At 38.0% G+C, this 67,061-nt stretch overlaps 1 protein-coding gene across 4 annotated transcripts; it reads right to left on the reverse strand.

The window, feature by feature from the left end:
* Positions 1-36,252: 36,252 nt before the first annotated feature.
* COPS7B (COP9 signalosome subunit 7B) lies at positions 36,253-57,947 on the reverse strand. Of its 4 annotated transcripts, none has more exons than XM_053710295.1 (8): positions 57,892-57,947; positions 55,057-55,238; positions 54,704-54,779; positions 54,321-54,409; positions 52,380-52,457; positions 47,782-47,984; positions 43,337-43,442; positions 36,253-37,414 (listed from the first exon to the last, which is right to left on the reverse strand). In XM_053710295.1, exons 2-8 carry the CDS (start codon positions 55,216-55,218, stop codon positions 37,256-37,258), a joined length of 873 nt encoding a protein of 290 aa, XP_053566270.1. In that variant the 5' UTR covers positions 55,219-55,238; positions 57,892-57,947; the 3' UTR covers positions 36,253-37,255. The 4 variants fall into 4 exon arrangements, with proteins under 4 accessions (XP_053566270.1, XP_053566271.1, XP_053566272.1 ...); XM_053710296.1 differs by having other exon boundaries at positions 57,881-57,936; XM_053710297.1 differs by having other exon boundaries at positions 57,845-57,925.
* Between the last annotated feature and the right edge of the window lie 9,114 nt (positions 57,948-67,061).

Consider the following 67,061-nt stretch of genomic DNA (forward strand, 5'->3'; position numbering starts at 1 on the left):
AACTGCTCTTTTGCCTGTAAAAGAAAAATACAACCCCCCCAACATTAAAACCCACCACCCACATACCCCTAATCTAACCCAAACCCCCGTTAAAATAACCTAACACTAATCCCCTGAAGATCATCCTACCTTGAGTTGTCTTCACTCAGCAGAGCCACCGATAGAACTGAAGAGGAGATCCGGAGCGGCAGAAGTGATCTTCCAAGGGGCGCTGAAGAAATCTTCCATCCGATGAAGTGATCCTCCATGCGGCGCTGAAGAAGTCTTCCATCCGGGCGATGTCATCTTCGGAACAGCCAATAGAATGAGAGCTCAATCTGATTGGATCAGCCAATCGGATTGAACTTCAATATGATTGGCTGATTCAATCAGCCAATCAGATTTTTCCTACCTTAATTCCGATTGGCTGATAGAATCCTATCAGCCAATCGGAATTGAAGGGACGCCATCTTGGATGACGTCCCTTAAAGGAGCCTTCATTCGTCGGTAGTCCGTCGGGAAAGAAGGATGTTCCGCGTCGGCGGGATGAAGATCGATCCTAAAGAAAGAAGATTGAAGACTCCGCTTGGAAGATGACCGCCCGGATAGAAGACTTCTTCAGCGCCGCTTGGAAGATGACATCGCCCGGATGGAAGACTTCTTCAGCGCCGCATGGAGGATCACTTCATCGGATGGAAGATTTCTTCAGCGCCCCTTGGAGGATCACTTCTGCCGCTCCGGATCTCCTCTTCAGTTCCATCGGTGGCTCGGCTCAGTGAAGACAACTCAAGGTAGGGTGATCTTCCGGGGATTAGTGATTAGGTTATTTTAAGGGGGTTTGGGTTAGATTAGGGGTATGTGGGTGGTGGGTTTTAATGTTGGGGGGGGTTGTATTTTTCTTTTACAGGCAAAAGAGCAGTTTTCTTTGGGGCATGCCCCACAAAAGGCCCTTTTAAGGGCTGGTAAGGTAAAAGAGCTTTGAACTTTTTTAATGTAGAATAGGGTAGGGATTTTTTTTTATTTTGGGGGACTTTGTTATTTTATTAGGGGGCTTAAAGTAGGCGTAATTAGCTTAAAATTGTTGTAATATTTTTTAAATGTTTGTAACTTAGCTTTTTTTATTTTTTTGTACTTAGTACTTAGTTTATGTAATTGTATTTAATTGTAGTTATTTGTAGGTAATTTATTCAATTAATATAATGATAGTGTAGTGTTAGGTTTAATTGTAACTTAGGTTAGGATTTATTTTACAGGTAATTTGTATTTCTTTTAGCTAGGTAGTTATTAAATAGTTAATAACTATTTAATAACTATTCTAACTAGCTAAAATAAATACAAAGTTACCTGTAAAATAAATATAAATCCTAAAATAGCTACAATATAATTATTAATTACATTGTAGCTATCTTAGGGTTTATTTTACAGGTAAGTAGTTAGTTTTAAATAGGAATAATTTATTTAAGTATAGTGTAGTGTTAGGTGTAATTGTAACTTAGGTTAGTTTTTATTTTACAGATAAATTTCTCTTTATTTTAGCTAGGTAGCTATTAAATAGTTAATAACTATTTAATAGCTATTGTACCTAGTTAAAATAAATTGAAAGTTACCTATAAAATAAAAATAAATCCTAAGATAGCTACAATATAATTATTATTTATATTGTAGCTATATTAGGGTTTATTTTAAAGGTAAGTATTTAGTTTTAAATAGGATTAATTTAGTTAATAAGAGTTATAATATTTAGATGTATTTAATTAATATTTAAGTTAGGGGGGTGCTAGGGTTAGTGTTAGGCTTAGGTTTAGGGGTTAATAAAATTATTACAGTGGCGGCGGTGTAGTGGGGGTCAGGATAGGGTTTAATAAACTTATTATAGGTGGCGACGGTGTAGGGGGGGCAGATTAGGGGTTAATAAATTTAATATAGGTTGCGGCAGGGTCCGGGAGCGGCGGTTTAGGGGTTAAACTATTTATTTAGTTGCGGCGAGGTGCGGGATCAGCAGGATAGGGGTTAATAACTTTATTATAGAGGGCGGCGGTATAGGGGGGGCAGGATAGGGGTTACTAGGTATAATGTAGGTTGCGGCGGTGTCCGGGAGCGGCGGTTTAGGGGTTAATACATTTATAAGAGTTGCTGCGGGGTCTAGGAGCGGCGGTTTAGGGGTTAATAACTTTATTTAGTTGCGGGGGGCTCCGGGGGCGCCGGTATAGGGGGTAGAACAGTGTAGTTAGTGTGGGTGCTTAGTGACAGGCTAGCAATAAAGCTGTGAAAAAGCCGAAGAGCAGCGAGATCGGATGAGTGATAACTCTCACAGTCCGCTGCTCATCGCCCCGTACTTGGTGCGTGGCTTTTTGACAGCTTTATTGATAACTTAGGCGAAATTTTTCAGGTCCGCGGCGGCGAAGGTAGGCGAGCGTATTGGGCCGGCGAAGGCAGGAAAGTTGACACGTTGATAACTAGGCCCCATGGTCTGATAAGACCCTTTGCTATTCACAAAGTATAAGAAATGGTTTTTATAAACCAGAATTGATATATATGCTACTATGTTTTTTTTATTGGCGGTTTTTTCTCAAGTTTCAGTGTCACATTTAATCACGATTGGAAATTACCTGAGGAAGGCGTAGGATGTTTCAGGAAGGTCCTGGTAACTTTTATATCTAAATAAAAAAAAAGGCTCCATACAAGAGCTTTCTTTATTATTATTTTTTCACTACTTATTCACTTATAATTCTCACTATGAAGGTAGGTTATATGCCAAATTTAGGGGAGCTAGCTTAAATGATAGTTTTAATGATTTTTTTGTTTGCCTGTATAGAAGAGCTCCTTTTGAGCAAAGTAGATATAATGTCCTGTTATTTCTTTTTTTTAGTCCACGATTTTTTAGGTCTGAACATAGGCCACGCACCGGTAGATGGCAAATATTAGTATGGAAAATTAGGTTTGCAAAGATGTTTTAATGTTTGGTTTTGTATTTTATTTAGTTTTTGTTGTCACATTCTTTTTCTCTTTGTTTTTGTTATTAGGTTGTATATGTAATTTTTATGTGAAGCTAAAATATAACACCACACAGAGATGTAGTCAGTTTTTATGTATATCAGTTTGGTATTATTTAACTGTAAATCCTGGAAGTGTTGTGAAGTATATTCTAAAGGTTAAAAAAGAAAAAAAGGGAAAAACTTTTCTCTTTTTTTTTTTCTCCCCCTCGTCCTCCCTCTTTTCTCTCTCTCTCCTCCCCCCCTCCTCTGGTCCTACTCCACCTCTCATGCTATCTATGCATGGTTGTTTAAGATCTCTCTGCTTAAAGTTTTATAGATGAGAGATAATATCAGAATAGCCTCCTGGAACGTGGGAGGTATTACCTCTCCAATTAAGCGTAAGGGTAACCTTAATTTGTTAAAAAAAACATAATTCAGATATCATCTTATTACAGGAAACACATTTAAAAACTCAAGAGATACCTAAATTAAAAGCTGGCTGGGTGGGGGAAGTGGTAGCAACTCCCTGTACCTCAAGGAAGAAAGGGGTAGCCTTCTTATTTAATAAACGTTTGTCTTACAAAATATTATCCCAGGACCTTGACAGAGAGGAAAGATATATTATTTTACATTTAGAGGTAGAGGGTTTGAAACTTGTCATATGCAACCTATATGGACCAAATAAACCAGATAAGCTCTTCTGGGACAGTCTACAAATTAAGCTTCTAGAAGCTGGCTCTGAACATCTTATTGTTGCCGGCGACTTTAATGCAGTTATGTTTCCTGCTCTAGATAGACTTAAACAGACTCAAAGTCGTAAAACTAAACTGGAGGCAAAATTACTGAGGAGTTTCACCACCAGTTTAGAGCTAAAAGATATTTGGAGGATTCAAAAACCAGATATTAGAATGTTTACGTGTGAATCTAAATCACATCAGACATTGTCTCGACTTGATACATTCTTTGTTAATGGGAAAGTTCTGGGTTTAAAATCCAAAGCGGAAATTAAAGAAATTGTAATGTCAGATCATGCGATTGTACTACTTGATTTGGATATAAGAGCGCATAATCTAAACAATATTGGGAGGTTCTTTTTTCCCCAGACACTTAATTGCTGATATCCAATTTAAAAACTGGCTGCACACACGATGGAGGGAATTTTACAATTTCAACTCTCACTATATAAATAAAATTGAAATCTTATGGGAGGTCCTTCAAGGCTGTCATCAGAGGAGAAATTAAAGCATTTATGATATTAAGGAAAAGGAAAATGCAGGTGCGGAATGTCCAATTATCTAACCAGCTCCGCTATGCTCTCAATTTGTATATCAACAGTTCATCTAAAGAAAATTGGGAAAAATATATTCGTAGTAGACAGGAAAGGGATATTTTTTTAAATCAAAAAGTCAAACTTGAAGATCTAAGATCTTGGTCCTTTTATTATAGACATGGAGGCAGGGCTGGAAAATTCCTAGCAAACCTGGTTAAATTTAAGCAAAAAAAACACTCAATTGAATTTCTTAAGGTGAATGGCAACAAAATATCAGATATACAAGCCATGAGAACTTATATAAGAGATTACTTTGTTCAAGTTTTCTCTGACTCCCCAATTAATCAACAGGCTAAACAAGCTTTTTGGGATAAAGTCAACATCCCTCAAATCTCTAGCGATGATCTTGCTAAAATTAATGCTCCAATTACGGAGGATGAGATAGTGCAGGCCATTAAAGCAGCTCCCTTAAATAAAGCTCCTAGCCCAGACCAACTGCCTATAGAACTATATAAACTACTGGGGGAAGATATCCGTCCAGTATTGGGAAAATTATTTAACCATTATTTCACTTCTGGTACTATGCAGTCTACTTTTTTTTACATCTTCTCTGGTTTCCTTGATACTTAAGAAGGACAAGGATCCGGAACAAATGGGCTCTTACAGGCCTATTTCGCTATTAAAAAATGATTATAAGCTCTTAACAGGAATTATAGCACAGCGATTAAAGCCTATTATGCAATTAGTGATTTACAAGGACAAAACTGGTTTCATGATAGGGAGAAATTCAACTAATAATTTAAGGAAACTCCAGATTGTAATAGATTTTTTTGGGAGAAGCTGAGAAAAGAGAGAACAAAGTTATCAACTGATTTTGCTATTCTAGTGGTCGACGCAGAAAAAGCGTTCGACACAATTACATGGGATCATTTGCTAACTTCATTAGGAAGATTTGGTGTAAAGGGTGCACTGCTGAACTTTATACAGCTGATTTACAACAATTCTAAAGCCTCTGTTCTAGTTAATGGCCTCCCCACTGAACCCATTCTTCTTCAAAAAGGAACTAGGCAGGGCTGTCCTCTTTCCCCTTACTTGTTTAACCTCTGGCAATTTTTATAAGAAAGGAACTTGAGGGGATTTACATAGGCTGTAAACAGGTAACACTCTCTTTATACGCAGATGACTTATTGATTTTCTTAAAAGATTCAAAAAAGAATATTCCACTAATTTTAAAGATCTTTGATGAATATGGTTTGTTCGCGGGTTACAAGGTTAATCATAATAAATCTGAAATACTATGGTTATATAAGCATAAAAAGGGTATACAGGAAACACCCTTCTCAACAGCCAGTAATTTCATTAAATACTTAGGCATTAAAATTTCGAGGAATCACAAAAATTGGTACAATTTAAATTTTACACCACTTTGGGTTGAAATCCAGAAAAATTTGTCCAACTGGTCTAAATTTCCTCTCTCGTTGTCAGGGAAAATTAATCTAATAAAGATGATGATCTTCCCCAAAATTCTTTATGTGATGCAGAGTATTCCTTTATTCATTACCAAGAGGGATCTTATTTTCTTTAGACAAATTTGTACAAAATTCCTGTGGAACGGGAAGAGGATGGCCCTCTCTCACTATAAATTGTCACTACCAAGAGTGGGCTAGCACTCCCGGATATTGAAGTGTACAACTGGGCCTGTATAGGCAAGATTGCTCTTGACTGGATTACAGATTCTTATCTTTAGATCAACAATTAACCAATCCCTATTCATTGAAAGCCTTGCTACACTTGGGAAAAACAACTTCCCAGAAAAAATTAAAAACCTTACATGCATAAGGAATATTATCATAGCCTGGAAAAAAGTCTGCAATTGTCTAGAAATTGATTCTTCCTTCTCCAAATTTCTTACTATTAAAGGAAATGCTGAATTCCCATATGCTTTAAATTCTAAAAATTTTCAAAGCTGGGAAGAAAATGGCTTGGTTTATATAGCTCAGCTTCATGACGTTGGGGGGGTTTATATAAAACAATGAAGGACTATCAAGGTTTAGATAATTTAAACAGAATTGTGAATAAATGGTATTTTTTAAATATAAACCCTCAAGTGGATATAATCAAAGCCAGTTTTGCATTGGTAGATTCTGCCACAGCTTCTATTTCTTGGAGAGAATCACATGTAAAGATTCTGAATATGTTATATATTACACCAACAATGGCAACTAAATGGCAGAAAAAACCATCAAGTGCTTGCAGCAAATGTAGCTTTCCGGAGGCCGATATATACCACTGCTTCTGGAAATGCCCTAAAATCCATAAAATCCAAAAGTTCTGGTATAAAATAAATTTCTGGTTTGAAAAATTATGTAATTGTATATTTAAATTCCAAGATGCTCATATATTTTTTCTTATAAATAACTCTAGTCAAGTCAGGGTTAATATTTTTCTGAACACTGTAATCCTAACAGGAATGAATTTAATCTTGAAGCACTGGATCTCTAAGAAAAGCCCCCATTTGGCTGAATTTAAAAATATACTATTAAACCAAATGACCCTAGAGCAATTTGACTTTACTGATGATTTAGAAAGAAGAAGTAAACGTTTCTTTTTGAAATGGATGCCCTTGATTTCTTCACTATCAAAAGAAAGCCAAATGCAGATAATACGCCCATTTCATGGCTCAATATTCTTGGAAGAAGCCATGTTAAGAGGCGATTTACCTAGCATGTATAGTTAGAATGCTCCAAACAATGCCCTCCACTGACATTCTGTCAAGGTCAATAATAGGCGACCCCTTTATTTTCTAGGAGTGGTGGGTGGGGGGCAGGAGGAGGCAGTGGGGGGGATTCCCTTTTTTTTTTTTTCTTCTCTCTTTTTTCCCCCCCTCCTTTCTATTTTTGTTTTGCTCATGTTTTTTTATCCTGCGGTTTAGACTGCAACGCAACAGGTTATTTTTTTGTTTATGTATAGCCTTTTTTTCTGAAAGTTTGCACATTGTCTTTTTTATGATGTTATTATAAGATTTGGAAAATTAATAAAAAGATTTATAAAAAAAAAAAAAACTTATCTAATTAGATGTTGACAAGTTGGGTGCTACAGTTTCTTGAACTGGAATAGCACTCTAGTGGTTAACAGACACTGAATCGATGGAGGCAAATAAATTACACAACATTAATGAGAACTGACATAAAAAAATAATCTGTAAATTAAAAAGAAGTTTGTTTTTCCCCTGCAAACTGACAATGGGCCCATCTGTAAAATAAATCACTGCCTTGGCAGGCACCATATGCGTGTTTGCAAGCATTTGATATAGATTGTGCTCTGTTTAAGCAAGATATAGATGTAAAGATCTTACTAAGGGTCTGATGATCTTAAAGCTCCCTGGTCTGGTGAGATTATCTAACAAGTCTTGTCAGTACTGCAAGGTCCCTCAAAGCATTTTAGTTTAGCTTGCAAGCTGTGTATTTAGCTATGACAAACACATTTTAATATAGTTCTTAAAAAAAAGTTTTTTTTTTTATTTCTCCATGTCCCAGACAGTTTTTGATCATCAAGTCCAGTAAGTGATGTTGGAAAACTAGGTGTGGAACTGTTGCCCAGTGTGCTTAGACAGATATAGCTGCACCTTACTGATGAGCTCCACACAAAGCTGATATTTTCAGGGTGGCCATAGCTCAGAGGAAAATGTCTTGGTATTTTGAAGCTGGCCCGTGCTTTTTATTTATTAATTTACCAACAATTAGTACAGAAAGAAAAAAAATACATCACACAACAAATCACCACACAGGATGTGATAAATCTTAAAAAGAAAAAAACTTCTTTATAATAACTATTAATAAGTACATTTCTAATACTATCTGCCTAGAAGAGATGATTATAGAAGCACCCAACCATAAGCAGGCTAACAAAGATATCCAACACCTTATTATTAAATTAACATAGCTCATTCATTAATCTAAATAAACATGCATTCTCTTTGCAGCAAAAAGAGCTGTTCATTACACTGTTCCATAAGCACTAACAAAATAAATAAAAATAACTATAAAAAAAATAATTATTCTTTCTCCTTCCCCCTCACTATATGCCACACTTAAAGGGACAGTAAAGTCAAATCTAAACTTGTATGATTCAGATAGGGCATGCAATTTTAAACAACTTTCCAATTTACTTTTCATCAACTTTGCTTTGTTCCCTTGGTGGTATTTTTGAAAAGCTAAACCTAGCTAGGCTCAAACTAATTTCTAAACAGTTGAAAACCGCCTCTTAGCTCAGAGCATTTCGAAAGTTTTTCACAGTAAGACTGTGCTAGTTCACGTGTCATATAGATAACATTGTACTCCCGTGAAGTTATTTAGGAGTCGTCACTGATTGACTACACTGCATGTCTGTCAAAGGCACTTAGATAAGGAGGCTGTCTGCAAAGGCTTAAATACAAGGTAATCACAGAGGTAAAATGTATATTAATATAACTGTGTTGGTTGTGCAAAACTAGGGAATGGGTAATAAAGGGATTATCTATCTTTTTAAATAAGAACATTTTTGGTGTAGACTGTCCCTTTAAAAATTGTAATCAATTTTAATTTCATCCAAACAGACTGTAGAATTCTCCCATAAGGATAGCATTACAAACACATTTTCTAAAATGATATAGGATATTTCTGTATATCAATAGAATAAAACTTTATAAGAGAGCCCCATTTTTCGAGAAAAACATAATTTATGCTTACCTGATAAATTCCTTTCTTCTGTAGTGTGATCAGTCCACGGGTCATCATTACTTCTGGGATATTACTCCTCCCCAACAGGAAGTGCAAGAGGATTCACCCAGCAGAGCTGCATATAGCTCCTCCCCTCTACGTCACTCCCAGTCATTCGACCAAGGACCAACGAGAAAGGAAAAGCCAAGGGTGAAGTGGTGACTGGAGTATAAATTAAAAAATATTTACCTGCCTTAAAAACAGGGCGGGCCGTGGACTGATCACACTACAGAAGAAAGGAATTTATCAGGTAAGCATAAATTCCTTTCTTCTGTTGTGTGATCAGTCCACGGGTCATCATTACTTCTGGGATATTATCTGCTCCCCTACAGGAAGTGCAAGAGGATTCACCCAGCAGAGTTGCTATATAGCTCCTCCCCTCTACGTCACCTCCAGTCATTCGACCAAAGACCAACGAGAAAGGAGAAACCAAGGGTGTAGTGGTGACTGAATTATAATTTAAAAAATATGTACCTGCCTTAAAAAACAGGGCGGGCCGTGGACTGATCACACAACAGAAGAAAGGAATTTATCAGGTAAGCATAAATTATGTTTTCTTCTGTTATGTGTGATCAGTCCACGGGTCATCATTACTTCTGGGATACCAATACCAAAGCAAAAGTACACGGATGACGGGAGGGATAGGCAGGCTCATTATACAGAAGGAACCACTGCCTGAAGAACCTTTCTCCCAAAAATAGCCTCCGAAGAAGCAAAAGTGTCAAATTTGTAAAATTTGGAAAAAGTATGAAGCGAAGACCAAGTTGCAGCCTTGCAAATCTGTTCAACAGAGGCCTCATTCTTAAAGGCCCAAGTGGAAGCCACAGCTCTAGTGGAATGAGCTGTAATTCTTTCAGGAGGCTGCTGTCCAGCAGTCTCATAGGCTAAACGTATTATGCTACGAAGCCAAAAAGAGAGAGAGGTAGCAGAAGCTTTTTGACCTCTCCTCTGTCCAGAATAAACGACAAACAGGGAAGAAGTTTGGCGAAAATCTTTAGTTGCCTGCAAGTAGAACTTGAGGGCACGAACTACATCCAGATTGTGTAGAAGACGTTCCTTCTTTGAAGAAGGATTTGGACACAAGGATGGAACAACAATCTCTTGATTGATATTCCTGTTAGTGACTACCTTAGGTAAGAACCCAGGTTTAGTACGCAGAACTACCTTGTCTGAGTGAAAGATCAGATAAGGAGAATCACAATGTAGGGCTGATAACTCAGAGACTCTTCGAGCCGAGGAAATAGCCATTAAAAATAGAACTTTCCAAGATAACAATTTTATATCAATGGAATGAAGGGGTTCAAACGGAACACCCTGTAAAACGTTAAGAACTAAGTTTAAACTCCATGGCGGAGCAACAGTTTTAAACACAGGCTTGATCCTAGTTAAAGCCTGACAAAAGGCCTGGATGTCTGAATTCTCTGACAGACGCCTGTGTAACAAGATGGACAGAGCTGAGATCTGTCCCTTTAATGAGCTAGCCGATAAACCCTTTTCTAAACCTTCTTGTAGAAAAGACAATATCCTAGGAATCCTAACCTTACTCCAGGAGTAATCTTTGGATTCACACCAGTATAGGTATTTACGCCATATTTTATGGTAAATCTTTCTGGTAACAGGCTTCCTAGCCTGTATCAGGGTATCAATAACCGACTCAGAAAAACCACGTTTTGATAAAATCAAGCGTTCAATTTCCAAGCAGTCAGCTTCAGAGAAGTTAGACTTTGATGTTTGAATGGACCCTGAATCAGAAGGTCCTGTCTTAGAGGTAGAGACCAAGGCGGACAGGATGACATGTCCACTAGATCTGCATACCAAGTCCTGCGCGGCCATGCAGGCGCTATTAGAATCACTGATGCTCTCTCCTGTTTGATTTTGGCAATCAATCGAGGAAGCAGTGGGAAGGGTGGAAACACATAAGCCATCCTGAAGTTCCAAGGTGCTGTCAAAGCATCTATCAGAACCGCTCCCGGATCCCTGGATCTGGATCCGTAGCGAGGAAGTTTGGCGTTCTGGCGAGACGCCATGAGATCTATCTCTGGTTTGCCCCAACGTTGAAGTATTTGGGCAAAGACCTCCGGATGAAGTTCCCACTCCCCCGGATGAAGAGTCTGGCGACTCAAGAAATCCGCCTCCCAGTTCTCCACTCCCGGGATGTGGATTGCTGACAGGTGGCAAGAGTGAGACTCTGCCCAGCGAATTATCTTTGATACTTCTATCATTGCTAGGGAGCTTCTTGTCCCTCCTTGATGGTTGATGTAAGCTACAGTCGTGATGTTGTCCGACTGAAACCTGATGAACCCCCGAGTCTTTAACTGGGGCCAAGCTAGAAGGGCATTGAGAACTGCTCTCAATTCCAGAATGTTTATTGGCAGGAGACTTTCCTCCTGACTCCATTGTCCCTGAGCCTTCAGAGAATTCCAGACAGCGCCCCAACCTAGAAGGCTGGCGTCTGTTGTTACAATTGTCCAGTCCGGCCTGCTGAACGGCATCCCCCTGGACAGATGTGGCCGAGAAAGCCACCATAGAAGAGAGTTTCTGGTCTCTTGATCCAGATTCAGAGTGGGGGACAAATCTGAGTAATCCCCATTCCACTGACTCAGCATACACAATTGCAGCGGTCTGAGATGTAGGCGTGCAAAGGGAACTATGTCCATTGCTGCTACCATTAAGCCGATCACCTCCATGCATTGAGCTACTGACGGGAGTTGAATGGAATGAAGGACACGGCATGCATTTAGAAGCTTTGTTAATCTGTCTTCTGTCAGATAAATCTTCATTTCTACAGAATCTATAAGAGTCCCCAAGAATGGAACTCTTGTGAGAGGAAAGAGAGAACTCTTCTTTTCGTTCACTTTCCATCCATGCGACCTTAGAAATGCCAGAACTAACTCTGTATGAGACTTGGCAGTTTGAAAGCTTGAAGCTTGTATCAGAATGTCGTCTAGGTACGGAGCTACCGAAATTCCTCGCGGTCTTAGTACCGCCAGAAGGGCACCCAGAACCTTTGTAAAGATTCTTGGAGCCGTAGCCAATCCGAATGGAAGGGCTACAAACTGGTAATGCCTGTTTAAGAAGGCAAACCTTAGATACCGGTAATGATCTTTGTGAATCGGTATGTGAAGGTAAGCATCCTTTAAATCCACTGTGGTCATGTACTGACCCTCTTGGATCATGGGTAAGATTGTCCGAATAGTTTCCATTTTGAACGATGGAACTCTTAGGAATTTGTTTAGGATCTTTAAATCCAAGATTGGCCTGAAAGTTCCCTCTTTTTTGGGAACCACAAACAGGTTTGAGTAAAACCCTTGTCCTTGTTCCGACCGCGGAACCGGATGGATCACTCCCATTAATAATAGATCTTGTACACAGCGTAGAAACGCGTCCTTCTTTATTTGGTTTGTTGACAACCTTGACAGATGAAATCTCCCTCTTGGGGGAGAGAATTTGAAGTCTAGAAGGTATCCCTGAGATATGATCTCTAGCGCCCAGGGATCCTGGACATCTCTTGCCCAAGCCTGGGCGAAGAGAGAGAGTCTGCCCCCCACTAGATCCGGTCCCGGATCGGGGGCCCTCGGTTCATGCTGTCTTTGAGGCAGCAGCAGGTTTACTGGCCTGCTTGCCCTTGTTCCAGGACTGGTTAGGCTTCCAGCCTTGTCTGTAACGAGCAACAGCTCCTCCCTGTTTTGGTGCAGTGGAGGTTGGCGCTGCTCCTGCTTTGAAATTCCGAAAGGGACGAAAATTAGACTGTCTAGCCTTAGCTTTGGCTTTGTCTTGAGGTAGAGCGTGGCCCTTACCTCCTGTAATGTCAGCAATAATTTCTTTCAAACCGGGCCCAAATAAAGTTTGCCCCTTGAAAGGTATATTAAGTAATTTGGACTTAGAAGTTACATCAGCCGACCAGGATTTTAGCCACAGCGCCCTGCGTGCCTGAATGGCGAATCCTGAATTCTTAGCCGTAAGTTTGGTTAAATGTACTACGGCCTCCGAAATGAATGAATTAGCTAGTTTAAGGACTCTAAGCCTGTCCGTAATGTCGTCCAGCGTAGCTGAACTAAGGTTCTCTTCTAGAGACTCAATCCAAAATGCTGCCGCAGCCGTGATCGGCGCGATGCATGCAAGGGGTTGTAATATAAAACCTTGTTGAACAAACATTTTCTTAAGGTAACCCTCTAATTTTTTATCCATAGGATCTGAAAAAGCACAGCTATCCTCCACCGGGATAGTGGTACGCTTAGCTAAAGTAGAAACTGCTCCCTCCACCTTAGGGACCGTTTGCCATAAGTCCCGTGTGGTGGCGTCTATTGGAAACATCTTTCTAAATATTGGAGGGGGTGAGAACGGCACACCGGGTCTATCCCACTCCTTAGTAACAATTTCAGTTAATCTCTTAGGTATAGGAAAAACGTCAGTACTCGCCGGTACCGCAAAGTATTTATCCAACCTACACATTTTCTCTGGTATTGCAACAGCGTTACAATCGTTGAGAGCTGCTAAGACCTCCCCTAGTAATACACGGAGGTTTTCCAATTTAAATTTAAAATTTGAAATATCTGAATCCAATCTGTTTGGATCAGAACCGTCACCTACAGAGTGAAGCTCTCCGTCCTCATGCTCTGCAAGCTGTGACGCAGTATCAGACATGGCCCTAGAATTATCAGCGCACTCTGTTCTCACCCCAGAGTGATCACGCTTGCCTCTTAGTTCTGGTAATTTAGCCAAAACTTCAGTCATAACAGTAGCCATATCTTGTAATGTTATCTGTAATGGCTGCCCAGATGTACTAGGCGCCATAATATCACGCACCTCCCGGGCGGGAGATGCAGGTACTGACACGTGAGGCGAGTTAGTCGGCATAACTCTCCCCTCGCTGTTTGGTGAAATTTGTTCAATTTGTACAGATTGGCTTTTATTTAAGGTAGCATCAATACAGTTAGTACATAAATTTCTATTGGGCTCCACCTTGGCATTGGAACAAATGACACAGGTATCTTCCTCTGAATCAGACATGTTTAACACACTAGCAATAAACATGCAACTCGGTTACAATTTTATTTAATAAAAACGTACTGTGCCTCAGAAGCACTAAACGATTAAATGACAGTTGAAATAATGAACTGAAAAACAGTTATAGCATCACTCTTAACAAACAACACAACTTTTTAGCAAAGGTTTGTTCCCATTAGTAAAATAACACTAATTAAATTTTAAACATAAAAATTACAGAGCAACGTTTTAAATCACAGTCACTATATAAGTCTCACAGCTCTGCTGAGAGAATCTACCTCCCTTCAAAGAAGTTTGAAGACCCCTGAGTTCTGTTAGAGATGAACCGGATCATGCAGAAAAACTGACTGGAAATTTTTGATGCGTAGCAAAGAGCGCCAAAAACGGCCCCTCCCTCTCACACACAGCAGTGAGAGAGAAACGAAACTGTCATAATTAACACAAGCAAACTGCCAAGTGGAAAAATAATGCCCAAATACTTATTCACTCAGTACCTCATTAATGCAAACGATTCTACATTCCAGCAAAAACGTTTAACATGAAAAATACCTAATAAAAGGTTTAATGTACTTTTACAGAGTAATTCCGGTGAAATACCATCCCCAGAATACTAAAGTGTAGAGTATACATACATGTTCATTATAACGGTATGGCAGGATTTTTTCATCAATTCCATTCAGAAAATAAAAACTGCTACATACCTCAATGCAGATTCAACTGCCCGCTGTCCCCTGATCTGAAGTTTTTACCTCCCTCAGATGGCCGAGAAACAGCAATATGATCTTAACTACTCCGGTTAAAATCATAAGAAAAACTCTGGTAGATTCTTCTTCAAACTCTGCCAGAGAGGTAATAACACGCTCCGGTGCTATTGTAAAATAACAAACTTTTGATTGAAGTTCTAAAAACTAAGTATAATCACCATAGTCCTCTCACACCTCCTATCTAGTCTTTGGGTGCAAGAGAATGACTGGAGGTGACGTAGAGGGGAGGAGCTATATAGCAACTCTGCTGGGTGAATCCTCTTGCACTTCCTGTAGGGGAGCAGATAATATCCCAGAAGTAATGATGACCCGTGGACTGATCACACATAACAGAAGAAATTATGTTTTCTTCTGTTAAGTGTGATCAGTCCACGGGTCATCATTACTTCTGGGATACCAATACCAAAGCAAAAGTACACGGATGACGGGAGGGATAGGCAGGCTCTTTATACAGAAGGAACCACTGCCTGAAGAACCTTTCTCCCAAAAATAGCCTCCGATGAAGCAAAAGTGTCAAATTTGTAAAATTTGGAAAAAGTATGAAGCGAAGACCAAGTTGCAGCCTTGCAAATCTGTTCAACAGAGGCCTCATTCTTGAAGGCCCAAGTGGAAGCCACAGCTCTAGTAGAATGAGCTGTAATTCTTTCAGGAGGCTGCTGTCCAGCAGTCTCATAAGCTAAACGAATTATGCTACGAAGCCAAAAAGAAAGAGAGGTAGCGGAAGCTTTTTGACCTCTCCTCTGCCCAGAGTAAATGACAAACAGAGAAGACGTTTGTCGAAAATCCTTAGTTGCCTGTAAGTAAAATTTTAGAGCACGGACTACATCCAGGTTGTGCAGTAGACGTTCCTTCTTTGAAGAAGGATTTGGGCATAAAGAAGGAACAACAATCTCTTGATTGATATTCCTGTTAGTAACTACCTTAGGTAAGAACCCAGGTTTAGTACGCAGGACTACCTTATCCGAATGAAAAATCAAATAAGGAGAATCACAATGTAAGGCTGATAATTCAGAGACTCTTCGAGCCGAGGAAATAGCCATTAAAAATAGAACTTTCCAAGATAACAACTTTATATCAATGGAATGAAGGGGTTCAAACGGAACGCCCTGAAAAACATTAAGAACAAGGTTTAGACTCCATGGTGGAGCAACAGTTTTAAACACAGGCTTAATCCTGGTCAAAGCCTGACAAAAAGCCTGGACGTCAGGAACTTCTGACAGACGTTTGTGTAACAGAATGGACAGAGCTGAGATCTGTCCCTTTAATGAACTAGCAGATAAACCCTTTTCTAAACCTTCTTGTAGAAAAGACAATATCCTAGGAATCCTAACCTTACTCCAAGAGTAACCTTTGGATTCACACCAATATAGGTATTTACGCCATATCTTATGGTAAATCTTTCTGGTAACAGGTTTCCTAGCCTGTATTAAGGTATCAATAACTGACTCAGAAAACCCACGTCTTGATAAAATCAAGCGTTCAATTTCCAAGCAGTCAGCTTCAGAGAAGTTCGATTTTGATGTTTGAAGGGACCCTGTATCAGAAGGTCCTGTTTCAGAAGTAGAGACCAAGGTGGACAGGATGACATGTCCACCAGGTCTGCATACCAAGTCCTGCGTGGCCACGCAGGTGCTATTAGAATCACTGATGCTCTCTCTTGTTTGATTCTGGCAATCAATCGCGGAAGCAACGGGAAGGGTGGAAACACGTAAGCCATCCTGAAGTCCCAAGGTGTTGTCAGAGCATCTATCAGGACTGCTCCTGGATCCCTGGATCTGGACCAGTAACGAGGAAGCTTGGCGTTCTGTCGAGACGCCATGAGATCTATCTCTGGTTTGCCCCAACGTCGAAGTATTTGGGCAAAGACCTCCGGATGAAGTTCCCACTCCCCCGGATGAAAAGTCTGACGACTTAAGAAATCCGCCTCCCAGTTCTCCACTCCCGGGATGTGGATTGCTGACAGGTGGCAAGAGTGAGACTCTGCCCAGAGAATTATCTTTGATACTTCCATCATAGCTAGGGAGCTTCTTGTCCCTCCCTGATGGTTGATGTAAGCTACAGTCGTGATGTTGTCCGACTGAAACCTGATGAACCCCCGAGTTGTCAACTGGGGCCAAGCCAGGAGGGCATTGAGAACTGCTCTCAATTCCAGAATGTTTATTGGCAGGAGACTCTCCTCCTGACTCCATTGTCCCTGAGCCTTCAGAGAATTCCAGACGGCACCCCAACCTAGAAGGCTGGCGTCTGTTGTTACAATTGTCCAGTCTGGTCTGCTGAATGGCATCCCCCTGGACAGATGTGGCCGAGAAAGCCACCATAGAAGAGAATTTCTGGTCTCTTGATCCAGATTCAGAGAAGGGGATAAGTCTGAGTAATCCCCATTCCACTGACTTAGCATGCACAGTTGCAGTGGTCTGAGGTGTAAGCGTGCAAAGGGTACTATGTCCATTGCCGCTACCATTAAGCCGATTCCCTCCATGCATTGAGCCACTGACGGGTGTTGAATGGAATGAAGGGTGCGGCAAGCACTTTGAAGTCTTGTTAGCCTGTCCTCTGTCAGGTAAATCTTCATTTCTACAGAATCTATAAGAGTCCCCAGGAAGGGAACTCTTGTGAGTGGAACGAGTGAACTTTTCTTTTCGTTCACCTTCCATCCATGTGAACTTAGAAATGCCAGCACTAACTCTGTATGAGACTTGGCAGTTTGAAAGCTTGAAGCTTGTATCAGAATGTCGTCTAGGTATGGAGCTACCGAGATTCCCCGCGGTCTTAGTACCGCCAGAAGAGCACCCAGAACCTTTGTGAAGATTCTTGGAGCTGTAGCCAATCCGAATGGAAGAGCCACAAACTGGTAATGCCTGTCTAGGAAGGCAAACCTTAGGTACCGATAATGATCTTTGTGAATCGGTATGTGAAGGTAAGTATCTTTTAAATCTACAGTGGTCATGTACTGACCCTCTTGGATCATAGGTAAAATTGTCCGAATAGTCTCCATCTTGAACGATGGAACTCTTAGGAATTTGTTTAGGATCTTTAAGTCCAGGATTGGTCTGAAAGTTCCCTCTTTTTTGGGAACCACAAACAGATTTGAGTAAAACCCCTGTCCCTGTTCCGATCGTGGAACTGGATGGATTACTCCCATTAACAAGAGCTCTTGTACGCAGCGTAGAAACGCCTCTTTCTTTGTCTGGATTGTTGACAATCTTGACAGATGAAATCTCTCTCTTGGAGGAGAGTATTTGAAGTCCAGAAGGTATCCCTGAGATATTATCTCTAGCGCCCAGGGATCCTGAACATCTCTTGCCCAAGCCTGGGCGAAGAGAGAAAGTCTGCCCCCCACTAGATCCGATCCCGGATCGGGGGCCCTCAATTCATGCTGTCTTAGGGGCAGCAGCAGGTTTCCTAGTCTGCTTGCCCTTGTTCCAGGACTGGTTAGGTTTCCAGCCTTGTCTGTAGCGAGCAACAGCTCCTTCCTGTTTTGGTGCAGAGGAAGTTGATGCTGCTCCAGCTTTGAAATTACGAAAGGAACGAAAATTAGACTGTCTAGTCTTGGCTTTGGCTTTGTCCTGAGGCAGGGCATGGCCTTTACCTCCTGTAATGTCAGCGATAATCTCTTTCAACCCGGGCCCGAATAAGGTCTGCCCTTTGAAAGGTATATTAAGCAATTTAGACTTAGAAGTAACATCAGCTGACCAGGATTTTAGCCACAGCGCCCTGCGTGCCTGAATGGCGAATCCTGAATTCTTCGCCGTAAGTTTAGTAAGATGTACTACGGCCTCCGAAATGAATGAATTAGCTAGTTTAAGGACTCTAAGCCTGTCCGTAATGTCGTCCAGAGTAGCTGAACCAATGTTCTCTTCCAGAGACTCAATCCAGAATGCCGCTGCAGCCGTGATCGGCGCAATGCATGCAAGGGGTTGCAATATAAAACCTTGTTGAACAAACATTTTCTTAAGGTAACCCTCTAACTTTTTATCCATTGGATCTGAAAAAGCACAGCTATCCTCCACCGGGATAGTGGTACGCTTAGCTAAGGTAGAAACTGCTCCCTCCACCTTAGGGACCGTTTGCCATAAGTCCCTTGTGGTGGCGTCTATTGGAAACATTTTTCTAAATATCGGAGGGGGTGAGAACGGCACACCGGGTCTATCCCACTCCTTAGTAACAATTTCAGTAAGTCTCCTAGGTATAGGAAAAACCTCAGTACTCGTCGGTACCGCAAAATATTTATCCAACCTACACATTTTCTCTGGTATTGCAACTGTGTTACAATCATTCAGAGCCGCTAACACCTCCCCTAGTAATACACGGAGGTTTTCCAGTTTAAATTTAAAATTTGAAATATCTGAATCCAGTCTGTTTGGATCAGAACCGTCACCCACAGAATGAAGTTCTCCGTCCTCATGTTCTGCCACCTGTGACGCAGTGTCTGACATGGCCCTAATATTATCAGCGCACTCTGTTCTCACCCCAGAGTGATCACGCTTACCTCTTAGTTCTGGTAATTTAGCCAAAACCTCAGTCATAACAGTAGCCATATCCTGTAATGTGATTTGTAATGGCCGCCCATATGTACTCGGCGCTACAATATCACGCACCTCCCTCTGAGCGGGAGATGTAGGTACTGACACGTGAGGCGAGTTAGTCGGCATAACTCTCCCCTCGTTGTTTGGTGAAATTTGTTCAATTTGTACAGATTGACTTTTATTTAAAGTAGCATCAATACAGTTAGTACATAAATTTCTATTGGGCTCCACTTTGGCATTGCAACAAATGACACAGGTATCATCCTCTGAATCAGACATGTTTAACACACTAGCAAATAAACTTGCAACTTGGAAATACAATTCAATTAGAATAATATTAAAAAGTACTGTGCCTTTAAGAAGCACAGAAGATCTATGACAGTTGAAAATTAATAAATTGAAACAGTTATAGCCTCAATCCTTGTAAACAACACAACTTTAGCAAAGGTTTAATCCCATTAGCAAAGATAACAAATTCTGAAAGCAGGAAACAAATTACAGAATAAACGTTTTTTATCTCAGTCAAACTATAATTCTCACAGCTCTGCTGAGAGAAATTACCTCCCTCAAAATAAGTTTTGAAGACCCCTGAGCTCTGTAGAGATGAACCGGATCATGCAGGGAATACAATGAGTTGCTGACTGAAATATTTGATGCAGTAAAAGCGCCAAAAAAACGGCCCCTCCCCCTCACACACAGCAGTGAGGGAGAACAGAAACTGTCAGAAAAACAGATTAAGCAACTGCCAAGTGGAAAAATAGTGCCCAAACATTTATTCACTCAGTACCTCAGTAAATGAAAACGATTTTACATTCCAGCAAAAACGTTAAACATAATCTCTAGTTATTAAACAGCTTTATGTATTTCTTACAGTGTAATTCTAGTGAAGTACCATTCCCCAGAATACTGAAGTGTAAAGTATACATACATGACATATCGGTATGGCAGGATTTTCTCATCAATTCCATTGTCAGAAAATAAAAACTGCTACATACCTCTATGCAGATTCATCTGCCCGCTGTCCCCTGATCTGAAGTTTACCTCTCCTCAGATGGCCGAGAAACAGCAATATGATCTTAACTACTCCGGCTAAAATCATAACAAAAACTCTGGTAGATTCTTCTTCAAACTCTGCCAGAGAGATAATAACACACTCCGGTGCTATTTTAAAATAACAAACTTTTGATTGAAGATATAAAACTAAGTATAATCACCATAGTCCTCTCACACATCCTATCTAGTCGTTGGGTGCAAGAGAATGACTGGGAGTGACGTAGAGGGGAGGAGCTATATGCAGCTCTGCTGGGTGAATCCTCTTGCACTTCCTGTTGGGGAGGAGTAATATCCCAGAAGTAATGATGACCCGTGGACTGATCACACTTAACAGAAGAAACCTGCTACTTCTTTTTCCTTACTCACTTCTAACATAAATGACTCCAGTATCACATAATTATGCATTTTCTTACTATACTCTGCTAAAGAGGGAGTTTTTACCAATAAGTCAATCTGTTTCTGTACCTACCGTTTTTGGGAGTAGAAAAACGATGGTTCTATTCCACCTGTTTATGTGTGATTTTAAACTATCCAGTAAATCACTTTTCTCCAGAACTGCTTTCTCAGCGGAAAATCCCAGAAATAATGAATTAGTTCTACCATATTTCTGCTACATTTTATATACTTATCCAAGTATTTTTTCTCCCATCTACATAACACCGATGGAGTAACATTTTGAGCAAAAAGTGATGGTGACTAGCTATAGAACAAGATATTGTGCTTTAGTTAATTCCCTGGATGAGAGCTTCTCTTTTTTGTGGATATATAAGTATATGCATGTGCCTGTGTGAATTATATACATATTTGGCTGAATGAGGACATCTTTGCTAGGTACTTATCAATTCAGTCACATCCAGGTGTGTTCATATGGATTTTTGTGTTTGAAAAAGTGGATCCAGCAAGATCAAACTTTTCCTCAGGCCCAGGAAACCTTTTACCTACAGCTATTACCTACAGCTATACAATTGGTAGGCTTATATTATACTAAGCATTCGTGCCATTAAAAATAATGAATGCACTTAAAACACATTTATAATTATCCTAGGAGTTGTTTCTTCAATTTTAACTGTTAGGAGCAACAGTGTATGGTGTTTTGTTTCCTAGTAGTCAAATTATCAGATACAAATTCCACAAGAATTATATATACCTACTCCTAAATGACCCTCTCAAATCCCTCCCCTCCCAATATATTATGAATGCTTCAGTTAGACTAATCCACCTAAGTCACCGATCTACATCAGCCTCCTCGCTCTGCCAGTCCCTACACTGGCTCCCCTTACACTTTATAAAACAATTCAAAATATTAACCCTAACATATAAAGTACTCAACAACCTCATTCATCTCCAAATATTCCCAGCCCTGCCCTCTTCCATCAACCTCTGACCTACGTCTCTCCACTCCTATTATTTCCACTTCACTATTTCGCCTCCAAGAGTTCTCAGGTGCTGTTCCTGTTCTCTGGAATGCTCTACTGACTACACCACCTTGTATAGTTTCAGACACATTCTAAAAACCCACCTATTCATAGACTATTACCAACTCTGTTGTTCATCCTAACCAAAATAATATTTCAACAGCCTTGACTTGCTGCTGCTGCAACTACAAGCTGCCCCAAACCTGCACCCTCTTCCTATAGACTGTAAACTTATTAGAGCAGGGCATTCCTCCTTCTGTACTAACTTATTTTATTTAGTCTTATGCATTTGTATACACCTATTTCTGTCCCAAGAGATACAGAATTGTCCGGCGCTATACAAATAATTGATAATATATGCATTTACAAACCATGCAACAGAGAATATTAAATTCCAAGTTGTGGAGCCACAGCATCTATAATTTCACCCATGCCTTAATATTTTAGATTGCTCTACACATACAGCATCTATATAGAACCCTTGCCTGGCTCCTAAATAAATATGTAACTTATGTATTTAAAATTCGTTCTCTCTCAGGCTTCACACAAATTTGTCATGCCCCTCATTGATAAAAAAAAAAAAAGGGGGGGGGGAATGAGTAAGCAAGAAAGGAAAATCTTATTTTGTGTGTTTGTTTTTTTAAAAGGACTGGGTAAATACAAAATAGTTTTTTTTATCTAAAACTGTAACTGATTTGATTAAATTTACTCCTGAATAGTTAGAGAAACTGTGTAGTAAAATTATTTTGCAGGAGAAACAGATGTCACTGTAGGTAAATTATTGCTGATTTACCCACTATGACCTGACTGTTGTGCTCAGTGTTTTGTGCTGGCTCAGCTTTCTTGTACGTTTTTTTTTTTCCTAAGGCAGAGCAGGTGTTGTGCAAAGCAGCTCGTCATGTACAAGATTAGCCTAACTGCTCTGTATATACTCTCTGGCTAGTGGAATAAAAGGTTATGCAGACAGGCTGCAGCCAGATCCTCAAGAGGATAAAATCATCATAATACATTCACTGCGACAATCAAGCAGCATTTAAATAAATGATAATTGCTTATTGCTCACCATTCTGTGTCCTCACAGTCACTCAAAAAAACAGGCACCATACATAAGCTGCACTATCAGACAAAAATAACTCACACAGATATGCAAACACACCCCAGACAACTACAATCACACACAAGTCACACAGACATCAACAGGAGCTGTGTATCAGTCTTCCTCACGCCTTAGTTATCCCATTCCAGAGAATATGCACGTGTGCAGTCTTCCTGTACAAATATGGTGGCAGGTTTTCCAGTACATCACTGTGACAGCCATCTTAGAAACGTTGCCACCATAAAGGTAAATTCATATACATTCTAAATACTGTGATCATATTGTCCCAGTGGAGGGAAGCACATAGAGGCCAGACATGATGCAGGTGGAACTTAGGCACTCCTGTAGGAGTGCCACTACTGGCTGAAGGACCAGAAGCGCCCCCCAGATGTGTGGGCCCAGTCTTAATTGAGACCTCCGAGACCCCTCTAGTTACCCCCTGCCCACTTAGGCAAACTCAAAATTACAGATAGGTGGCATGTTGCAGGTATTTTCTAGAGGACAGACAACAGGCAGAAACTATGTGAAAAGAAACCCCAATAACAGTTCTATTTTTATATGAGAATCAAAAATCTGTGCATACTCCTTACCTGTATGAGGATGCCACCGACCAATCCTACACTGAAATGACATCTGGGTAGGGCAAAAGCATGGACAATCTGAGAGGATTAAGATGGAAGCGAGCAAAAGGTACTGTGTCTGACGCTGCTACAATAAAACCCACTATTTCCATACATTGAGCTACAGATGGAGAATGAGCCATCTGTAGGGAATGAAAGGCAGTCTGAAGTTTGGTTTTGTTAGAAATAAGCGCATTTGACCAGAGTCTAATATCACTCCCAGAAAACCACAGTTGTGACTGGTTATAAAGAACATTTGGGGACATTGATTTCCCATCCATTTTCCTGAAGGAAAGATACGATTCTGTGAGTATCAGCAGTAGCCAGAGAAAGAGACGGAGCTCGAACTAAAATACTGTCCAAATAAGGGGCAATGCAGAGTCCCTGAACTCTGATCACTGCTATGAAAGCCCATAATACCTTTGTGAAGATGCGAGGCGCTAGGGCCAGACCGAAGAGGAGGGCAACAAATTGGTAGTGCTTTTTGAGTAAAGCAAATCTTAGAAATTGGAAATGATCCTTGTGAATTGGGGTGTGCATCCTTTAGGTCAATTGTCAACATAAATTGACCTTTCTGAACTAGAGGCAAAATTGTACGGATTGTTTCCATTTTGAAAGAAGGTACACAAATTAATTTGTTCAGAGTCTTTAGGTGCAGGGTAGGATGGTAGGTGCCTTCCTTCTTTGGGGCAATGAAGAGGTTGGAATAGAAACTCTGTCCCTGTTGAGAGATTTGAAAAAGTTGGATCACTCCCATGATCTCTAAATCTGAACAAAGGCAGCTGCCTTTACAGGATCCTTTGGAACGAAAGACAGATGAAACTTTACAAGATCCTTTGGAACGAAAGACAGATGAAACTGTTCCCAGGGAGGTCTGTTACAAAAGGCTATGCAATAAAAATATTGAGAACCCAGAGATCCTGAAATGATTGAGACCAGGTCTTCTGAAACTGAATCAATCTGCCCCCTACCAGAAGATCTTCTGGAAAGGGGGTCGTCCCTTCATGCAGATTTCTGATTTTAATTGGGCTTTTTGGTCTGTTTGTTGTTAGACCAAGATGATCCAGGCTTCCAGGAAGGCTTGGCGAATTTAGACTTCTGGTTGGATGGGGTCTTATGATCTCTAGGGGAGCAAAAAGGAATAAAAATCTAAATGTATGCTTACCTGATAAATGTATTTATTTCTTGACACTGTGAGTCCACGGATCATCATCAATTACTGTTGGGAGAATCACTCCTGGCCAGTGGGAGGAGGCAAAGAGCACCACAGAAAAGCTGTCAAGCATCACTTCCCTTTCCACAAACCCCAGTCATTCGACCGAAGGAAAAGGAGAGAAAGGAAGCAACACAAGGTGCAGAGGTGCCGGAGGGCTGTGGACAAGAAAGAAAGAAATTTATCTGGTAAGCATAAATTTTGTTTTCTTTCTAATGACACAGTGAGTCCATGGATCATCATCAATTACTGTTGGGAATCAATACCCAAGCTAGAGGACACAGATGATAAGGGAGGGACAAGACAGATAATCTAAACCAAAAGTACCACTGCTCGAATAACCTTTCTCCCAAAAGCAGCCTCAGCAAAATTAAAATTTAGAAAAAGTATGCAGAGAAGACCAAGTTGCAGCCTTGCAAATCTGTTCTAAAGAAGCCTCATTTTTGAAGGTCCAGGAGGAAGAAACAGCCCTCGTCGAATGAGCTGTGATTCTCTCAGGTGGTTGTTGTCCAGCAGTCTCATAGGCCAAGTGAATAATACTCTTTAACCAAAGAGAAAGAAAAGAAGCCATAGCTTTCTGACCCTTGCGTTTCCCAGTCGCCTGCAAGTAGAATTTCAGCGCACGCACAACATCTAAGTTGTGCAGCAAACACTCCTTAGGAGAATATGGATTAGGACACAGGGAAGGACAACGATCTCCTGATTAATATTCTTGTCCGACACAACTTTAGGAAGGAAACCTAACTTAGTACAGAGAACTACCTTATCAGATGAAAGATAAGGAGAATCATACTGCAGCAGCGAGAGTTCCGAGACTCTCTGTCAGGGTGCCAGGAATCAGACAGACGAGAAGTGCAAAAATAATCACACCTTTATTAATAACAAAAAAATAATAAAAAGTCCACAAGTCAAATAACAAGCCAGGAGTCAAAACCAGAGTGGTAGTCAGACGAGCCGAGTCAGGAGCCAAAGCGAATAGTCAGATGAGCCGGAATAAGGAACAAGAAAAACAGCAGAGTCAGGAACAAGCCAGGGATCAGGAACTAGGAAGGACGTCAGACAGCCAGGTAATACACAGGAGCTCTCACAAACAGGTCTGAGACAACGCAAAGGCAAAGCATACTGAACAGAGGCCCTTTAAATAATAAGTGATGACATCACAATTCTGAGACTGCATCCTGTCTACACAGATAAAAGAAAATATATGGGATCAACACAGTACAGCTCCTGTATGTCCCAAAAATCAGAGGTGCGCCAATCCAATATGACACAAACTATATATATTAAAAATGATATATACCTGTATAAATTGTATAATAAGGTTAAGGTCACACACACAAATAAAATGGTAATGATAAGATATATACAATATAATATGTAAAGTTTGAGAAAATCCCTAGAAAAGAGTCCCAACACTTGTAGAAAATCCTATACAAAGGACTCTCACTAATAATGTCCAGTAGCAAGAAGGTACGTCAACCAAGTGACAGGCAGCTCTCTCCAAAGTGTGTGCGAAATATCTGGATGTCCTGGAAGACGAGAAAAAAGAGAGGCGCCCTTGGTGCAGCAAGTTCTAAACAGCATATAACAACTTCCAGCAATAATGATTGAATACTCACAAACGTGCACATGCAGTGCAATAGTGTGCGGACCGAAACTTCAGAACCGTTCGGCTGACTCCCCAATGGTGGATCTGCAGGGTGATGGTACAGTGCTTCGCCGGCAACACAGGATTTCACAGCTCCAAAACGCCCAGTATCGGTCAGCTGAGAGATATAGTCCACAGACTTTAGATCATTACTCTTCCTGTCTTCTTGTTCCTGTTTGCTTTGTGAATGCCAAGTTTAGACAAAACTAAAAAAAAAATTTAATCTCCAAGCCGACAACTCCAGCAACGAGATTATGATGAAGGCAAGGACCCTGAATCAGAAGGTCCATCAAGGCAACCTTCAATAAGGAGAGACTACATTTTCACTAGGTCTGCATACCAGAACCTGTGATGCCACCTAAGTGCTAATAAACTCACCGCAGCCCTACTGAAGAAAATGACCAATAACTCGTAGAAGGAGAGCAAAATGAGGAAACAGGAATGCAAGATGGGATTCCAAGAACTCCAGCATTTATCAGGACAGTCAGCTGATCACTAATAACTTGGCGTTCTGCCAAAAAAAAGCCAACTCCAGAACTCCTCCTTTGAGGGACTACCTGGAGAACACCTCTGGATGGAAGGCCCCCCCTGATATGAAACATCTGTCTGTTCAGATCCAATTTCTCAATGTGAAACCTGGATGACAGACAGCAATTGTGAGCTTCCGCCCACCGAACAATTTCAACATGGCAAAGGAACCCCCAAGTTCCTCCCTAGTGGTTGAATAAACCAATGAGGTGATATAGTCCGTCTAGAACTAAGATTAACATTACGTAGACCGATCCATCAGAGGGTTGTAAATCGCACTCCACTCTCCGATGTTAAAGGGGAGAAGAGACACTTAATTAGACCCCGACTGCCTACCAGTCCAGCAGGTTGGTGCTGGAAAAAAAAACACTACAGGCAGGAGACTGTAGACCAACGAAGCTAGATCCACTCTCTGTGAAATCTCTAGATTATGGAAATAAAGGAATAAGTCCATGGATATCATCTGACCAATTCCCTCCATACAGAGAGTCACTGAACAGATAAGAAAAAAAACTGTAGCTAGATTCCCAACCTTCTGGTTGTCAATGGCTAAGCCATCTATCAGACGGCAAAAGCTTAGTGTCAAATGGACATTGGACTGCAATGGGAGGAAAAAGAAAAATTCCTTAATATTTGCCCTTCATTAAACCTTGTCTCCTAATTAGAGATTTATGAAGTACCACGTCTACCGCACCTGACGATCCCAGACGGTCCCCCATCCAGGTACAGACAAGATATGGCCGTCATAACCTTCCACCAGATAGAAGTGGGTGCAGGAGGGAATAGTGGCCCATTAAATCACCCATGTAGATGGAACAAGGAAAAATGATCACAGATGTATTCCCATCCATGGGAAAGTAGACTGACAAGATCTCTGTAAAGAGAGATTATTCCAAGTATGGAAGATACTGTACAGAAAAACTTTCTTGCAGTATCCTAAGACCCAAAGTCTTCAGAGACTAAAAAAAAAAAACATTCAATGGTACAATAAATGCTATGTTTGATATGAACATGGCCCTCTTGACCAAAGGAAAAAGGAACCTGAGTTACTTGATATAAGTTCTAGATCCTGTCCCCAGACTGGGACTGGAATATATCACTCCCAGAGAGGAGGGACCTGTATCCAGTTCAAGGAAACTCTTTCCTCATACCTGGGTCGCAGATACTCTAGAAGGAAAAATCTGCTCAAGCGAGAAATACACAGAAAAAAGAAGGAAAAAAACTTTCCTCGCCGAAAGCTTAGAGGAAAATCAAGGCTGAGTATCCTAACAAGGAAACGCCAGAAGCGTGGATTAGAGGAAACATTACCCAAGAAACTGAAACTGCCGAACTATAAAGCCTAGTCTGCACCAATAAGCCAGCGGTAGGTTTACCAGCTGACCAGGATGTCAACCACAAAGCTCGGCGACTAGTACAGAAAGTCTAATAAGACAAGGCATTGTGCTAGATGATTAAACCTCCAGCTTCTTAACTATGGATCCAAAAGGAGCTAGCTATCTCCACAGGGATCAAGTTTTCATAGTTATAGAAGAAAAAACTCCCTTCTACTAAAGACCCTTTAAAGAACGCAAAGCAGGGAGAATGTAATTCCCAGCTTCTCTATTTTGTGTAACTTACCATATCTAGAAAACTTCCTCAGGGGAAAAGGAAAAATTCCAGTAACTGAGAGTTTACAAAACTTTGAAGGCTTGACAACGACAAGAGGGTTGGTATCATCCAAGTAGCTAAAACCTCCTAAAACAATATACGAGGTGTTGAAGTATACATCTGAAGGCGACCACTTCAGTATCAGATGAAGGAATTATACTGTCCAGATCTGAGAATTCGCCTCAGAACTACCCGGCAATCCTCCTCAACAAAGTTAGAAAAAGGCAAACCAGTGTAGTAACATGTGGAACAGAACCCTTATTATCTGAAAAATGAATGTCCTCTTGCATTTACCCTGGAACAGGGATAACAGACCATCCGCAGATACCCTAGAGGATATCAGATGTTAATCTGTATGCAGATACACTCCTCTAGATTGAGAGGAACCGCAGGGCTCTGCATGTGAACGCCATAGGGGCTTGGGACGTTAAGGAAAAACTGAGGCATAGCCTGAACAGCATATCCTGGGAGAGCTTAAAAAGATCAAAGGGTAGCCACCTATCTGTATATGCAATACAGAAAATGAAATATATCTGCTATATGAGAAGCAGATGAAATATTACTTTAAAACCACTTTAAGAAAAGGAAACCCTGTATTACAAATGACTTATTAAAAAAAAAACTGAAGGATGAACAATAATATTTATAATTATTATACAATCACATTTAAGTAACATTTAACATCTACTGTCTCCCTATAGAAAATAAATCCTGTATTAGAGTGTTAAGATGCTTGATGCAACAACGACACTCCCAACAGACACACTACATTACTTGATAACATTGGTGTCATGCCCACTAAAAAGGCTGTAATGGCTTGAACCCTTTATACATTAAAATGTGGATCGCATATCCCTTTAAACATGATAAAAGATAGTGCTGTATATTCTTAGATGCAGCCACTGATAGACTCTGGTTTCTATACATTCAACATATTTATATCTCTGCTATCTATTTAAGCAGCAGTGCTATACCTGCACAAGTTCCCTTACAAGAGGCTCGATACTGCCGATATATTCTCTGCTCCTTTCTCGGCCCGAGAATGAGGCGGAGTCAGGCAAAAACCCTCAGCCAGCATAATGGCGGGGCTCCTCTTCAGAGAAGGAGGAGGCGGCGAGATCAAAAGGGCGGCAAGGAAGAGAAACGCAATGACTTTACTTCGCGCCTACCGCTTTACACAATAATGCCGCTCATTACTCGAGGAGATGAAACCAGCTCTATAGTATTGGCGCTACAAATTAAGGGCACTTAAAACACCCCGCTAAGCCCAAATAGTCTGGAGCTCATATATGTGAGGGGGGTACAGTCACGCCTGTGCACTTAAAACCATAATATCACATTATGAAATAAAACTAATGCTGGGGGAAAATTAATAAAAATGAGCCCAATAGAGTTAATTCCTTCTTTAAATGATTAACCTTTAACTCTCCCTTCACATGCAATATGTGCCTGCCTACTGCCAATTATCCTCATAAAGGATAATGTGTCCCATAGTTAAGTGCAGATTACCTTGTAAGTAGGATATTTAACCCCATCAGTGCCAGCTTCCTATCCCAGAAGTTAAAAGGCACTTAACTGCATATTCAGCTGTCCAGCAAGAGGACAGCAAACCTGGCATGAGAGGATGCCGCTCCTCACAGAGAACCGTGACAGAAAGAAAGATCAGAGCAAACCTGCTCAGGCTTTCTATATAGGGGCAGCAACATGTTAAAAAAACGCAGTGAGGCCCACCTCACAAGTTCCTAACTGCTTTAAAGCCACCACTGCCCTACTGAAGGGACTAAGCGTGGAGTACAATCCTGCACTGGTTTCAAAACAAAAACATCTTGATAGAAGAATCTTTATCCGACACCAAATTATTTCACCTCCTCCTTGCACGAGAGGCAAAGAGAATGACTGGGGTTTGTGGGAAGGGAAGTGATGCTTGACAGCTTTGCTGTGGTGCTCTTTGCCTCCTCCTGCTGGCCAGGAGTGATGTTCCCAACAGTAATTGATGATGATCCAGGGACTCACAGTGTCATTATAAAGAAATTATTTGTTTGTTTGTACTTCCCATTAGACTTTTTGTCTGAGGTAGAAAAGCCTATTCCCCCCAAAAGTGACAGCCTTGAAACAGAATCCAATTAAGAACCAAAAAGGACTGCTAATAGGCTATTCTTAGAGACCATATAAGCTGACCAAGATTTAGAGGGACATTATACACTAGATTTTTCTTTGCATAAATATTTTGTAGATGATCCATTTATAACCCATGCATTTTGTTTTGTAACAATGTATAGTTTTGCTTATTTTTAAATAACATTGTGTTAATTATCAGACTCCTAACCAAGCCCCAAAGTTTTAGAAGTAGACTGTTGTCTACCTACTCCAGCTTGCTCCTATTTGTGTAAAGGGTCTTTTCATATGCAGAGGAAGGGGGATGTCTGCTATTTTTGCTTTCCGGCCCATTTCAGTGGGTGTCCCAACCTAATTATTTCATCAATGCTAAACTGGGAGCTTCTAATCAAGTTTTAAAAAAAAAAAAAAACTGGATTTTTAGATCACTATCTGTGCATATTATTCTTTATAGTAGTGTCTCTTACATGGAGATATGAAAATTGGTGTATACTGTCCCTTTAAGCCATAAAGCTCTCCTTAATAAAACAGTAATGGATAGATTCTTAAAATCAGTTTTGATAATGTCAAAAGACTGCATCACAAATTAAATCATAAGTCATCTTAAGGACTTATATGCAGTTGCGAATATCCTCAGAAGACTGATCAAAAAAACCATCTGAGAAAAAGAATCACACCAGAAGGACGCCACAGCGGCCACACAGGTGATTGCTACTGCAGGTCTAAGCTGAAGAGCTGATTGGGAGAAACCTTTCCTAAGCAAGATTTGCTGTCCATTGGATCCCTAAATGAAGGACACTACTCCATAGGAATAGTAGTGCATCTAGCTAGATCCATCAACCTTAGGGACTACTTCCCAGGCTGTTAAATTATACTCTGAAAGTGGACACACTTTTTAACCTGTTAGAAGGTGCAAAAGAAATGCCTGTTTTTTTCCATTCTTTGGCTATATATTCTGTAAACAAGTATGGTGCATCAAAAGCCTTAGGCACTTTGGGCAGATCTTTAAAAACCAGATTCAACTTATTTACAGGCTTGGAATCCTCTGGATTCAGTTCTGATAGTTCTAAGGTATTTAAAATCTCCTGAAGCGAATATGGTCCACTTTAAATCTAAATGTGAAATCAGTCTGGCTCATTTATTGGATCAGGGTCATCAAAGGAGATTTCACACTCAAAGATACTGAACCGAGTCAGGGCTTTGTAAGCTTGGGGGTAACTGAGCCTGGGGAAATAGGACCCTGCATGTTACCGGTGGTGTGAGGTAAATCTCCTGATTTTTGCTTACGCTTATTTGGTTTGGGGATAGCCGCTAAAAACGTTGTCATAGTCTTTTGAAGACTTGTTTTAATCTCTGGAGAAAAGTCAGTGGAATCCCCCTGAGCTACTTAAATAGGCATGGGCACTAAATGTCTGCCAGGTGCCATACTGACAGGATTATGGGTTGCGAAATGGAAATGTGGGACACAATTATAACACAACTGGTTAAAGTGCCATAAAACAGGTTGAGATCTGTGCATATCGTAAAAGGGGTAATAAATTAAAAATAGTTTGCATTAAAAAATTGTTTAAAAATTGCTGTCAAGTATTTTAAAATAATTTTCAAAAATAAAGGAAAATTAGTTACAAAGCTGTGCTGTCTGGAGCAGCTAACTCCACCCCCCTTATCAGTGTTTACACAGGCATTGTATTTCAACTGAGTTCACAGCTTCTAAGCATGCTCCAGCAGATAATCCTCATTCACTTCTGCATTTTATCAAAACAAAGGTGGCTATAGCTACAGCCATAAAAGGAAATGTGTGGGGGGAGTTTAGAGCTCTACAATTCAGAAACTAAAAAGAAAGGGTTAATGACGAGGCACTGCAGTATACATTCGCAGGTAAAGTAATTAAAGTACAAATTATATTATTTTGTCTCTATCCCAACTTGTTTTATGTCCCTTTAATTTGGTACACTGGAACACTTTTGTATAATAAACAGGAATAATGGACTGCAGAATGTTCTTCGGCTGCAGCATGTTCCCTAGGGGTCACTTCCAATGGGTCAGTCATATTAGATAATAGTACAGACATGACACCAAAATAATAAGCAAAGCAAGTAAATTCAAATAAAGATATATTCCAAGGCTTTAAATAACAAGTGTATTTACCCAAAAAACAACTATAATAAAACTTAGAACCCCAAAAGAAAAAAAAAAAAGCCAAATGATTAACCCACAGAAAAATATTACCTAGCCACCCCTCAGCAGCTCCTATGAGGGTACTCACCCACCTTCGGGGCAAATAAAGTGTTAAAAACAGGGCCTAGATAGCTTGAAATGCCTGCAGACAGTCCCTGTGTAAATTTTAGACAGCTACTAATCTGGTGAGGGAGAGAGAAGAGGGCGCCAAGGGGGAGCAGAGCTTAACTCCGGAATGATATGCAGGTCAAAGCCTGTGAGCAAAACAGAAAGAAAAAAAAATTCATGAAAAATTTAATTAAAGTCCCTCTTTTGACTCCCTCCTCTGTCCCCACCCTAACCGCATTCACAATTATTTTTATTATCGGTTATTTGTAGAGCGCCAACAGATTCAATGAGCTGAACTGTTAACTGCATAAGGCAGTTAGCGGTTTTCTTAAAGAGACTGTGAAGCTTTTTTGATTTGAGAGGAAAAAAGGTGAACCCAAGTCAAAAAACATACTGAAAGCTACTAAGGGGAAATAGGGCAATGGAATAAGAAGGATTTTAACTCTGAATTCTAGAATTGTTGGTGTTAAATGCATAGCTAAAGTGTTATGTGTAAAGGCTGTGAACCCCCAACTATGTAGTACCTATATAAGGAGAATACTAGGGATAGTTCCTGGGCTGTGTTTAGTGTCTGAGTCACTTGCCTGAACTGCGCCCCCCCCCTCTACTGTATCTTACCAGCTAGCCGAGGCCTTTCTCCCTCACAGAATGCTGATCCAGTTGAGAGCCCATCAAGTGCAAGTAAATATACTGCAGAGGATACTAGCATCTAACAAAATCTAACAAAAGAAATACAAAAAGTCAAGCATGTTTAATCTTGACAGATCATCTTTGATCCATGTTTTTTGGGTTGTTTTTTTAATTACATTAATACCTTCCAATCTGAGCTATCTACTGTACTGGCAGTCACAAACCATTTACTTGGAATAAGCACTGCACCTGCCATCTCTCCATATAGATCAATGTTCCCCCCATGACATATTTAATGTGCACACCAACTAGCTAAAATGCAGGCCAATGTTAAACTAAAACAAGTCAATATTATATTTGTTGTAAAAATAATCATTAAATCAATTTAAGTTAAACTGTACAATTAATTTGTGCTTTGGATAGCTTAAAGGGACATTAAACACTAAATACATGCTAGATAGAATGATGCATTCAAAGAAAAGATTAGTCCATGACTAACATGTAGATGTATTTTTTAAAGTTTCATTAGTTGTTTAAAAAGTGACAAAATAAGTGTAAAGTTTTAGTGTCTATAAAACACTGGGAGCTGCCATGTTGTAACTTGTGTTACCTTCTCTGCTGTGGCCAATTAGGGTCAGTTATAAATAGGTCACTAGAGTGTGCAGCCAATGGTTGTGCTGGATTTAACAGTGTTCTGCACTTCCATTTCTAACAGGAACTGAAAAGCTCACAATTTCAGAATGGAATTACAGGCAAAGAGGACAAAATAAATAATGAAAGTATATTGCAGAGTTGTTTTATTATATACAATTTATCATTTTATATTACCATCTCAAAGTGTTTAATGTCCCTTTAAGTAACAATTTTTTTATTATATTGAAAAATATTACACTGCCCCCATCTAGCTACTACATAATGCCAAGTGGCTGGCAACATTTTATGTGGAGAACATTGTAGACCCTATTTTGATCTTTAGACCATATACTATGTGTGTGTGCATATCTATATCTATATCTATATATATACACACATATATATATATATATATATATACATACACACACACACACACACATATATATATATATATATATACACATACATACATACACACACACACATATACATATATATATATACATACATACATACACACACACACATATACATATATATATATACATACATACATACATACATACATACACACACACACACACACACATATATATATATATACACATACACACACACACACACACATATATATACATACATACATACACACACACACACATATAGATATATATATACATACACATACATACACACACACATATAGTCCAAAATTGAACCCAGCACTCGCCCAACTTAGCACCTCCCGGGGTGCACCTCAAAGTATCCACATAAGCAATCCACAAAATAAAGGCACTCTCCGGTAATGATGTAACAAATTTACTGCATCAAATACATATAAACGTGTATTCTTGTCACACACCATACATCCAAAAAAATATATATGTTTTAAACCAACAAGATATGTCCCTTCACTTAAATCATGCATGTTTTAAAGGAAAGCATAAATTATTTTGTAGGGATGTGGAGTCACATCCTTCATTAAGATCCGAATGCAGTAGAAAGCGGCCAATGGTGGCATTTGGCTCTCTTTGAAGCCAGATTTATTCTCGTCAAGGTTTAACACACTAAGTAAGGTGCCAATCCAGATCTTAGTGTGTAGCACTTTCACAAGAATAAATCCAGATCCAAAAAGAGTCAAACGTCACGAACAGCCGCCTTCTACTGCATCAGGTTCCTAATGAAGGATTCCAATGTACATCCCTATTATTATTTCTTATGATATTTACTCTTCTTGTTCTACCTTAGGAGAAAAAAAAAAAGGGATGAAAAAAAAAAAGGGATGAAAAAAAAAAGACAAAACACAATTTTAACAAACAGCTATAAGCCCATCTAAAACACACATACTGCGATAAATATTCCACTCACATGTTCTTTATAAACAAGAAGCATATTAATAAAAAATAAATCATAAAGCGCAGCTCAACTACACTGTGTACAACGAGATCAAGATTAAAGGGACACTTAATAAAAATTAAACTTTCATTATTCAGATAGAGCATGCAATTTTAAACAACTTTCCAATTTACTTCCATTAACAAAATGTGCAGTCTTTTTATATTTAAAATTTTTGAGTCACCAGCTCCTACTGAGCATGTGCAAGAATAAGCGTGTATGCATTTGTGAATGGCTGATTGCTGTCACATGGTACGTGTATGCATTTGTGATTGGCTGATGGCTGTCACATGGTACAGGGGGAGTGGAAAAAGACATAACTTAAAATTGTCAGAAAAAAAAAATCTACTACTCATTTGAAGTTCAGACTAAGTGCTATTGCATTGTCTTGTTATCTTGCATTTGTTGATTATGCAAATCTACTGTGTTGACTGGTCCTTTAAATACCTCCTATTACTTTCTACTGAACAGATATCAGGCATGCAGAACTCATCCTCATATTATAGAGCAGATTTGTCTCATTCACGTTTAACTATCAACAATAATACATACCTAATTTTTATATCAGTCAGCAGACATGTGGAACATTCACTCTCCAGGTAACTCACATCATACTGTTACATTATACAGAAACCTAAATATTGCCATGGCAAACAAATGTCAGAATCTTAATGTTCAAAGTAGAAAGCATCTAATGTATATTTTTTTATTTTTAATTTAGAAGCACTGAAAGGGTAACATAGTGTATCCTTAACAAACAAAATCTACCCAACCCCAACATTGGCAGAAAATAAGTGTCACAATAATATTGTGTCTCTTCATAGCTTCGCTTCATTTACTGCCGATGGACAAAGTCATTTTTCCTATATTCCAATTCAATTTCCTCCACTCTCTTAAGACCCGAACAGAGAAAGAGGCACATAGAATTAGAGGCATGTTAGCGGTCGAGAGGACATACTACATGAGCCAAGCAGATCCGAACTTCTAGCTTCCCTTGATATCTGAACAAATTTGTTCTTTTTGACATCTCATATAACCTCATAATAGGCAAGTGCTTTTAGAAGTTAAGCAGCTTCCGCTGACAGTCAACTGTCCCTGGCTTAAACTGCAACCTCATTCCAATACTTTATTCTATTTTGCAATAACAATAAAGCTTCAAGAAATTGTTAGACTTTCAAAAAACTATAGCAAGGTGTTAGTAATAAGATTATAAATTAGGAAAAAGGAAAACTATATTTTTTGGAAATTAATTAAGAGGGAGTGTGTTCAGAAGGAGACTAGATGTACAGAGGTCCAAAAATGCATGTTTTAAATCATCATAAATATTATGAGACCAAAGCCTCCTGTGATTGAACCACTTGGTGATAAACAGTCATTTATATAATCCTTTCACAGCAGAGAAGCCTGCTGATGACTGCAGCAGGTTACTCCACTAAGGGCCAATAATCTGCTTATCCAGAGTCCTCATCTGATTAAACAAGAAACTGCAAACCAAGCTGGATCACAGCATTGAGAGCACTAACAAGGTGGTTTTGCATTAACAAGACAGACTCATACCCTCCCCCTTCCTGGTAGGATTGCCTCTAAAGGTCTTGGGTAGGGAGAGGTTGATACACTGGTGCTTCATGGTTTAGTCTGTAAACAAACTTGAGAGGCCTTGCTCCTCTCCAAATCATTCTCCTTGTCTCATCCCCACTAGTGGCGACTGGAGACAAGGCCCTTAACCTTGGACATTTTCTTGGTGGGCTGTCTTTGCTCAGTCAGAGGAGGACCTTCCCGCTCTGCCAGGTGCTGGTCGGTGTCCTGAGCAGAAGAGGATGCTGTGGCTTTCAGGGTCTTCTTTATATTTGTCACCTAAATATAAAAAAATATATCACTCCATTGCAACAAAGCGAAATAAATTATATTATTAGCTTTTCACAATGCATTCAAAATGTGGAAACATAAAGACACCTACACACATTTAAGTACGTTATTGATTTTAGTAGTTTGTATTATTCACCAGGATTTATAAGATACAAACCAGAACAGATTGCAAAAGTATACATGTTATGGCAAGGCAACCAATAGCTTACACACTGTGATACATTTACTAGGTTTGCAGATCATGAGCATTTCAAGACTGAGCAGTTAGGGTCAAATGTAAACGAGCTTGTGCTCTGACCTAAGCAGTCCTCACTATTGATATAATGTAGAGGACTCTAGACTCTTTGAAAGAAGTGAAACAAGTACAACTGCCAAACTATTTTACAAAAAAAAAACAAATTAAACATGTTGGGCAAGATAACAAGTGGAGCGCTAAATATCGATTTTTTTAAAGCTATATTTCCGCTCTACTGAGTAATGCCAGTGCATGCTAATCTACGCTGGTATTAAAAGTTGACAGCAATGCGAACACGAGCTTGCGTTCGCATTGCTGGGAAGCATTGCGCTCATGAGAGCGCACTTCCATAGGCTCGAATGGGAGTCTCTTCATTCCGTCAGACACGACATGAGAACTAGCGCTGCGAAGGGGGTAGGTTGCGCAGCGATAGCAGCCAATTGTTAATATATATACATAAATATTTATGTGTTAATATGTGTATATACACATTAACACATAAATATATTCTATATGTTTATAAGCATATATACATATATATTTACTGAGAACACACAGTTCCCATAGACTGCAATGTAAAGGCACTTTTCAGTACCATTTTTTTTTTCTAACTCCACTCTCCCAAAATACTGCCTAGTGCAATTATTTTAATAAAAAATAATAATGCTACCATTTATATTTTTTTAATAAAATACACTACACTGTATTTTGGGGGCATTTGAGGCACATTTATCAAATTAACCAAAGCTCTGATCGCTCGTTAATTTTCTAATCGCTGGGGCGTGGCCAAGTATCAGACATTAATGGCAGCACATTTGAGAGCTCCGTGCCTTTAGCAACCAAATTTTCAATATATCTCAAGATAAACTTCACATTTCTCTGGTCAGCCTATATGTTATGAATGGGAAGCTAAAGATTACTCCATCCCAGCAACTTTTATACCAAAAAGAGACCTAGAATTGACACCACTGAAAAGCAAGCTGCATCAACCTACTCCTAACCTCACTTTTGCCCTCCCCACGTGAACAGTTATATTTCGCTATCCTTGAAACTTCTAGGAGGGATTTTGTATCTGCATACTGAAACGGATAAAATGGAGGCAGAGATTGTTCTCAGATTGCGGGAACTTGAGGCTAAACTGGACACCCATTATTACGATCTGCGTAACATTTTCGCAGAAGAATGGAGACCCTCGCGAGAGGCCTGTAACTCTTTGCATGACTCACTTATGTCTGCTGTAAGCTGCGCAGCAACCTCCTTTTCAGGACCCTGCAGCTCCACTTACCTCTCTCCTACCGCCTATAAAAGACTCTCTGTTGTCCGCCGCAGAGGAACTGACTCACCCGGTGCAGCTCAGAGTAGGGGAGGTAAACGTTTTCATAAGCGAGCACCCAGTGATAGTCCAGACGATCGCTTCAGGCCCAACCTCTACCCCAGCGGAATTTATACCAGTCACATCGGAAGAAGGTCTGGATGAGATACTGCGCAGCTTTAAAATGGATTTGCCAATGAGAGCTCTACTGTGGTCCCAACATGTCAAATCTCCTACAGAGACCCACACGCCATGCTGTCTCCCTCTGCGGCCTGAAATTGATCTCCCATTAAGCTGCTCCTTAAAGACAGGAGTTGGGTGACTTTCTATGCCTGGGCTGCTGAAGCCGTAACCATCCGCTCCAACATCAGGCTCCTTTACAGCTAGGACTACGCAGTAGATTCTAATTTAGTTTTAAATGTTATATAGTTTATTAACTTACGGAAATGCTTTTGAGAATCCTCCTGATATGGTATACTGTATTCTACACAAGATGTCTGATCCCACACATATGCCACTCATTGTTTATTGAAGGATGTTTTGTATTACGCAAGTAGTTTTATATTATAGCTGTTTTAGTTTACTCATAGAAAGATCTCTTACTCATGGGCTACCTTAATGTTAAATTATGTAAGTCTTTCAGCCTTTAATATATATATCCAAGTGGTGGGGGAAAAAAAAAAAAAAAGGATTGCCATTACTATTAGCTCATACCAGTCCTATAGCGAATAAGCATATACATATCTGCTATATTGCAGGTCCTCCTATATGTTGAACTGACTCTTTATCTACATACTACTATTTACAAGCAGATACTTAAACTTATTATTATCTAAACACTATATTCTTACTACTATTAATATACCATGGGCTAAGGCCCATGAGTGACCATACTCATTGCTTTCTTTCCTCTCTCCTACACCATTAGACTAGACAGGTCCAGGAGAGGCCCTTTAGTCTCACGTGGAACATTGATATAGAAAAAGAGGTTTCATTTTGAGGTCCTTAGTTGTAGATTTATAGTTCTTTTCAAACCTGTACAGCTATACCTATTAATTATCAGCTGAGGCTGTCACCTATTCTATTGTATGTCTACAGCGTAGAAACAGGGGTCTTACCGATTCGTAAGGTCCATTGATATTGTGATTATATGTTTAGATTATTTACACCTCCACAACTCAACTATATATATTATGACATCCGTAAGAACTAATATAGCCTCTATACAATGTTATATCTGCTATGATTGGTACAAGGTCTTATGTCAGTCCTATCATTTGTGGTTAATTCTAGTTACTGTACGTGTTATTAACTTTGTTACATCTCGGACATAGTGGATAATAGGTTAAGTCTTTGACAAATGGAAACACTGGAACTTCAGATATTGATAATTATCTCATGTCCGTGAAATGTTTATATAATATTATGTCTAGCTTTCCTAATTTGCTGCTTTTTACACATTTAAGCTCTATATCTGATATTGGCGCCTTATTCCCAAGCTCCATGTAAGAACACTCTTTAACTCCCAAACACCCCGAGGATCCTAATTATGTGCACATATATATAGGCATCCCTGTTGCTGGTTCACTTTGTAGTCTTTTTGGTTTACTTCCATTATTTACGGCACATTCTCCTATCTCTCTTGAATTTACATGTGAATCACAGTTCCCACATGTCTTTTACAGAGTCTTTAAAATGAAGGGCTTAGGTCAGACTTTACTTACTTCTATGGAGCCCTCAAGAACATAAATGGATCTAATATACCGAACACTACTGGAGTAAGGCCAACAATTAGTAACACTTTATCATTGTAGATAAAACACATAATTAGGCCAGCTATCATTTTTGGTTCTCCATACTTCTACTACATATAAGTTCTCTGAGTCTTCCATAAACACATCATTCCTTACGTATCACACACAACTTTCTATATCACATATAACTATATTCATTACCTCTAGGATGGGGAAGTTCATGAAAGGACTCCAACTGCTAATTTAATGCACTACATAATCTGCCGAGAAGGTGTTCAACTTACTTCCTTCGGATACATTATCTTATGTGTAAGGTACAGAGAGACTTAGTTATCTTATTTCCCTGTATATATTATCCAAATTGAGGGACTATATTAAATAAGCTCATAGAGAGCTGGCTTATATATTTCAAACAGGCTCTTAGATGTCTTCAATATTACATTTTATCCACGGAATTGTAGCTTCTTATCTACATTACCTAAGGCTAAGATGCCATTATATTTTGATCCTGCACAGGTCATCTTATTTATTGGAAGTTTTCTAACTTGGACTTAGAAAGACACGCCCCCCCCCTTCCCTCACTCCCCTTCCCTATTACAAGAGCGGCACTCCCTTCACTTCTAGTCTATTTCACATTTCAGCTCACCATACACCATACATTTGTACACTGACTCTGAGTAACTACATTTGATATAAAATTGGTCCAAAAGCGACCTCATATTCAAGCTTAAAGAGAAAAACAAGGTTTCATTATTGTTTGTCTAGTTTTTTGTGGGTTCTGGATTTTATTTTTCTCTATTTTATCTCACATGTTTCCGGCATCTAAAAGTTACAAAGAATGTCTATTTGGATACTCATCTATTATTATTTAACCTGGGTTTCTAGGTTACCTATTCTCCTATACATTATAATATCATGAACAACATAAGCACTTAACTTGTGAGCGTTAATGTACCCGCCTGAAAAGTTGATGTATATTTACTTATTGTATCTGTGACAAACATTTTTTTTTCTTCCTTTTTGGTCGTAACATTCGAAAAACCTCAATAAAAATTAAAAAAAAAAAAAAATTCTAATTGCGCCAATTGCTACCACAAGCACTTGTAATGGCTGTTAATTTATCTCGTGCCCGCAAACGGGCAAACTTGTAATCTAGCCCATTATGGGTTTTGTTTTTTAGCTGAATATATAAGCAGTTTTTATGGTTTGTAAGTTTTAGAAATTGATGCACTTTTAGGTAAAAAAACCCAAAAAACAAATCAATAGAAACCGACGTAGGCAAAGGTCCAAAGCCCAACACCAAAAATTAACACTGAAGCCTTAACGCCTGCAGCAAATCAGTTTATGGGACTTAATTGTGAAATTAGCTGGGGGATTTTTTTTATTTTTTTTTAATCTCAGCACTTAGTGTGCAGGAATTAACTGAACTCACTATGGCATCTGTGGTCTACAATGTCTTATACCAACCCATTGGCTGGCAAAAGTAGATGTCACAAAACATTTCTGTCCACTAATTAGGCATTCACGTTTTGTGCGAGAGGCCTTTTTTACCTACCGTCCAAAAAAATTCTCTCAAGAAATACCTCATTTTTAAAATTCAAGTCAAAACAACTTTAATGTAGTTTAGTCAATGCATTAAATGCCTGGTCACTTCCATGCCCCTTTACATTTGCTCCATTTGCTTTTTTAAGTTTATAATGTAGGAGACTGGTCTAAAACACTGCTCCCTACCTCCTAACATCATATACCTCAATATTAAAATGAAATAACGAGTTATTGTTATGCTAACAAAAGGGTCTAGTTCCCATCTAATGAATAGTACAAAGTGTCTCATGTGACTTTTCTCAGGGTCTCCAAATTCAAGGTAATTGTAATCCATTTAAAACCTATTGGGATATTCAGTGCATAATTATATGTAAGTACATACATAACTGTAAATTGTAGAGGGGCTTTAAGCATCCAATCAGGTTGCTAGGCCCAGAACTAGCAAAGAAGTGGGCACTGTCTATGTAATCTTGTGAGATAATGGTAAAACTTAGAACTAATGCTTCCGATTGGCAGTAAATGTTTTCACAATGTATCTGAATGATAGATAATAATTTATGCTAAGTAGCATGCCCCTTTAAAGGGATAGAAAGGTCAAAAATGAATATGTGCATTTCAATTTGAAATAGAAGCATTTTTTACTTTTCTATCCCTTTAAGAGAAATTAATGTAAATACATTAGGCAGTAGTAATTAATATCAAGCCTTCTTGTAAAGCTTTGAAAAGCCTATAAAAGACCCCTTATAGTTTATTGTATTTCCTGTTATAATGTGTACATTAAAAAAAAAAATATCACACTGCATTGATTTTTGTGCGCAACAATTCTGATGGGCTGGAATGGTTATTTTAGTAAAAGAACTCTGATCATACAGTCAGTCAGTGCCCTCTACTGGCAATACTAAGAAAATCAGGACATATTTACTGAATGGAACATGGATCTAGGATCACAAACTTGTGATAGTTTCATAAACATTTGCATTACTAAAATTATTATTTACATTACCAAAAACCGGTTAGTTAAAAAAAAAAAAAAGATGCTGCTCAGGAGAATTGATCAGACTCACCTCTGTCTCTATCTGCTGTTGTGTGCGGTTATGGGTCTCCTTATACTGATTGGCCCTTAGCACTTGTTGTTCAATCCCCATTAAAACAGCTTCACAACCATCACACCTTAAAAAATAAAAAAGTTCTTTATGTGTGGTCATGTAGAGGTCAGCAAAACACTCATGGCATTAAATCACTCTCTCTATTCATCAAAACCAGTGAAATAAACCATTCCTGAATGCTGGACTAGTTTAATTGCTTGTGCCTTATTTGAAATTATTACTTTATCCTTTCACTTAAATTAAAAGTAGTTTAAAGAGTAATTGTAAATAGTTCACCTTCTACCATAAGGCAAAATCAGAATGGTACATTTTTTTTTTTTTTTTTTAAATTCAGAAAGGGCATGCAATTTTAAAACAACTATCCAATTTACTTTTTATCATTAAATTTACATTGTTCTCTTGGTATTATTAGTTGAAAGCTAAACCTAGGTAGGCTCATATGCTAATTTCTTAGCCCTTGAAGGCCGCCTCTCACAGCTAGTCAAAAACAGTTAATGTACACCATATAGATAACATTGTGCTTATTCCTATGGAAATATTTATCAGTCTGCCAAAAGAACTGATATAAGTCTGCAGAGGCAAAAATGTATATTAATCTAGCCATGTTGGTTATTGAAAACTAGGGAATGGGTAATAAAGGGATTATCTATCTTTTTAAACAATAAAAATTCTGGAGTAGACTGTCCCTTTAAATAAAAATCAAGTTAGGATATGAGATTCCCGCAACAATTTCTACGTTTATTTTGTTGCTATTGATTTTCATATGTAAAATAGTTATTATTGTAATAAAATGGGGAATAAGATCTATGTGTAACAAGATTAAAAAAATAAAACTAAACTTATTTTTATGTAACGGTTTAAAAAAAAAATGGATTTTAATTATAACAGATTTATCTGAATCTCATAAATAAATAGTTACTGCCATTGCAAAGTAAAGTCATAGTAAAGCCTAGCGTTTGTGAAATGCTAAGATTTACCAGTGCAACAAATAAAGAGGACCTTCAGTCATGAAATATAAAATACTTTATGCTGAAAGTTTCTTTATTCTTTGCAGCGTTCGCCGCACTCAGCACCTCAGGCTGCCCGCAGCAGAACGTTATTTTTTTAACGAGGTGACGTTTCCACCCCTTAGCCAATAGCCGTGCTACTACGCTATTGGCTAAGATCACCTCACTGCAAAATAGCGTTCTGCCGTGGGCTGCCTGAGGCTCTAAGCATAGCGAACGCTGCAGAGAAATAAAGTAACTTTCAGCATAAAGCATTTTATACTTCATGACTGAAAGTCCCCTTTATTTGTTGCACTGGTAAATCCTAGTGTTTCACAAACGATAGGATTTAGTATCACTTTAAAAAGCAGGAATCTAAAGCTTAGGAGCCGGGCGATTTTTGGTTCAGAACCCGAGTTGTGCTTGCTTATTGGTGGCTACATGGAGCCACCAATAAGCAAGCACTATCCAAGGTGCTGAACCTAAAATGGGTCGGCTCCTAAGCTTTACATTCCTGCTTTTTTTTAAAAATAAAGATAGCAAGAGAATCAAGAAAATTTGATAATAGGCGTAAATTAGAAAGTTGCTTAAAATTGCATACTCTATCTGAATCATCAAAGAAAGAAATTGGGTTTAGTATCCCTTTAATAAATATGTAAACATATTATTAATTTTAATTCCAGCGCTACAGAATTTGTTGCCGCTATAAAAATAAATATGATAATAATACAAATAATAATAGTATGAGTCAACCTAATAGTGCAGCCCAAAAGAAAATCAAAAGTAAAAGAGAGGACTTAAGCCCAAGTCCAAACTACGACCATGTATAAAACAAATATACCTAAGAACCCCCATAACAAAATGTTTGAGTATATTACAGATATCACCAAAACTTTATTTTGACTACACTCTCTTTCAAGCCAGTATTTTTCTTTATGTTAATCCACTTATGTTTATAAATACAAAAATGTATGTACAAAATATTTATAGTTTCTTTTATTATTTTCATTTTCATTGATGTTTAAAGGACTCGAAAGGTTAAAATTGAAATGTGCATAGGTGCATTTCAGTTTTAAATGGAAGCATTTTTTAATTATTACTGTTTGGTAGCATATGCACATATGCTACGTGTGAATCGATCATCAGGATTCAAACACCTCGTCGGCTCAGAGGGCTTGTGGTGGTGAGAACAATTAATTTGTGCCATATATGCCACTGATGACTCTCATAGAAGGTTTGGTGTTTGAATGCTTGTGTGTGGGGCACTCACAGCATATGTGCGTATCCCCCTGAAAAACAGTAATACATTTTACTAGAAGCATTTTTCTTTAATGCATATATATTGCTAAAATTTTACTATTTAAAATTTAAAGGCACCCACGCACACTTCAATATTGTCTTTATTATCCCTATAAGAAAATTAAATTTTACTATAAAGTTTACCCTCAAATAGATTTTTGTGACATTACCTACATAAAAAAGAAAGAAATGTGGTGGAAGTTTCCCAGTCTTAAAAATTCACCATAAAAGAATAGCAAGCCTGCAGCAACCAGTGCTTGAAAGCTTGACAGGGCTTTATAGATTCTTCTCTATTCTGTTGTCTAAACATTTGGCACCCAGTGTTCTCTTCACACCACCCAGCTGACTTTACTGAACACTTGGCTACAATTTAATATTAACCTAAAATTAGCTTTTATTAATTTTTTTCAAAGTATGTAGCAGAAAATAAATAAATAAATCAATCAATTTATGTTAAAGGGACACTGAACCCAATTTTTTTCTTTTGCGATTCATATAGAGCATGCAATTTTAAGCAACTTCCTAATTTATTTCTATTATCATTTTTTCTTTGTTCTCTTGCTATCTTTATTTGAAAAAGAAGGCATCTAAGCTAAGAAGCCAGACAATTTTTGGTTCAGTCCCTGGACAGCACTTGTTTATTGGTGGGTGAAATTATCCACCAATAAATCACCAAAAATGGGCCGGAATCTAAACTTACATTCTTGCTTTTCAAATAAAGATACCAAGAGAAGAAAATTTGATAATAGGAGTAAATTAGAAAGTTGCTTAAAATTGCATGCTCTATGTGAATCATGAAAGAAAAAATTTGGGTTCAGTGTCCTTTTAAATTATGCAATTAGTTTGGGCTATGGATAGCTTTAGTAACATTTAGAAATGGTATTACACTGCCCCGACCCAGCTACTTCATAATGCCACACAGTTTGTTCCCAATGCGACCCAGCTGGCAACATTTTCCGTGAACACTGGCACGCCTTCCCCAGTAATCCAGGACAAACGTTTACGAGGCATCATTACAGGCTTTTCCACAGAAAATGTTGCCAAGCTGGTTGGCATTATGAATTATAGCCTGGAGTACAATACATAGCAATATTATATTATAACATTTTCCTCTAATTATGTTCATTTAAGTTATCCAAAGCATAAATGAATTGCATAATTTAACATATACCGAACGATAATTTGTGCAACAAATATTAAAATAATTTATTAGCGAATTTAAGCTTCATATTTGCTATATTTTAGCAGGGTCCAGGATTTTGTTATGGAGTCACACAACACACACACACAATTTGTGGCTCTTAAATTTTAGGTATGGCTTTTGAACAAATTAGTCAAGTCCTGGTGAAAGCCATGTAATAAACTGGCCTATATGTCCTAAGGAGAGAAACAAAAGGCCAGTGAGAAAGGAAGGGTTTGTTTCTATCTGTCTACATCCATAGCAAAGCTACACCAGTGAAAAAAACTTTGCAAAATTCAGTGGTGTGTGTTTAGTTTAGTTTATCAATACTGATTTTTGTTACTTTACCATTTAACAATATATAAAAAAAGGAGGATATGTCTTTGTGCTAAGATCCACTTCATTTACTATTTAGAAAATCAAGGATAATATTCAGAGTGAGCATTCTATTAAATGAACATATATTATATAAAAAGGGACTGTAAACACCTCTAGATTTGCATATAAAATGTTTATTTATAATGAAACTACTTTGCCCCTTTTCATGTAATTTAGTTTTTAAACTGAACGTTTCTAACACTCAGAACTTGAAATGCACTCTGCCGACTTGTCAAGCCTAACTCTGCTAGATGTCTGTCCCTTATTAGCTTTAACTCATAACAACTGCAAATAAATGCATTTTATACTAGCTTTATGACCATGGCTATCCTGGTAGTCTGTTGACTAAAGCCCAGATTAGCTCCTCCAAATAAGACAAATGGTAGGTGCAGTTCAGCTACTAAAACATAATTGTAGAAAAAAAGGATGTTAATCTTTAGCAGCACAACAGAAATGTCTTGTAATTACAAGGTGTTTACTGTCCCTTTAACTAATTACCTGTTTTCTTAGAGATTTCGATTACAATTATTAAAGAGAATAGCTGTTGATTATGCTATTACCATTCATGAAGTGTCTTCACAATGCTGCTGATGTCCTTTTTGGGAATGTCCCGTCCAATACAGAAATCCACCTCCAGCACATGATTGCGTTGATCAAGTTTGCCCTGAATGATGTCTGTGTAAACTGCTTCTATGATCAGATCCTCCAGTTCTCTAAGATTTTTCATATCCAAGTCTTTTAGCAGCACAGAGTACGGAATGCACTGAAATAAATGCAAGCATATTGTTATATAAGAACCTTATGGTTGAGCTAGAGTATTTTAGATGATAGTGTGCAGTCTTGCTATACATCTCTATTCTCAAATTTGTACAATTTTGTCAACAGTTTGGTAATCATAATAATGTTAAATAGTTAAAAGTTTTGGGTTCAAATATTAATTTTGGCCTCAATTCTATAACCCACAATGTTTGTATGTGTGGCAAAGAATGTAACTAATCAATGAAGAAATGCAGAAATAATGTATACAAATAATTAAGTTTTCAAAATCACATGGTTTTTACACATTGTATTCATTTTAATTGTATGCTTAATTCACATGAATATCTAACTTTAGTCAATAATGCACCCCCCCCCCCACCGAACAGAAAATACATTTAGACAGCTTTCTTAAGAAATGTTTAACTCACATGTGACCTCTAAATTACATCTATATAAGGAAAATCAAACGGGAAATAATTTAATGGACTGAAAAATAGAAAAGTGATAAGACACCATAAGCTTAAATTATTTTAAAAGTTGGAGTCTCACATCATGTACACACTATCAAACATGAACATGTTAATGTAGTATATAGGGAACCTGTTCAAAATTTGAACACATACATAAATTCCCACTTTAAAGGAGGCTGCTCCCAGGTGAACAAACTGAGCCTTTGTTTGTTCCTGGTTCAGCACTTCTAAATAAAATAAATTTATTACAAATTACAATTTTTCCCCGCTAGTAAGCCACAATCTTATCTGCATGCATTTTGGTTTGTTTTTTATGTTCTGAAATGCAAATAATGGTCTATGTTTATTTAAAACAACAACTACTGCCTGATTGCAGTTCTGTACTATCTTTCAGATGGTACAAGCTATATGTAAATATTGTCTTAATGACATAAAATTGTCTATCTGTTGTATAATTCACTATATCAACACAAGAACTGTACTGTGGGAACTTCATGAAATGGATGTCCATGTCCATTCCAAGCAGCTTTATGCAAGCCTCACATCAACATAAGCAATGCCAATCGTCGGCTGGAATGATGGACTCTGGAGCACTGGAAACGTGATAAATCACACTTCACTATCCAGCAATCTGATGGAAGAATCTGGGTGTGGCAGATGCCAGGAGAACACTACCTAAAGAATAGCATAGTGCCTGATATAAATTTTAGTGGAGAAGTGATAATGGTCTGTGGCTGTTTTTCAGTGTTTGGGCTAGACCCCTAGTGAAGGGTCAACTTAATGCCACAGGATACAAAGACATTTTAGACAACTAGGTCCTTGCAACTTTGTGACAACAGTTTTGGAAGGTCTTTTCCTGTTCCAGTATGACTCTGCAACTATCCACAAAGCAAGTTTGAAGCGCTTGGTGTGGAGGAACTCAAGTGGCTTGCAGAGAGCCTTGACCTTAATCCCTCTGAACTCCTTTGGGATGAATTGGAATGCGGAAAGAAAGACAAAATCAGTGCCTGACCTCACAACTGCTCTTTTGGCGGAATGAGCACACATTCCCACAGACAACCCCCCAAAATATAGTGGAAAAGGCTTTCCAGAAGAGTTGCGGCTGTTGCACATCACAATATGACTATTTAAAAAAAAAAAAAAAAAAAAAAAAAAAAGAAAAAAATAGTAAAATTCGATTTTTTTTTAACTTTAAATAAGACTTATTTTGCACAGGACTTTTTTTTTAAATAATGCATTTTGAGGGAAAATTTATCTAAAGATAACAGATTAATTTTGACTTTAATCCCATTGTTCCCCTGCAATTTTATGTACATAAAATCAACCCCTTACTAAGTTTCAAGAAGCTCAATAAAAAGAAAATTAGGAGTGGAAAAGATCTGCACAAGGACCTACGTGTGAGGAGGGAAGAGCAAGCAGTAAAAATGAAAGTGAAACCTATAAGGCTATTGTTTTAATTAATTAAAATATGTAACCGCTTGGTGTAACACGGTCCAAAACTACTGGAGAGACATAATCGGAGAAATAGAAAAAGTTCTAGATACCCAATTCCCTCTAGACCCCACAATCTGGTTACTAAGTAGACCTCCCAACATTAAACAGAAACATTGCCTCAAACTTTTTTACATCATGACTAATAGTGCTAGATACCTATTAGCTAGAAATTGGAGACGCAAGGAGGTCCCCTCCACATTGCTTTGGACTAAGAGAGTATCAGAATTCCTTGACCTAGAGGAGTTTTATTTTGTTAAATATGCCAAAATGGAGGTATACGCTGAAATGACAGCACTATGGGAACACTACCTTAAATTATAACACCCTACACTAACCACGCTTAAACAAAACGAACCATAACATTGTTGCCTATTTACACCCTAAAAGCATACACAAGGTGGGAAACACAAATACATCGCCAAACCAATGAAACCCTAATTGTCTAAACAGAATCCTAAACGAGTCAACCTGTCTTAACTAAAGGAAAAGTAGTTGACAACTACCTCACCAAGTACAGCAACACCACCTCCTCATTCTCTCCCCCATTCCTCTCACCTTCTTTAACCCCTTCCCTATAGTTTATCTAAATTGTTCACACTACTCTTTATAAAACTGAGGTTTACTAAACGAGATCCATGAGTGGTCTCTTATACTCCGAGGGAGCCTTATATTGTTTTATGAAGATCAAGGGATCCAAAAGAGGCCCCTTGCGACCACCAGAAGGCTCGAAGACTGTAAGGCACGTTAAACTCTGTTAAGATTGTATTCTGATACTGTTTTGTTTAAATATTATCTTGATTTCAAGAATTTTGTAAGCCTTTTTCAAACCTCAATAAAAATATTTAAAAAAAAAAAAAATGTAACCTATTATTTAAGGTCATAATTTTTCTTTAGTTAAATAAAACTATTTTAATGGCTATATTTAAGTTAGTGATAATTTTTCTCCTTTCAATAAAGTACAGCTGAAAAGTAGATTAAATATGAATGACTGACCTATCTAACTGGAGATAGTTCACCCCCCAATAATGTCATAATTAGCTATGCATTTCTAATGGTAAATTAGTAATTTTCTGATATAACTGGAAAAATAATCTGAAAAGTTATTATTCTAAAAATGAAACCATTGTAAAAAAAAAATCATGATTTAAATTTAGCCATGCTGACTGGTGATTTAAAATGATTTTATTTAAAATCACATACACCCTGGGAGGAAGTATCTGCATTTTATTGTGTTATTATTATTATGAAAATACATAAGGAAAGAGAAGTGCCCTCTCAGGATAGCTTCTCAGGAGCGCTTCTCCCTCATTATGCATTTGTATTATGAACCTTGGGAAGTCTCCCTAAGAGAGATGGGGAAACCAGACGTGGACTCCTTGACCAATGTGCTTAGAGGGGTATGGCTGCACCTCACTGACGAGGCCCACAGACGACCGACATGAACTTCTGGGGTTGCCATGTTCCTTCTTCAGAAGATGATTGCCTGGTATTATGAGGTTTAACTGACCTTACAAGGCGGAATCAGACTGATATACTTCAAGAAAATTCTCTTCTGTGAAAAGCACAATTGTGCTAAAAAGAGGCTACGCCTTGCAGGTAAAGCGCCATAGAACAAGCTACTAAACTGTTCTTCGTTTCTGGTAGAGTGCTTCTCTTTCTGTACGCATACATATTATGACCCTGGGGAAATCTCCTTAAAAAGATGATTGGGGAAACCAGAAGAGGCCCACAGAAGACCGAAAAAATGGGGTTGCTATCTTCTTTGTTCAGAAGATGATTGCCTGGTATTTCGGGCTGAACTGACCTTACTAGACGGAATCAGACTGATATACTTCAGGAAAGTTCTCCTCTGTGAAAAGCACATTTGGGATAACAGAGGCTGCTCCTAGGTGGTAACTCACCATAGAACAAGCTAATGATATGTTGTTCGTTCCTGGCAAGGTGATTCTCTTTCTGAATATATATATATATATATATATACACATACATATATATATATACATACATATATATATACATATATATATATATATATATATATATATATATATATATATATATATATATATATACACACACATATATATATATATATATATATATATATACACACATATATATATATATATACACACGTATACATACACATGTAAATACAAATTATATATATATATATATATATATATATATATATATATATATATATATATATATATATATATTTCAAGCAAACCAAAAGAGACAGAGAATTTGTGGCTGGGAAAAAATGGTAATTTTTAATCATTTTGTTTTGTAAAAAAATTAATGAAAAAGTTTGGATCCTGTATTTGGGGATTTGTGTATGTATGTATATAGTAAATATATATATAAATAAATCAGATTATATATGTTTAGTTTTTGTTTATTTGCATATGTATGTGTGTGTTTATACATACATTATTTGTCATCACAGGGGTGGCCAAATGTTTCTGGCAGGTTGCAATTCCAGCAGGATCAGCTAAGCCTTTAAATTCCTTTGAGATAGATAAATTGAATACCACCATAAGGCTGAGTAAAATACCTTATTTCTAAGCAGCTGCTAATTGGTTTAGACCGCAGATGTGTGGATAAAGCACTTAGCTATTGAGTGATCTGATTATTATTTCTACAGCTCAGTAAACATATTTACCATTTCCATTGTATCTATTTGATTAATACAGAAAAATAATGTCAGCTTTGTTACAAAAGAGCAGCAGACTAGGAAAAAAGCAAATGATGCAAAATATCTAGATTTTACAGGTATTCTGACACTGCCTCGCACAAACACAAATAATGTACACCTTGGTAATAGATGCAGTGGCGTAGCGTGGGGGGGCCACAGGGGCGGTCGCCCCGGGCGCATAATTCTGAGGGGCGCAAAACACTTGGTTCCCAGCCTCCCCAGTCCCCACCATCTCAAGACAGTAGACCGTCACAGTCCCACTCCCAGCGGGGCTACAGGGAGGCTAAAAAAATCTGACAGGCACCTGCGCCCAGCCGTTCTCTCTCTCTCAAGTAAACTGTCTACTACTCTGAAGTCAAGACGTGCTGTGTAATGATTTAATTATCATAATTTATGAGTGTAACCCTATCCGACCATTACCTGCTGCTAGACTAGCGTTTACGTCACTAGTTAGCACGGTCCACTCCCACTCCCAGCGAGCATGTCAGGAAGGAGGAAAAAGTCAGAGCAGCAGAGCCAGAGTGGAGTCAGACTGACTAGCACGCCGCACCCGCAACGATAAGGTAAGTAGTGTCAACCAAAATTACCAAACTCATCACAGTGTCGGTATCAGGACCAGCCCACCAGTGCCACTGCCAGCCAGAATTATAATGAAATTATTATAGCCCCTGTTGCTGTTTTTGCCTGGGCCCTGGGGAATGGGGATTGGAAATAGCAGCGCGCGTAAAATGCAGCTTAGCCTCTACCGTTACCCAGGTGACGTCCCAGGGCCAGCCAGCCAAGTTCCAAAGGACCCAGAGTCACTCTGAGCCAGCCAGCCAAGTTCCAACTTCCAAAGGACCCAGAGTCTGAGCCAGCCAACATGCCAGAGTGTGAGTGATCTATGCTGCTTTAAAGTGAAAGCCGGTTATTTTATTTCAAATTCATTTTTAACCTGGGTAAAATAAAACATACAAGATGTAGATAAGTGAAAGCCAGTTATTTTATTTCAAATTAATGTTTAACCTGGGTAAAAACATACAAGATGTAGATGATCTACATCTTGTATGTTTTACCCAGGTTAAAAATGAATTTGAAATAAAATAACCGGCTTTCACTTTAAAGTGATTACTCTCACACTCTGGCATGCTGGCTCAGATGTATTTTAAAAAAAGAAATCCCATGTTTAAATATTGAACCAAATTTTTTTTTAATTGTTAAGTTCAATAATGTACTTACTTAATGTATATAATAAAGTAATGGCTGCCTGCAACCATGTTGAATCCTAATTTTTAAGGATTAATGTAGAGTTTACAATTCTATATACATTATATATTTTTGTTGTTAGAAATAAAGCTTTGCTTTTTTTAAAACAAAAACCTGTCTCCTAAGTTGTTGAGCTGGCTCCTAGATTCAAAGCAAATTCACCAATCCCTATTGTACTGGTGGAAGAGACTCAGTCAGTGCTAAAGGGTTAGGGGAACGCAATTCTTGCCTTGCCCTGGGCGCTGACAAGCCACGCTACACCACTGAATAGATGCCAAGATACTTAAGTGAATCAAATACTTGCAAAATCTGGTGATAAAGCACCAATGTTAAAGGGACATTAAATTAAAAAACTGCAGTATATAAAGTTAAGTTCTGTATTTATTCAGCTATCTCATGACAATGTATTTTTAAGTCTATGCTTTTGTACCTTCATCCTGGATGCAAGGCTCACTATTGTCAAGTGCTTCAACTTGTTTTTCTGTGCAGTTGAAAGCTCTGGAAGATTGTTCTTCATTGCTGAAAAACAAAACAAAGAAAGAAAAAAACACAACACGATCAGCAGTACACAGTCTACAGATACAAAGTTAATTTAAAAAGTGAATACAAACTACTAGAACCATTAGTTGAGATACGTTATGTACAATTTAACTATTAGAAGCATTCTAATAATACTTTACACATAATAATAATTTACACAGTATCTAAAGATGATCATGAAGCTGATCTTAAAGCAAAAGGAAAACTTTAAATAAAAACAAAATAATATTGTAATTGCAATGGAAGTCTTCCAGAGCACCACAAATTCCTTACCAACATAATCTGGATATGTCCCATAGGCAAACAAGTTTAGAAGCTGCAAATAGCCAGAGTGGGGCCCATCAGCTAGCTGAAGAAGGATAAAAAAAACATTCCTGATAAATAAAATGAGATAAGTATGTGTGTATCTATATAGAATGTGTATAATAAAGTGAATTATTAAATAACAAAACAAAACTTTAATAAAAGAACAATTACAATCAGAAGATTAAGAAACCATGCAACACAATCATCTAACAAAAAATCAGTAATTCCTGCATTTAGATGTAGATTTATGAATACAAATAACCGGGGGGGGGAGACAAGCAATAATTTATTGATTCTCTAACAGAAATGGTGTCTCTTACCTCTTGCACTGTTGGTAAATCTAAAAGTTCTCCAAATACATAAACGCCAGGAGCTTCTAACACTTGGTTTATCAAAGCTGGAAGTGCTGAACCTTTTGTGCCTTTTGCTAGTAAAATAAACTGCTCCAGAATGCTACTGGAGGGCTTCTGTTCTCCAGCCATAGTTTATTTATACTCTTAATCTGAGTAAAAGAAGAAGACAAAAAAAAAAAAAACAGGAAAAACATTTACTGAACATGCTCCAATTATATAAGATTATTTTTTTTATTATTATTATTATTATTATTATTAAAAGAAAAAATTAAAAACCGTGGCCAGTAAGCAAAATTAAATTTGAATCATCTAAAGGAATTTATGCTGGGTGGATCAAAATATTCTAAGAATATATATATATATATATATATATATATATATATATATATATATATATATATATATATATATATATATATATATATATATATATATATATATATATATATACACACACACATACACACACACGTACACATACATACTATATATATATATATATATATATATATATATATATATATACACATATATATATATACACACACACATACATACATATTATATACATATTATCGTCTGAGGAAGGGGTGAATGCCCCGAAACGTCACTACCAATAAATAGTTATTGTACTTAAATCCAGTGAGTGCTTATCCCTAATTTGATTGAATATCCTGCCATGCACCCTGGTCTATGTTGAGGTTGGCGAGTGAGAGTGCACTTATTTAGAGTCTATATATATATATATATATATATATATATATATATATATATATATATATATATATATATATATATATATATATATATATATATATATATATATATATATACACACACATGGAAAAAAAGCATGTGTGTACATCGTTGATATTTCTGTCTTTTCAATTCAAACACCTGCAAGGGTGTGTAGATTTGTTATATCCACTGTAAAAAACTGTATTTTATTTTCTTTCCAATGCTCTGTAATTGCACATCTTGTACTTTTTTGCTACTGTCTTTTCAAATGAAAAGCAGCATAGTACACAATACTATAACACAGGAAGAACTATTGAAAGAGCATGTGTTACTCATTTTAAATGAGAAGTAAATAGGAAATTAAACCTAAACCTGTCTTATTCTCTACAAACCTTAATTCAGACATATGATCATGAGCTCTTGCATAATGGCCTAAGCATTCGCATTATCTGCATACCCTACAGCTGGCCCACAAGTTTCTAGTTTAGAATACGCTGTAAATCACCCAGTAGTCTCTTCTTTATCTGTACTGCATTACATTTTTTTACTATTAGTTTACTTCTATTATCAAATTTTATTAATTCTCTTGTTATACTTTGCTGAAGGAGCAGCATTGCACTACTAGGAGACAGCTAAACACATCTAGAGAGACAATCAAATAAGACAAATGCGTGCAGACATCATTCACCAGCTAGATCCCAGCAGTGTAGGATATGTACGTCTTATTTTTCAACAACAAATACGAAATGAACAAAGTATATTTGAAAATAGAAATTAATTTAAAAGTGTCTTAAAATTGCATGCTCTATCTAAATCATGCAAGTTGTATTTTGGCTTTCCTACCCCTTTAAATTGTGTAGTAGCTAGTGCAAATTTGTTTCAGTAATGGTCAGATGATTATGTCTTTATACAGTTAAAGTAAATTCCCCAACTATTCATCAAACGCCATAATGGAAAACACAACTATCCCATAATTTAAAGGGACAGTAACCATAATTAAAATTTCATGATTCCGATACAGTTTGCAATTTTAAACAACTTTCCAACTGACTTTTATTATCAAATTTACTGTGTTCTTTTGTTATCCTTTGATTAAGAATACAACTAGATAGACTGATAAGAGCTTAGGAGCATGCACTGCAATAAACAGTGTTACAAACACTGCTGCCAGATAGATATAGGCATGTACACGCTGCTGAGCTCACCTAGGATTACTCTTTAACAAAGAATATGAAAAGAACTAAGTAACATTGTTAATAGAAGTAAATTGGAAAGTTGTTTAACATTTTAACACTATATCACTTCAATGTAATTAGAGAAAAATAATTGTTTTAAAAATAATACAATTTATTGTATTAAATGTTGTATTTACACTTGCATTGATATTGTAAATATAACCACAGTATGGTTTGAAATAGTATTGATTACGGGTTGACAAATTCATAGGAAATCAGTAATGATTTTATACATAGATACAGAACAATTTAAATAATTAGGATACACAAAGAGAATTGCGACTCTATGATTTGGTAAACCCTAAACCAGATAGATATGTTGCACTGAACATATATAAATAAGCTTTAACAAAGGTAACTAATGTTTATCTGACAAGCTCCAGACTCCCATATTAGTAAAATAAATCTTATAGTAGTATTAATTGGATCAGTTTGTGACACTCAGAATTTAATAAGCGGGATGTCAAAAAGTATTGTTGGTACAGACCTTTATCGCAGCCAACGGGTTAAGGTCAAACGCTTATAAGTTATAGTTCTCTTGGTCTATACTGTGGTTTATCCATTTACATAAACCCATATGAGACTCTCTAAGTCGCAGCTTTAACTCGGGCAGAACTAAACCAGTCTGGACCAAAAGCTGCAAGTGATGGAACACATCGGCCCATAGTCTACCTCCCAGGCCTTATGACAACAGAATTTACGCACACACTGACAGAAACAATCAAAGTATTTTTCCCACCCCGTCCCTCATCCCGACCACCGCTTTTTATAAGACTTGCCACCTTAGGGCTATTCTTCTCAACTCAGGCCTCTCTTACTATTGCAGCACCTTGGGGTTGTCAGGCAGCCATAACAGTGCCGAGTCCGTTCTGATCTCCTCCCCCCGGAAACACGGTTAGAGTATTCTAAGTTCCGCCGGAAATGCGGTCCCCTGGGTACAAGCTATGACACTGTGTAGACTGTTGATATGTCTTTCTGACTAAAGACATGGGTTATACGTTGTTCTTATTCCCATCTAAAATAGTGTTAAAATTAAATGTATTTTTCTGATAATTAATTACTCTAGTTTTACTTGTCAGCGTTTAGTGGAGGCGTTTCACTGACCACAAAAACAAATGTACTTGTCCCTGTCAGCCAATGGGTTGTGTATTCATTCATTGCCATCGCGGTTTTGATGTATTACCCCCAAATATTCTGGATTCTTTTTCAGGACAAAAAAAGCATTCTATTGATGTGACAAACTCAGTTTTAATATTTTTAAAATAATTGTATTTATTTTAAAAGAAATGTGAATAGTATTTGCCGGCTTTCTGCAAATAAAATATGGGGAACATCTACTTGTGTGTGTATTCATGCCTATAATTACTCTTTAACAAATGATACCAAGAGAACTAAGCAAAATTGATAATAGAAGTAAATTTGTTTAAAATTGCATGCTCTATCCAATCAATTTAAGTTTAATTCTGACTTTACTGACCCTTTAAACAAAATTGCCACACATGTTATCCTCATACCTAGTCAAGATTATGTTTGTAATATTACTCTTGAAGTTATCTCCCTTGCTTGAAAATGGCTGTCACATTCTGGAAGACACCCAGACTTTCATTAAAGCTTTTCGTGCTTTCATGGTTGAATATGACATAGAATTCTGTACTCTAACCAGTGAAACAGATTGTAACCCCAGAGCATTACAAGTGTTGCACTTCTATTGAATAAACTCCACAGTGCGATCGGGGTTGGGTGAAATTAGGGTGCTTTAATATGAACTGCAATAAAATGGAGGACACTCATCACTGAGGGAACAAGTGTGTAACTGAAAGAAGGTTCCCCTCAGAAACAAGTAACTAAGTTTCCCTTCCCACTTACAGTGCAGCAGGTGCTCTGGTAAATGTGTCCTCTCTCTACAAACAGGAGTTTAGCTTAACGTGTCAATGTGTCCTCACTAAGAGAGCCTTTACATGTTATTAGAATATTATTTTGGGGGTGTCTATTTTTACATTCTCCCCCACAAACTTTTATGTCGTCCTCGACATATGCCAACCCTGTATGGTAACACAATATGTGCTTGTTTGACAACACCGTTGGGTAGTCAGGAGTACGTGTTACCAGAGGAAACATCCTCTCTGTGACAGTTACTCCCATATTCACAAAGTCACAATTTCTCACAAGGCCTATTGCGCGCTATAGTACCTGGTGAAGTATTCTTGCTCGTATAGCGAGCTATTTGGTAAACACCCTTTCCTCACTTACTTGTGCAAGTTACTGTAGTCAGACTAAAGATGGTGGTAACCTAGAGTACACACTCTTACTCTGTCCCTTTACTTGACCCAGCATGGTGGAAGACTAGATACACATTCACCATGTCAGTTTATAATTTCAACCAATACCTTTGGGCAAACTTTTCCCATCTTATCTAGTTCCATCATCTCAAAATTACTACTTTTCCTTTACCTTTTGTAAATCTTTAACATTTGCTCTGTACATGAATAACTGTGGCATAATTTTATATGCAAACATTAGAACATTAAACCTGACATCTTTAACATTTGCTCTGTACATGAATAATTGCAGCATAATTTTATATGCAAACATTAGAACATTAAACCTGACAGATTTACCAATGTTTAGAATCTACATCAAAACAATCTGGATCTAGATACCAATCAGGGTAGACAGGTAAAACATTTCTACACTGTATGGCTTGTACTGTTGGCTCTCTGGAAACTATGCTGGGTTGGCCTAAAGTATCATAAGTCAAAGTCTTTGGTTGTCTCCTTTCTCTGCTGGATTTTAGTCTTTTTAGAGGAATGGTATCTGAATAGTCCTCATTCTCATTGCTCACACTTTCAACTATCTCTGTTGAGTTTTCAGGTGATGACATTTCCCTTTCCATGTGTCCTGATGGATTTTCAGATCTCTCATCTTCAGAAGAATTTACTTCTGTAACAATCTCTGTAAGGTTTTCATTGGTCCCTAACTGATGTGGGTAGAACTCATCAGCTTCTGGATTCAGATCTGTTGTGTTTCCATCTCTGTGATCACTTTGAGATATTGGAATGAAAGCTTTCCAATGTTCCTGTTCCGTCTCTGACTCACTTCCTGTCTCATCACTGAAGTTTTGTGCAGATTGTAATGCAGTATTCTTACGGTTTTCTTGGTTTCTTGCAGTAGATCTGTCTTTTGTTTTGTGACCTGGATCTACAGGTAGATAATCACATGGCAACAACAAATTGCGATGCAGAACTTTGATTTTTCCTTTTCCAGTTTCTGGCTTAACTTCATAAACTGGGCTGTCTTTACATTTCCTTTTAAGAACAACATAGACAGTATCTTCCCAATAGGATCTTAATTTTCCAGGACCTCCTCTTTCTGTGAGGTTTCTTACAAGTACTCTACTACCGGGTATTAGTTCAGCTCCATAAATCTTCTTGTCATAGTGTGCTTTACCACTTTCTGCACTTTTAGTAGCTGTTTCTGAAGCAACTTTGTAGGCCTCATTCATTCTTTTTGTCCAGGTGTTCACATATTCAGAAGAGGTATGATATTTTTCAGTTACTGGAGTGTCAAACATGCTATCAATGGGAAATCTTGGAGATCTTCCAAAAAGAAGGAAGAAAGGAGAATACCCTGTAGCTTCACTCTGTGTACAATTATATGCATGTACTACCTTTGCAAGTGAATTTTTCCAATCTTTCTTTGATTCGGATGACAAAGTGTGAAGCATGGATAGAAGGGTGCGATTGAACCTTTCCACTTGTCCATTACCTTCTGGGTGGTATGGAGTTGTATGAGAGTTTTGGATGTGGCAGTGCTTGCCTAATGCCAACAACAGTTTGTTTTCAAATTCTCTACCCATATCATGGTGAATCTTGGTAGGAAATCCAAATTTCAGGACAAAATCATTAAATATTTTGTCTGCAACAGTTCTTGCTGACTTGTTCCTGGTTGCATATGCTTGAACAAATCTTGTAAAATGGTCTATTACCACTAAGATATATTCATATCCACCTTTACCTGTCTCAAGATGAAGGAAATCAATGGAGACCATTTCGAAAGGATATGTTGTGGTAATATTACTCAAAGGAGCTCTAGTAAGCTTGTTTGGGCGTTTATCCTTTAAACAGGTACACTGTTGAGTAATGTAATGTTCGGTGTCCCTTTGCATATGTGGCCAAAAGAATCTATCTCTGATTAGATTTACAGTCCTCTCAACTCCTAAGTGTCCCATCTCTTCATGTAATTCTTTAAACACTAATTGATGGTACTTCTTTGGCAACACTAACTGAGAACCTTATAGTGTTTTTCTTCTCAAAATTCCTTCATTGTCAAGATAAAGTTTATGCCATTGTCTCAGGAGTATAGAAAAATCAGAAGACTCACCTTGGCACTCATGTTTTGATGGAAACTTGTTCTCTTGTTTATATTTCCATACTTTTCCAATCGCAGTGTCTTCCTTTTGTGCTGTTCTGATAGTCCCTTTGGGAATTTCAGATACACTTTTTAATTCACCATTGTCTGTCATTGGAGTTGTATTATGTTTACATCTTTTCCCAATGAGATTTAACAATTTACTATGATGTTTTGTGGTAACACCGTTCATTTTTGGTGGCAGTCCATTAGTAGAATTGTATGGTTGCTGGGCACGTTGAGTAATGCAGTCTTGTATTCTTCGTGAAGTATTCAGCTTTAACCTGTCCTTTGCTGTTTTCCTTGCTATATGAGGACTCTTATCTGATACTTCTTTGATATAGGGCAGTGTATTACTCTGGGACACAGGTGTGCTGTAGGTTACTGTCTGTCCCTTTACAGCAACCCTCTCTCTTTTAACAGTTTCTGTTTTCTCACTCTGCATCCTTTTGCAAAATGTCCCGATTGACCACATTTGAAACAATGGTTACATGTGGTTCCCTGACCTGTGTTCTCACAACATTCACAAACCCTTTTGCTTAGTCTCGGTGTGGCTGTTGGCCCTTTAAATACAAGATCCTGCTGTGCTGCTGAACTTTGCAAAAGTGTTTTCATTTCTAGCATTTCTTTTTGCATTTGCAGTATTACCTTTTCAAGATCCAGTTTAGTATTCTGAATTTGCGGATTATTTTGGTTACTTACTTGTGGCTGCATCAATGGCATGGTGTCAGTGGATTTCTGAGAACAATGTAGATGACTGGACTTACACTCCATCATCATTGGTTTGCTGATTTGAGATTTCTTCTACTTTCTCTCTCTTTCAATCTCCATATTGGCAGCTTCATTCATTTTCTCTATAAGCAAATCATCTGAAGCAGATGGGTCGTCTAAATATTGCTTTAGCTGAAACTTGATGTGATCACTTACCAGTCCAGTACCTACAGACCTTAAGAATTTCTTCTGTATTAATTCCATTCCAAAGTGTTCATCTGATTCTTCTCCTTGTGAAACAAACAAGAGACAATCTTTCAGTTCAATTGCTCTAAACAGAAAATTCAGAGGTGTTTCTTTAGTATTTTGTGAGACGTTGATCAGTTGTTGGTACAAATCTGACGCATTCTCTTCCTTGTAGTGACTTTTCAGGATTCTTTTCAGTTGCACTAGAGTCAGCTCATTCTTCGTTTCCAACATACCTCTAAGACTTAAACCAGGACTTATGGCCTTGACTACGGATTCCACAATCTCTATTTCAGAGTATCCTCTTTGTAGTCCCATGTCAATCTGGTGCATGAGGTTAGTATAGGACAATTTGTCTGTCTGTCCCTTCTCACCTATCTGACCAGCAATTTTAAAGTCCTTTCTTATTGCAACTTCCGGTAAGTTACTATAATGAGGTGTCTTAGCCGTTAAAACAGGTTCTTTTCTTAAATGACTGTCCCTTGAATCTTGACTTTTAGTGCTGAGTTCTTTAATTTGATCCTCTACGATCTTAGTTGTTTCCTGAAATTTTTCCTGCATAATGCGGTACTGTTGCTTTAAATATTCCAACTCTTGTTGTTCCGGTTGGGGGTCTTTGTCACTATCACTTACTGCTTCAGCATCCTTTCTCTTCCCTAATTCAGAGATGGATTTCCTAGTTGTCTGTAGAAATTGCATAACAGCCTCTTCACTCTCACTCTCTACCAGTTCATCCATCATAACGTTAATAATCCTCATGTAATGGTGGCGGTTTTTGCCTTTAGCCATACTCTCTTCTGACGCTTTAATAACCTGGCAGGTTTCAATCAGTTTACTGACTGTCATCTGTGTTAATGATCTGCTGATTTCATCTTGTAACCTCTCCATATCCATTTTTGCAGCTTTTGGTATCAACGGGGTTAATTTAGTGTATATATATCCTCCTTTGCCTAATTCCTTGTTTCTATTCCCTTCAGCAGACAGGTTGTTTCTTCACCATACACTATTACAGGGATTGCATCAAGTTTCTTTCACTCACAGACTGCTATTTCTATATGCAGCATTCACTTCTGTGTCTTTTCTGTGACATATTCACCCGGCCCCACGTTGGGCGCCAATTTTGTTGCACTTCTGATGAATAAACTCCACAGTGCGATCGGGGTTGGGTGAAATTAGGGTGCTTTAATATGAACTGCAATAAAATGGAGGACACTCATCCCTGAGGGAACAAGTGTGTAACTGAAAGAAGGTTCCCCTCAGAAACAAGTAACTAAGTTTCCCTTCCCACTTACAATGCAGCAGGTGCTCTGGTAAATGTGTCCTCTCTCTACAAACAGGAGTTTAGCTTAAAGTGTCAATGTGTCCTCACTAGGAGAGCCTTTACATGTTATTAGAATATTATTTTGGGGGTGTCTATTTTTACATTCTTTACACAAGCAGCCTTTAGAAAAAAATCTATCTGATTGAATTAAGGACAAACTTACTTTTAGACATGTTTCAGACACATTGGAGTCCTTCATAGAACTATGCACTTACACGTGTACACCATAATCACTAGAAGGATTGCTACACCTTCAATCCTGACGATCTACCTCTGTGTTATGAAGATTTTGTGGGTGTGTTTTCTAAAAATGAGGCTAAAGTCCTCCCTCCCCACAGATTATATAGTGACCTCCTGATCTCCTTCTTAGGGCTGCCATTCCGAAGGGTTGTTATTCTCAGCACTTTATTGTGAAAGTTCTGCCCTGGGGTCGCTACAATGTTCCTTTTTCCTGTTACTAGTTTCTGGCTTGTCTGACTTTGAGTTGTGGATTATGCCTGTGTTCTTCTTATCTTTGGTGTACAAATTTCGGCTTGCCTGCTCTTCTTTAATTGTGATTTGGTACCTCCTCTGCCCTGCTGTTATTTGACTTTTGGCTTGTATCTAACTATTCTCTGGACTGTTTCTGATTTATCTGCTTGTACCTGTTTTCACCGGAACTCTTCTGGATCCTACTGTGTTTTGTTTATAAAATGTCTGTTTAGGAAAGGACCCAGAGGCTAAGAAGTGAAAAAGATGACATTGTCACTACACACTGGATAAAGTCCAAGATCTCTGTAGGCAGAACAGTAGCAGAATCGTGCTGATTGCTGGCAGGAATCTGCAACAGGCAGTAATCGCAGGAAAGTGTCAAACACACAAATAATCCAAAAAGCAATAACAGGACAAGCAGAAGGTCATACATAGATAAGGGAAAGTCTATAACACACCCGCAAACAAAGTTAATCCAAGATGGCACCCAAACGCAACAATAAACAGATGTGAATGCAGCAAAATAAAGCACACCTATTATGTGTAACAACATCCATGAGGTGGCAAAAAATAGTGTCATCAACACATGAAAAATCAAATGGAGCATCCATGGTTACAAAAAAAAGACATGTTACCCAGCAACCCAGTGTAGCATGAAAGGGCCCCTCCCTTAAAGGACCCCTGTAGGTCACTAAGTGAGGCTTATTGGGATGTGCATAATAAAAGGAAGCTAATAGGTCAGGAGCATGAAGATCCCTAGAAGGAACCCAGGAAAGTTCCATTACTGGATACACTTTAAAGTCCACAAGGTAGTATAATCCCCTGCCACATCTCTTAGAATCAAGTTCATATTATTACTGGCCTTCAATTACAATAGGAGGGGATTTGCAAAGTGTGACAAAGATGAGATTTACAATAAAGAGTTTAAGAAGTGATACATGAAAAACTGAGTGTACTGGAAAAGAGGAAAGCAGTACAAGTTAGTAAGTTACAGGGTTTATCCAATGCAATACTCTGATTAGACCGACATAACAAGGCCTAATTCACAAAAGTTTGATATAGCCAACCTTATCACACACACACACAGAAATCAGGAGAAGCTACCAGTTTATACAGATGTGTAGCCCTTAGAAAAGGACAAGGAATATGTCGCCAGTAACACTGTACATAAACTGGACAACAATTTGCAATGGGAACACCTGATGTGGGAGTATAAAGAGGGAATACCAGAGGATGATATCCGAAAGATGCAAAAAAAAGCAAAATACTGTGAGAGCCATGGGTAAGGGAGTTTAAGACTAATTCTGTCAAGGGGAGAAGATCCGATTAATAATTCTGGAATGCAGAAACATAGTTCCGGAGGTAGGATTCTAAATTTTGATTGATATGTACTGTTTGACAGTCAGACTAAGGCTATTCAGCTGTTAACAGTGACACAGAGACTCCCAATGATTGAGACACTGCTTTCCAAAACCATGATACATCTGAGCCCCACAATCTGATACTATGTCTCATAGAAGTCCATGGAGATGGGCAATTCTAGTAATGAAGTGGGTCGCTAATTTTCTTGATGAGGGAAAAACAAGTAAACTTACGAAATGTGCTACCTTTCTCTCTCTTTGTTTTTTTTTTTTGTTTTTTTTTTTATTCAAAATGCTTACATGAACAATAATACAATGCACAACATAGTACAAATACATTGTAAACCAGGATGTCTTCCTGTACATAACACAGTAGAAAAGGTTCAAATCCTCACGAAATACATATATATACAAGAAGACTATATCCACTAACTTCAGGAAAAAAAAACAATTTAAATCCAATTCATGACCCCAATTAATGTGACCTTCTTTGCGACGCAATAAAGGTGAAATAATTTGTTTCTGAACAGGAATTTCTAAAGATTTAGTAAAAGAACCCCATTTTTTTTAATTTATTTTTTTACAAATTTTCCTGTTCTTGTCTTTCTTTCATATAATACATCAAAAACCTCAATGATTAATTTAATTCTCAAGACTAAAAGGATATCTTTAACATTAGGAGTACGAGGCGAAAGCCATTCTCTCAGGATACATTTCCTAGTCATCAGTATTACCATAGCAAAAAGCAAAGCCTTCTCTCTAGTTACCAATTTATTAGCCAAGTATATAATATTTGTAAACTTCATATGCATTCTTATATTTAAAATTTTAGATATCCAAAAGCTAATTTTAGCCCATAATTGATTAAGCTTGGACAATCCCAAAAGTAGTGTTTTAATGACGGATTAGTCCATTTACATTTAATATATTTATTTTCACATTTAGCCCATTAACTAGCTTTTCTTGGAGTAACATAGAATATATGTAACTGTTTAACCCAAGATTCCATGGAGTATGAATCATAAGTGACCTGCTGAATAAATTTGAGGCTTCTATCCAAATCCTCTACTGCAAGAGGAGTTCCAGCTTCTTTCTTCCAGCCGTCTATTATATTTGTCATAGTCATATTAGAATTTGAGTCCAAAAGAGCTTTGTAAATCATAGAATAAGTAAATTTTCCCTTTGTGAAGAGGGTAAAGGTTTTTAGCAAGACAATGCGGCTCCCATACAGTAGGAACGTTTTTCAAAATTTCTTTAAATAGACATTCTACACCAAAATTTTTGTTGTTTAAAAAGATCGATAATCCCTTTATTACTCATTCCCCAGTTTTGCATAACCAACACAGTTATATTAATACACTTTTTACCTCTGTGATTACCTTGTATCTAAGCCTCTGCAAACTGCCCTCTTATTTCAGTTCTTTTGACAGACTTGCATTTTAGCCAATCAGTGCTCACTCCAGGGTAACTTCACGTGCATGA

This window comes from Bombina bombina, chromosome 4 (genome assembly GCF_027579735.1).
Source record: "Bombina bombina isolate aBomBom1 chromosome 4, aBomBom1.pri, whole genome shotgun sequence".
NCBI lineage: Eukaryota > Metazoa > Chordata > Amphibia > Anura > Bombinatoridae > Bombina > Bombina bombina.

Coding starts and splice junctions, on each gene's coding strand:
- COPS7B (XM_053710295.1), bottom strand. CDS start 55,218: ATGGCTGGAGAACAGAAGCCCTCCAGTAGCATTCTGGAGCAGTTTATT. Junction 52,458..54,320: donor GCCTTGCATCCAGGATGAAG/GTACAAAAGCAT, acceptor TCTATCTCAAAG/GAATTTAAAGGCTTAGCTGA. Junction 37,415..43,336: donor AACAGCAGATAGAGACAGAG/GTGAGTCTGATC, acceptor TTTTATATTTAG/GTGACAAATATAAAGAAGAC.